Below are 72,089 nucleotides of genomic sequence, written 5' to 3' on the forward strand. Positions count from 1 at the left end.
TGCCCGGATCGAGAGATATGAAGTCTCCGATAAGTTCTTCAGCTGTAAGATGGAGGAAAATAGTTCTGTCAGTGAGCACATACTCACTATGTCTGGGTTGCATAACCGCTTGTCTCAGCTGGGAGTTAATCTCCCGGATGATGCGGTCATTGACAGAATCCTCCAGTCGCTTCCACCAAGCTACAAGAGCTTTGTGATGAACTTCAACATGCAGGGGATGCAAAAGACCATTCCTGAGTTGTTTGCAATGCTGAAATCAGCAGAGGTAGAAGTCAAGAAGGAACATCAAGTGTTGATGGTCAATAAAACCACTAAGTTCAAGAAGGGCAAGGGTAAAAAGAACTTCAAGAAGGACGGCAAGGAGGTTGCCGCGCCCGGCAAGCAAGCTGCCGGGAAGAAGCCAAAGAATGGACCCAAGCCCGATACTGAGTGCTTTTATTGCAAGGGAAGCGGTCACTGGAAGCGGAACTGCCCTAAATACTTAGCAGACAAGGAGGCCGGCAAAACAAAAGGTATATGTGATATACATGTAATTGATGTGTACCTTACTAGTATCCGTAGTAGCTCCTGGGTATTTGATACCAGTGCAGTTGCTCACATTTGTAACTCAAAGCAGGGGCTGCAGAATAAGCGGAAACTGGCAAAGGACGAGGTGACGATGCGCGTCGGGAATGGTTCCAAGGTCAATGTGATCGCCGTCGGCACGCTGCCTCTATATCTACCTTCGGGATTAGTTTTAAACATTAATAATTGTTATTTAGTGCCAGCTTTGAGCATGAACATTGTATCGGGATCTCGTTTAATTCGAGATGGCTACTCATTTAAATCCGAGAATAATGGTTGTTCTATTTATATGAGAGATATGTTTTATGGTCATGCTCCTATGGTGAATGGTTTATTCTTTATGAATCTCGAACGTGATACTACACATGTTCATAATGTGAGTACCAAAAGATGTAAGGTTGATAATGATAGTCCCACATACTTGTGGCACTGCCGCCTTGGTCACATAGGTGTCAAACGCATGAAGAAGCTCCACGCGGATGGACTTTTAGAGTCTCTTGATTATGAATCATTTGACACGTGCGAACCATGCCTCATGGGTAAGATGACCAAGACTCCGTTCTCAGGAACAATGGAGCGAGCAACCAACTTATTGGAAGTCATACATACTGATGTATGCGGTCCAATGAGTATTGAGGCTCGCGGTAGCTATCGTTATGTTCTCACCCTCACTGATGACTTGAGTAGATATGGGTATATCTACTTAATGAAACACAAGTCTGAAACCTTTGAAAAGTTCAAGGAATTTCAGAGTGAGGTTGAAAATCAACGTGACAGGAAAATCAAGTTTCTACGATCAGATCGTGGAGGAGAATACTTGAGTCACGAATTTGGCACACACTTCAGAAAATGTGGAATAGTTTCACAACTCACGCCGCCTGGAACACCTCAGCGTAACGGTGTGTCCGAACGTCGTAATCGCACTCTATTAGATATGGTGCGATCTATGATGTCTCTTACCGATTTACCGCTATCTTTTTGGGGCTATGCTTTAGAGACTGCCGCATTCACTTTAAATAGGGCTCCGTCGAAATCCGTTGAGACGAAACCGTATGAATTATGGTTTGGGAAGAAACCTAAGCTGTCGTTTCTAAAAGTTTGGGGATGCGATGCTTATGTCAAGAAACTTCAACCTGAAAAGCTTGAACCCAAGTCGGAAAAATGCGTCTTCATAGGATACCCAGAAGAAACTATTGGGTACACCTTCTACCTCAGATCCGAAGGCAAGATTTTTGTTGCCAAGAATGGGTCCTTTCTAGAGAAAGAGTTTCTCTCGAAAGAAGTAAGTGGGAGGAAAGTAGAGCTTGATGAAGTATTACCTCTTGAACCGGAAAATGGCACAACTCAAGAAAATGTTCCTAAGGTGCCTGCACCGACTAGAGAGGAAGTAAATGATAATGATCAAGATACTTCTGATCAAGCTCCTACTGAAATTCGAAGGTCCACAAGGACACGTTCCGCACCAGAGTGGTACGGCAACCCTGTCTTGGAAATCATGTTGTTAGACAACGGTGAACCTTCGAACTATGAAGAAGCGATGGCGGGCCCAGATTCCGACAAATGGCTAGAAGCCATGCAATCCGAGATAGGATCCATGTATGAAAATGAAGTATGGACTTTGACTGACTTGCTCGTTGAACGGCGAGCCATAGAAAATAAATGGATCTTTAAGAAGAAGACAGACGCGGATGGTAATGTGACCATCTATAAAGCTCGACTTGTCGCTAAGGGTTATCGACAAGTTCAAGGGGTTGACTACGATGAGACTTTCTCACCGGTAGCGAAGCTAAAGTCCGTCCGAATCATGTTAGCAATTGCCGCATTCTACGATTATGAGATATGGCAAATTGACGTCAAAACGGCATTCCTTAATGGTTTCCTTAAGGAAGAATTGTATATGATGCACCCGGAAGGTTTTGTCGATCCTAAGAATGCTGACAAGGTGTGCAAGCTCCAACGCTCGATTTATGGGCTGGTGCAAGCATCTCGGAGTTGGAACATTCGCTTTGATGAGATGATCAAAGCGTTTGGGTTTACGCAGACTTATGGAGAAGCCTGCGTTTACAAGAAAGTGAGTGGGAGCTCTGTAGCATTTCTCATATTATATGTAGATGACATACTATTGATGGGAAATGATATAGAACTCTTGGACAGCATCAAGGCCTATTTGAATAAGAGTTTTTCAATGAAGGACCTTGGAGAAGCTGCTTATATATTAGGCATCAAAATCTATAGAGATAGATCGAGACGCCTCATAGGTCTTTCACAAAGCACATACCTTGATAAGATATTGAAGAAGTTCAATATGGATCAATCTAAGAAGGGGTTCTTGCCTATGTTACAAGGTATGAAATTGAGCTCAGCTCAATGTCCGACCACGGCAGAAGATATAGAAGAGATGAGCGTCACCCCCTATGCATCAGCCATAGGTTCTATTATGTATGCCATGCTGTGTACCAGACCTGATGTAAACCTTGCCGTAAGTTTGGTAGGAAGGTACCAAAGTAATCCTGGCAAGGAACACTGGACAGCGGTCAAGAATATCCTGAAGTACCTGAAAAGGACTAAGGAAATGTTTCTCGTTTATGGAGGTGACGAAGAGCTCGTCGTGAAGGGTTACGTCGACGCTAGCTTCGACACAGATCTGGATGACTCTAAGTCACAAACCAGATACGTGTATATTTTGAATGGTGGGGTAGTAAGCTGGTGCAGTTGCAAGCAAAGCGTCGTGGCGGGATCTACATGTGAAGCGGAGTACATGGCAACCTCGGAGGCAGCACATGAAGCAATATGGGTGAAGGAGTTCATCATCGACCTAGGAGTCATACCCAATGCGTCGGGGCCAATCAAACTTTTCTGTGACAACACTGGAGCTATTGCACTTGCCAAGGAGCCCAGGTTTCACAAGAAGACAAGGCACATCAAGCGTCGCTTCAACTCCATTCGTGAAAATGTTCAAGATGGAGACATAGATATTTGTAAAGTACATACGGACCTGAATGTAGCAGATCCATTGACTAAACCTCTCCCTAGAGCAAAACATGATCAACACCAGAATTCCATGGGTGTTCAATTCATCACAATGTAACTAGATTATTGACTCTAGTGCAAGTGGGAGACTGTTGGAAATATGCCCTAGAGGCAATAATAAAAGCATTATTATTATATTTCCTTATTCATGATAATTGTCTTTTTCATGCTATAATTGTGTTATCCGGAAATCGTAATACATGTGTGAATAACAGACACCAACATGTCCCTAGTAAGCCTCTAGTTGACTAGCTCGTTGATCAACAGATAGTCATGGTTTCCTGACTATGGACATTGGATGTCACTGATAACGAGATCACATCATTAGGAGAATGATGTGATGGACAAGACCCAATCCTGAACATAGCACAAGATCGTATAGTTCGTTTGCTAGAGTTTTGCAATGTCAAGTATCCTTTCCTTAGACCATGAGATCGTGTAACTCCCGGATACCGTAGGAGTGCTTTGGGTATACCAAACGTCACAACGTAACTGGGTGACTATAAAGGTAGACTACGGGTATCTCCGAAAGTGTCTGTTGGGTTGACATGGATCAAGACTGGGATTTGTCACTCCGTATGACGGAGAGGTATCACTGGGCCCACTCGGTAATGCATCATCATAATGAGCTCAAAGTGACCAAGTGTCTGGTCACGGGATCATGCATTACGGTACGAGTAAATTGACTTGCCAGTAACGAGATTGAACGAGGTATTGGGATACCGACGATCGAATCTCGGGCAAGTAACATATCGATTGACAAAGGGAATTGTATACGGGGTTGATTGAATCCTCGACATCGTGGTTCATCCGATGAGATCATCGTGGAGCATGTGGGAGCCAACATGGGTATCCAGATCCCGCTGTTGGTTATTGACCGGAGAGTCGTCTCGGTCATGTCTGCTTGTCTCCCGAACCCGTAGGGTCTACACACTTAAGGTTCGGTGACGCTAGGGTTGTGAAGATATGTATATGCAGTAACCCGAATGTTGTTCGGAGTCCCAGATGAGATCCCGAACGTCACTAGGAGTTCCGGAATGGTCCGGAGGTAAAGAATTATATATAGGAAGTGCTGTTTCGGCCATCGGGACAAGTTTCGGGGTCACCGGTATTGTACCGGGACCACCGGAAGGGTCCCGGGGGTCCACCGGGAGGGTCCACCTATCCCGGGGGGCCCCATGGGCTGAAGTGGGAAGGGAGCCAGCCCAAAGTGGGCTGGGGCGCCACCCCCCCAAGGGCCCATGCGCCTAGAGTTGGGGGGGAACCCTAAGGGGGGCGCCCCCTTGCTTGGGGGGCAAGCCCCCCACCCCTTGGCCGCTGCCCCCCCTAGGAGATCCCATCTCCTAGGGCCGGCCACCCCCCCTTGGCACCCCTATATATAGTTGAGGAGAGGGGAGGACTTCACACCTCAGCCTTGGCGCCTCCCTCTCTCCCCGTTACGTCTCTCCCTCGTAGTATAGGCGAAGCCCTACTACTGTGACGCCCTGCATCAACCACCACGCCGTCGTGCTGCTGGATCTTCATCAACCTCTCCTCCTCCCCTTGCTGGATCAAGAAGGAGGAGACGTCTCCCGTCCCGTACGTGTGTTGAACGCGGAGGTGCCGTCCGTTCGGCGCTTGGTCATCGGTGATTTGAATCACGTCGTGTTCGACTACATCATCACCGTTCTTCGAACGCTTCCGCACGCGATCTACAAAGGTATGTAGATGCATCTGATGACTCGTTGCTATATGAACTCCTAGATGGATCTTGGTGAAACGAGTAGGAAAATTTTTGTTTTCTGCAACGTTCCCCAACAATGTGTGAATTAGGGGACACTCGGAAAGACGGAAATAACAGAATGTAAAATGACTTAGCTGTTTGAAGGCAAGCGAGTGGCCGAGTGGTGAGACGAGGCGATGGTGACAGTCGACCTTCGTCTCGGTGTGCTTGCGGATAGGGATAGAGTGCACATTATACTTGTGATGCAGCTCCTTGAATTAGAGGTTTGCTCTTGTCTCAGTCGGATTTTGGCTACTTAGGCGAGTCCTTGGACTGTAGCTAAGCCTCCGAGTGGGAGGCTTGCTCTCCACTCGGTAGGATTTCAAACACTTAGGCGAGTACTGGACTGCAACTAAGCCCCCGAGTGGGAGGTTTGCTCTTCATTCGGTAGGATTTTTTTCAAACTTAGGCGAGTACTGGACTGCAGCTAAGCCCCCGAGTGGGAGGTTTGCTCTCCACTCGGTAGGATTTTTTTCAAACTTAGGCGAGTACTGGACTGCAGCTAAGCCCCAAGTGGGAGGTTTGCTCTCCACTCGATAGGATTTTTTCAAACTTAGGCGAGTCCTTGGACTGCAGCTAAGCCCCCAAGTGGGAGGTTTGCTCTCCACTCAGTAGGATTTTTTTTAAACTTAGGCGAGTACTGGACTGCAGCTAAGCCCCCGAGTGGGAGGTTTGCTCTCCACTCAGTAGGATTTTTTTTTAAACTTAGGCGAGTACTGGACTGCAGCTAAGCCCCCGAGTGGGAGGTTTGCTCTGCACTCGGTAGGATTTTTTTCAAACTTAGGCGAGTACTGGACTGCAGCTAAGCCCCCGAGTGGGAGGTTTGCTCTCCACTCGGTAGGATTTTTTTCAACCTTAGGCGAGTACTGGACTGCAGCTAAGCCCCCGAGTGGGAGGTTTGCTCTCCACTCGGTAGGATTTTTTTCAAACTTAGGCGAGTACTGGGCTGCAGCTAAGCCCCCGAGTGGGAGGTTTGCTCTCCACTCGGTAGGATTTTTTCAAACTTAGGCGAGTCCTTGGACTGCAGCTAAGACCCCAAGTGGGAGGTTTGCTCTTCACTCGGTAGGATTTCTTGAACTTAGGCAAAACAGATTCGCAGCTAAGTCACCCACTAGGGGATTTTGGCGATGGCGACGCGCAAGGCGGCCGAGTGGTGATGAGGTGACCAACCGATGGCGACGCGCAGGGCGGCTGAGTGATTATGAGGTGACCAATCGAGGGCGACGCGCGGGGCGGCTGAGTGGTTATGAGGTGACCAACCGAGGGCGACGAGCGGGGCGGCTGGGTGGTTATGAGGTGACTAACCGATGGCGACGCGCAGGGCGGCCGAGTGGTTATGAGGTGACCAATCGAGGGCGACGCGCGGGGCGGCTGAGTGGTTATGAGGTGACCAACCGAGGGCGACGCGCGGGGCGGCCGAGTGTTTATGAGGTGACCAACCAAGGGCGACGCGCGGGGCGACTGAGTGGTTATGAGGTGACCAACCGAGGGCGATGCGCGGGGCGGCCGAGTGGTTATGAGGTGACCAACCGATTGGCGACGCGCGGAGCGGCGGAGTGGTGATGAGGTGACCAACCGATGGCGACGCGCGGGGCGGCCGAGTGGTGATGAGGTGACCAACCGGTGGCGACGCGCGGGGCGGCCGAGTGGCGATGAGGTGACCAACCGATGGCGACATCCGGGGCGGCCGAGTGGCGATGAGGTGACCAACCGATGGCGACGCGTGGGGCGGCCGAGTTGTGATGAGGTGACCAACCAATGGGCGACGCACGGGGCGGCCGAGTGGTTATGAGGTGACCAACCGATTGGCGACGCGTGGGGCGGCCGAGTGGTGATGAGGTGACCAACCGATGGCGACGCGCGGGGCGGCCGAGTGGTGATGAGATGACCAACCGATGGCGACGCGCAGGGCGGCCGAGTGGTGATGAGGTGACCAACCGATGGCAACGCGCGGGGCGGCCGAGTGGTGATGAGGTGACCAACCAAGAGACGACGCGCGGGGTGGTAGAGTGAAGTAGACGCGTCCATCAAAGTGGCGAAGCTCGGAACATCCGAGTGAAGTAGATGCGACACGTAGAGTGGCGACGCCCAGGACGTCCGAGTGAAGCAGAGGCCTCCAGTGGAGTGGCGACGCTCGGGGCGTCCGAATGAAGTAGATGTTTCTGTATACTGTAATCGAGCGTGCCATGCTGAAGTTGGTCTGAGTAAAATGTGGACTGTCCGATTGAATGTAGAAGCCGCCATCCGACTGAATCAGTTGCTGAACAGAAGAACCTCTCGATCTGCCGAGTAACCCTCGCCGGTGAGGGAAGTGTGTCCCAACGCCGGAATCCATGGCGCGTCTTCGCTGCGGAGGCCGCCGTATCTGGGGACGCGGATCGACGCCCGCGCTCGTGTCGCGTCCGGTGTGCGCTTCACCACAGAGGGAACCATCACACTGCTGACTGGACGAGCCGCCGCCTGCGAGTGCGTGGCTAGTGCTGGCACTCCGCGGCGGAGGCCGCGGTCGAGCAGTTGGGTGGAGAAAAGAGCCGCCGTGTGCCCGCGCTGCGTCGGGCAGTCGACGCCGGAGGGAGAGGTCACCGAGTGGGTAGTGCCTTGCAGTCGACACCGGTGGATGGAGCAGCGCTGCCGGCTGCTATGCTTCGTTGCTCGAGGGAGCCGAGTCGTAGGCTAGTTTGAGGGACACCGCGTCATCCAAACCACGGCCAAGCGCGCTGCCAGCTCACGACCGAGTGTTGATGTCGGAGGTAGGAACGCCGTGCTCTGCTGATGCGGCAGCAGCAGCCTGGTCGGGCCTGTGAGCCGGCGCGCGCGGACACCGCGTCGGGAGGCCGCCGGGTCGCCAGTTGGGGCCACAAGGAAGATGAAGAAGACGTTACTATGCCTTGATGGAGTTGCCCACGTCCAGGACATGTACGTGCATGCAGGAGTGGTTAGTTAGCGGTAATTAGGCAAGATGCGTTACCGTTTGTGCATGTAAGGGAAGTTTCCCTTTCCCACGGCCATTTAACCCCTGCATGCAGGAGGCTTTAATTAGCGGCAGTTAAGCAAGAATAAATGGAAAGGAATTAAGGTTAGAAGGAAAGTCGTAGAGGCAGCCCGGAGGAGAGCTCCGCCGCAACGGAAACTGCCGGTCAGGCCGGAATCTGACGGTAGTCAGAGAGGTGGTGATGAGGAGGATTAGTAGATGGCTGCAGCCCAGGCGCGAGAGTCGCGGGCCGGCACAGCCAAGAGCGAGGCCGGTGCGAACTCTGTGGTCGCGTTTCACTGCTCGAGGAGCCGGAGCCGTGCGCCGTCGGAGTCGCACTTCAACGCCCGCGGAGCTGAGCCGAGTGCCGGCATTCGGGCCTCGTCGCCCGAGGAGCCGGATCGACCGCCGGCCGTCGTGCTCCGCAGGCCGAAGAGCCAGGCACAGCGTTAGCGGCTGTGCGTGTGTGGGCGCTCGGCAACGGCGTCCGCAGATGAGGCCGAAGATGACGACATGCGGACAGCGGCGTTTCATCGTCCGGGAGCCAAGCCACCAATCAGTACAAAGGAAGGCATCCTTTTGTATGAGCTCGTGTGCATACAGAAGAAAAACAAACAATCGTTAGATCAATGGTAGATTGTAAAGAACAAGATAGTATGTAATGGGACTTCCTGATCCCTCTGTATGAAGAGTGTCATGTCTCTCCTGTGGATGGAGTGATGTCTGGACCATCTTCGATCAAACCCTCCATTGATGATTGTTGATCGATGAACGAAGATCAAAGAAATAAAAACCATTTGCATCATGGTTCGATAGACGCCATGCCCCACGGTGGGCGCCAACTGTTGTGGTAACGATTCCGACAATAAAAGAGGGGTAGGATAAAGAAGCATGATCTATCGAGATGCATATGGGTGACACGGTGGTTTTAGCGAGTTCGGGCCTCTCACGGTGGAGATAACAACCCTACGTCTCATGCTCCGGAGAGGCTTTGTTTTATCTTACTATGTATCCAGAGATTACAATGAGAGGGGAACAGATCCCCGTAGTCCTGAGACTAATGGTGAAAAAAAGAGAGAGATGGAAGAAAAGAGCCCCCTAGTCTAGTGGTGGGGGTGGCTTATATAGAGTGCGCCACCCCCTCACCCCTTATGTTACACGGTGGAGCATCAATGCCATAATGCCTGCCCACTAGCTACAAACCGTCATGCTGACTATTGATCTTTGCATATCCGAGTGAGTTACACGGTCGAGTGGAATGAGCTCGTCGAGTGAAGTGTCGTGCTCCGAGTGGTTGTCGCCGTCCGAGTGATTTTCAAGTTGTGGTACATCTGGACGGCGATCTGGCCCAGGGGCCCAGTACAGAGTATACGGTGTCCATGGGTAGGGCCTTTAGGTCAGGCCTGTTACCCTACCCCCAATACATGTCCTCGTCAGTGCCCACGCGATCCGTAGATCGATCTTGTTTGCCTTGCCTTGTCCTCCAACATATCTTGTAAGTCCGGCGCATATTCCCGTGCCTTGGTACGGGGTGCGACTTGAGTGGAGGGCCGAGAGGCCTCTCTGTCGCGGCCACGGGGTGGCCGGTGGGCCGCATCAAGTGCTTCCTCCTCTAATCGGGGTAGCAACATGCGCTTTGGGTAGTGCTACGTCTCGAGATAGCGTTGGTTTTCCCCGAAGAGGAGGGGGTGATGCAGCACAGTAGCGTAAGTATTTCCCTCAGTTTTTGAGAACCAAGGTATCAATCCAGTAGGAGGTCACGCGCAAGTCCCTCGTACCTGCACAAAAACGGTAGCAACTCGCAACCAACGCTTAGGGGTTGTCAATCCCTTCACGGTCACTTACGAGAGTGAGATCTGATAGAGATAATATTTTTGGTATTTTTGGTATAAAGATGCAAAGTAAAAAGTAAAAAGCAAAACAAGTAAAATAAAGTAATGGAGATTGATATGATGAGAATAGACCCGGGGGCCATAGGTTCACTAGTGGCTTCTCTCAAGAGCATAGATATTCTACGGTGGGTGAACAAATTACTGTTGAGCAATTGATAGAATTGAGCATAGTTATGAGGTTATCTAGGTATGATCATGTATATAGGCATCACGTCCGTGACAAGTAGACCGACTCCTGCTTGCATCTACTACTATTACTCCACTCATCGACCGCTATCCAGCATGCATCTAGAGTATTAAGTTAAAAACAGAATAACGCCTTAAGCAAGATGACATGATGTAGAGGAATAAATTCATGCAATATGATAAATACCCCATCTTGTTATCCTCGATGGCAACAATACAATACGTGCCTTGCAACTCTTTCTGTCACTGAGTAAGGACACCGCAAGATTGAACCCAAAGCTAAGCACTTCTCCCATTGCAAGAACTACCAATCTAGTTGGCCAAACCAAACGGATAATTCGAAGAGACTTGGAAAGATAACTCAATCATACATAAAAGAATTCAGAAAAGATTCAAATATTATTCATAGATAAGTTGGATCATAAACCCAGAATTCATCGGTCTCAACAAACACACCGCAAAAAGAAGATTACATCGAATAGATCTCCACGAGAGAGGGGGAGAACATTGTATTGAGATCCAAAAAGAGAGAAGAAGCCATCTAGCTACTAGCTATGGACCCGAAGGTCTGAAGTAAACTACTCACACTTCATCGGAAGGGCTATGGTGTTGATGTAGAAGCCCTCCGTGATGGATGCCCTCTCCGGCGGAGCTTCGGAACAGACCCAAAGTTGGGATCTCGTGGATACAGGAAGTTGCGGCGGTGGAATTAGGTTTTTGGCTCTCCCTCTGGTCTAATGGGGGTACGTAGGTATATATAGGAGGAAGGAGCACGTCGATGGAGCTCCGAGGGGCCCACGAGGCAGGGGGGCGCGCCTAGGGGGGGCGCCCTCCACCCTCGTGACCTCCCCGGAAACTTCTTGGAGTAGGGTCCAAGTCTCCTGGATCACGTTCGGTGAGAAGATCACGTTCCCGAAGGTTTCATTCCGTTTGGACTCCGTTTGATATTCTGTTTCCTCGAAATACTGAAATAGGCAAAAAAACAGCAATTCTGGGCTGGGCCTCCGGTTAATAGGTTAGTCCCAAAAATAATATAAAAGTGGAAAATAAAGCCCAATATGGTCCAAAACAGTAGATAAAGTAGCATGGAGCAATCAAAAATTATAGATACGTTGAAGACATATCAGGCATCCCCAAGCTTAATTCCTGCTCGTCCTCGAGTAGGTAAATGATAAAAAGAGAATTATTGATGCGGAGTGATACTTTGGCATAATTTCAATGTAAATCCTCTTAATCATGGTATGAATATTCAGATCCGAAAGGTTCAAGACAAAAGTTCATATTGACATAAAAATGATAATACTTCAAGCATACTAATCAAACAATTATGTCATCTCAAAATAACATGGCCAAAGGAAGTTCATCTCTACAAAATCATATAGTTAGGCTATGCTTCATTTTCATCACACAAAGATGTTCCCAACTTCTATACCCCCGATGACAAGCCAAGCAATTGTTTCATACTCAAATAATCTCAAACTTTTTCAACCTTCACGCAATACATGAGCGCGAGCCATGGACATAGCACTATGGGTGGTATAGAATATGATGATGGGGATTGTGTGGAGAAGACAAAAAAGGAGAAAGTCTCACATCAACGAGGCTAATCAATGAGCTATGGAGATGCCCATCAATTGATATTAATGCAAGGAGTAGGGATTGCCATGCAACGGATGCACTAGAGCTAAGAATGCTCAACAAAAGAAAACTAGTGGGTGTGCATCCAACTTGCTTGCTCATGAAGACCTAGGGCATTTTGAGGAAGCCCATCGTTGGAATATACAAGCCAAGTTCTATAATGAAAAATTCCCACTAGTATGAACAAGACAACTTATGAGACTCACTATATGAAATCATGGTGCTACTTTGAAGCACAATATATGAGACTCACTACATGAAGAACAAGGTGCTACTTTGAAGCACAAGTGTGGAAAAAGAGATAGTAGCATTGCCCTTTTTATTTTCTCTTTTTTTGGGCCTTTATTTTTTTTCCTTTCTTTTTGGCCTTTCTCTCTCTCTTTTTTGATTGGGCAATGCTCTAATAATGATGATCATCACACTTCTATTGATTACAACACAATGATTACAACTCGATACTAGAACAAGATATGACTCTATATGAATGCCTCCGGCGGTGTACCGGGTTGGTGCAATGAATCAAGAGTGACATGTATGAAAAATAATGCATGGTGGCTTTGCCACAAATATGATGTCAACTACAAGATCATGCAATGGCAATATGACAAAAGTAAAGCATGTCATGATGATGATGATGGTGGAAGTTGCATGGCAATATATCTCAGAATGGCTATGGAAATGCCATGATAGGTAGGTATGGTGGCTGTTTTGAGGAAGATATAGGGAGGTTTATGTGTGAAAGAGCGTATCATATCACGGGGTTTGGATGCACCGGCGAAGTTTGCACCAACTCTCAATGTGAGAAAGGGCAATGCACGGTACCGAAGCGGCTAGCAAATGGCGGAAAGGTAAAAGTGCGTATAATCCATGGACTCAACATTAGTCAAAAGAACTCATATACTTATTGCAAAAATTTAGAAGTCATCAAAAATCAAGTACTACGCGCATGCTCCTAGGGGGATAGATTGGTAGGAAAAGACCATCTCTCATCCCCGACCGCCACTCATAAGGATGCACAAGCCAGGTACACTTCATGCTTCAAATTTGTTACACAACTTTAACCATACGTGCATGCTACGGGACTTGCTAACTTCAACACAAGTATTCTCAAATTCACAACTACTCAACTACCACGACTATGATATTATCACCTCCATATCTCAAAACAATTATCAAGCATCAAACTTATCTTAGTATTCAACCCACTAAAAAGAAAGTTTCACATATCTTGAATACCAAGTATATTAACATTAAGCAAATTACCATGCTATTAACGACTCTCAAAATAATCTAAGTGAAGCATGAGAGATCAAGTTTATTTAAAACAAACCACCACTGTGCTCTAAAAGATCTAAGTGAAGCACTAGGGCAAAAATTATCACGCTCAAAAAGATATAAGTGAAGCACACAGAGTAAACTATCAAGCTCAAAAGATATAAGTAAAGCACATAGAGTATTCTAACAAATTTCAATTCATACATGGCTCTCTCAAAAGGTGTGTACAGCAAGGATGATTGTGGTAGACTAACAAGCAAAGACACAAATAATACAAGACGCTCCAAGCAAAACACATATCATGTGGTGAATAAAAATATAGCTCCAAGTAAATTACCAATGGAAGTGGACGAAAGAGGGGATGCCTTCCGGGGCATCCCCAAGCTTTGACTTTTTGGTGTCCTTGGATTATCTTTGGGGTGCCATGGGCATCCCCAAGCTTAGGCTCTTGCCACTCCTTGTTCCATAATCCATCAAAAGAATTCACCCAAAACTTGAAAACTTCACAACACAAAACTCAATAGAAATCTCGTGAGCTCCGTTAGAGAAAGAAAACAAAAGACTACTTTAAGGTACTGTAGTGAACTTATTCTTTATTTGTATTGGTGTTAAACCTACTGTATTGCAACTTCTATATGGTTTATAAACTATTTTACTAGCCATATATTCATCAAAATAAGCAAACAACACACGCAAAACAGAATCTGTCAAAAACAGAACAGTCTGTAGTAATCTGTTACTAACGCAAACTTCTGGAACCCAAAAAATTCTACCAAAATTAGAAGACCTGGGAAATTTGTTTATTGATCAGAAGCAATCGGAATCACTATTTTATCACGTTCTGGTGATTTTTGACAATTCGGGAACTGAGCGCAAAGATTCTGGAAATTACAGCAAGATCAAATAACTATCTTCCAAGAAGATCTATTAGGTTTAACTTGGCACAAACACTAATTAAAAGATAAAACCACATATAAACAGAATCTAGATAGATTATTTATTCCTAAACAGAACCAAAAACAAAAACACAAAATAAAATTGGGTTGCCTCCCAACAAGCGCTATCGTTTAACGCCCCTAGCTAGGCATAAAAGCAAGGATAGATCTAGGTATTGCCATCTTTAGTAGGCAATCCATAAGTGGCTCTCATGATAGATTCATATGGTAATTTTATTTTCTTTCTAGGAAAGTGTTCCATGCCCTTCTTTAAGGCAAACTGGAATTTAATATTCCCTTCCTTCATATCAATAATTGCACCAATCGTTTTAAGGAAAGGTCTACCAAGAATAATAGGACATGAAGGATTGCAATCTATATCAAGAACGATAAAATCTACGGGCACATAATTCCTATTTGCAACAATAAGAACATCATTAATTCTTCCCATAGGCTTTTTAATAGTGGAATCCACAAGATGCAAGTTTAGAGAGCAATCATCAAAGTCACGGAAATCTAGCAAATCACACAAAGCTTTGGGGATAGTAGAGACACTAGCACCCAAATCATAAAACTCGTAATTTTTAATTTTAATCTTAATTGTAGGTTCCCACTCATCATGGTGTTTTCTAGGGATTGAAACTTTCAACTCAAGCTTTTCTTCATAAGATTGCATTAAGGCATCAACAATGTGTTCGGAAAAGGCCTTATTTCGACTATAAGCATGAGGAGAATTTAACACGGATTGCAACAAGGAAATGCAATCAATTAAAGACCAATTTTCATAGTTAAATTCCTTGAGATCCAAAATAGTGGGTTTAGCAATATCTAGATTTTTATTTCTTTCAATCCCTTTTTTTATCAATTTCATCATCAGGATCTAAAAACTCAGAATTCTTAGAACGCCTTCTAGGTAAGGGAAGATCATAATAAGATTCATCAAGATTCATATTGCAAAACAAAGATTTAATAGGGGACACATCAATAACTTTTAGATGATTCATATTCGGTTTAGCGGCCATCTTATTGACTAAGGTGGCTTGCATATCCGAAATTTCAGCGGTCATTTTTTCAAGATGAGCAATTTGGGCTCTTACACAATCAAATTCTTTGGACATATCATCGAGCTCTTTATTCATATAACTCATAAAACTCTTTTGTTCCTTAAGCTCGTTTCTAAAGAAATTATTATGCTCAAATTGCAAGACCATAAACTTCCTGACATTGTTTTCGATATCTTCTAGCCTTTTAAGGTGAAGATCACCAAAATTAGGTACGGCCATCGTGACGAAAAAGCAAGCAAACTAACACACGAGCAAACAAAAGGCAAAGGGAAAGAGAGGGCGAATAAAACAGAAAGGTTGAAGTGGGGGAGAGGAAAATGAGAGGCAAATGGCAAATAATGTAATGCGAGAGATAGAGATTGTGATGGGTACTTGGTATGTTGACTTTTGCGTAGGCTTCCCCGGCAACGGCGCCAGAAATGGCTCATTGACGGGAGAGTAAATCTTGACTTGACTTGGCGTAGGCCTCCCCGGCAACGGCGCCAGAAATGGCTCATTGACGGGAGAGTAAATCTTGACTTGACTTGGCGTAGGCCTCGCCGGCAACGGCGCCAGAAATCCTTCTTGCTACGTCTCGAGCTAGCGTTGGTTTTCCCCGAAGAGGAGGGGGTGATGCAGCACAGTAGTGTAAGTATTTCCCTCAGTTTTTGAGAACCAAGGTATCAATCCAGTAGGAGGTCACGCGCAAGTCCCTCGTACCTGCACAAAAACGGTAGCAACTCGCAACCAACGCTTAGGGGTTGTCAATCCCTTCACGGTCACTTACAAGAGTGAGATCTGATAGAGATAATATTTTTGGTATTTTTGGTATAAAGATGCAAAGTAAAAAGTAAAGCAAACCAAGTAAAATAAAGTAATGAAGATTGATATGATGAGAATAGACCCGGGGGCCATAGTTTCACTAGTGGCTTCTCTCAAGAGCATAGATATTCTACGGTGGGTGAACAAATTACTGTTGAGCAATTGATAGAATTGAGCATAGTTATGAGGTTATCTAGGTATGATCATGTATATAGGCATCACGTCCGTGACAAGTAGACCGACTCCTGCTTGCATCTACTACTATTACTCCACTCATCGACCGCTATCCAGCATGCATCTAGAGTATTAAGTTAAAAACAGAGTAACGCCTTAAGCAAGATGACATGATGTAGAGGAATAAATTCATGCAATATGATAAATACCCCATCTTGTTATCCTCGATGGCAACAATACAATACGTGCCTTGCAACTCTTTCTGTCACTGAGTAAGGACACCGCAAGATTGAACCCAAAGCTAAGCACTTCTCCCATTGCAAGAACTACCAATCTAGTTGGCCAAACCAAACGGATAATTCGAAGAGACTTGTAAAGATAACTCAATCATATATAAAAGAATTCAGAGAAGATTCAAATATTATTCATAGATAAGTTGGATCATAAACCCAGAATTCATCGGTCTCAACAAACACACCGCAAAAAGAAGATTACATCGAATAGATCTCCACGAGAGAGGGGGAGAACATTGTATTGAGATCCAAAAAGAGGGAAGAAGCCATCTAGCTACTAGCTATGGACCCGAAGGTCTGAAGTAAATTACTCACACTTCATCGGAAGGGCTATGGTGTTGATGTAGAAGCCCTCCATGATGGATGCCCTCTCCGGCGGAGCTCCAGAACAGGCCCCAAGATAGGATCTCGTGGATACAGGAAGTTGCGGCGGTGGAATTAGGTTTTTGGCTCTCCCTCTGGTCTCATGGGGGTACGTAGGTATATATAGGAGGAAGGAGCACGTCGGTGGAGCTCCGAGGGGCCCACGAGGCAGGGGGCGCGCCCAGGGGGGCGCCCTCCACCCTCGTGACCTCCCCGGAAACTTCTTGGAGTAGGGTCCAAGTCTCCTGGATCACGTTCGGTGAGAAGATCACGTTTCCAAAGGTTTCATTCCGTTTGGACTCCGTTTGATATTCTGTTTCCTCGAAATACTGAAATAGGCAAAAAACAGCAATTCTGGGCTGGGCCTCCGGTTAATAGGTTAGTCCCAAAATAATATAAAAGTGGAAAATAAAGCCTAATATAGTCCAAAACAGTAGATAAAGTAGCATGGAGCAATCAAAAATTATAGATACGTTGGAGACGTATCAGGTAGCTCTTGGAGGGGCGTTCGAGTCTATGCTCTTCGGCCGCAAGGACTTCAGTCCATCTGTTGACTAGCAAATCTTGATCAGCTCTGAGCTGTTGCTGATTTTTCTTGAGGCTTCTTGCCGTGGCCATAAGCCTGCGTTGAAAACGCTCTTGCTCGACGGGATCCTCTGGCACGACGAATTTGTCGTCATCGAGGCTTGCCTTGTCTTCGGAGGGAGGCATATAATTATCGTCCTTGACCTCTCTGTCTGCCGCTCTTTCATGAGGGCTGGTTTCTCCATCCTCCTGTGCTAAATCTTGCTGGAGGGGGTTTTCTTCGGCACTTTCCGGTGTTATTATCTCCCGTGCAGGAATCACCGTATTTGTTTTGGCGGGATTTTGAGCGGCGCCGCTGACGCCGGCTGTTTCTTGGAGGGGTCATCCTCCGCTGTTCCATCGCCATCTCCTTCTTTTGGGGTGTCCACCATGTATATGTCATATGAAGAGGTGGCTTTCCAGGGCCTGATAGGCACTGGTTCTTCATCATCTCCTTCATCGGCGTCCATACCGTCGATGTCTTCGGAGTCGAAGTCGAGCATGTCGGTTAAGTTGTCGACAGTGGCTACAAAGTGGGTGGTGGGTGGGCTTTGAATTTCTTCATTGTCCGAATCCCAACCTTGTTGACCGTAGTCCGGCCAGGGCTCTCCTGATAAAGAGAGAGACTTCAGTGTCTTCAGAATATCGCCGAAAGGTGAGTGCTGAAAGATGTCCGCAGCAGTAAACTCCATGATCGCGCCCAATCGGATTCGATCGGCAGGGGCGCGGAGGGTTCGGAGTCCGGAGAGGAGTCCGGCTCCTTGGAGTCACGAGTCTCGCAGAGTGCGGGGCTGGTGTTCGGCTCGATCACCTTTGGGATCGCAGCCCCCGAGGCGGCGTCCAACCACCCATCCTCGATTGGCGCAGTTGGCTCTGAATTAAGGGTCGAAGCCGATGCGGGTGCGGCCTCCAGGGCACTGTTCAGCGGCAGAGCTAGATCATGCTCGTCGTGACAGTGCGGCGCGCTCGGCAGTGGCTCGAATCCGTCGAAGATCAAGTCCCCGCGAATGTCAGCCCTGTAGTTTAAACTTCCAAATCTGACCTGACGGCCAAGGGCATAGCTTTCGATCTGCTCCAGATGGTCAAGTGAATTGGCCCGCAGTGCGAAGCCGCCGAAGACGAAGATCTGTCCGAGGAGGAAGGTCTCACCCTGGACTGCATCACCATTGATGATGTAGGAGCCATCAAGCCTGACGGCGACGACACAGAGGAACTCTCAATGAAAGCACCAATGTCGGTGTCAAAACTGGCGGATCTCGGGTAGGGGGTCCCGAACTGTGCGTCTAGGCCAGATGGTAACAGGAGGCAGGGAACACAATTTTTTATCCAGATTCAGGCCCTCTTGATGGAGGTAAAACCCTATGTCCTGCTTGATGAATATTGATGATATGGGTAGTACAAGAGTAGATCTACCACGAGATCGGAGAGGCTAAACCCTAGAAGCTAGCCTATGGTATGATTGTTGTTGTATATGTTGTCCTACGGACTAAAACCCTCCGGTTTATATAGACACCGGATAGGGTTAGGGTTACATAGAGTCGTTTACAATGGTAGGAGATCTGCATATCCGTATCGCCAAGCTTGCCTTCCACGCCAAGGAAAGTCCCTCCCGGACACGGGATGAAGTCTTCAATCTTGTATCTTCATAGTCTAGGAGTCCGGCTGAAGGTATAGTCCGGCCATCCGGACACCCCCTAATCCAGGACTCCCTCAGGAACCCCTTGACAGTTCGCCTTTAATAAAACTCCTCCAGCAATGCCCAACATTGGTTTTACCATTCGCCACCTAGCCTTTTCTTTCCCTTGGGTTCTGCAGACTCAAGGGTCATCATTATTTAAACCCCCCCCCCGGCCAGTGCTCCTCTGAGTGTTGGTCCAAACTAGAGCCCCTTGCAGCGCCACCTCGGGGAAACTCGAGGGCTGGTTTTAGTTGTACGGATTGCTCATCTGAGTGTGCCCTGAGAACGAGATATGTGCAGCTCCTATCGGGATTTGTCGGCACATTCGGGCGGTGTTGCTGGACTTGTTTTACCATTGTCGAGGATGTCTTGTAACCTGGATGCCGAGTCTGATCGGAATGTCTTGGGAGAAGGTGTTGGGGAACGTAGTAATTTCAAAAAATTTCCTACGCATACGCAAGATCATGGTAATGCATAACAACGAGAGGGGAGAGTGTTGTCCACGTACCCTCGTAGACCATAAGCGGAAGCGTTAGCACAACGCGGTTGATGTAGTCATACGTCTTCACGATCCGACCGATCAAGTACCGAACGTACGGCACCTCCGAGTTCAGCACACGTTTAGCCCGATGACGTCCCTCGAACTCCGATCCAGCCGAGTGTTGAGGGAGAGTTTCATCAGCACGATGGCGTAGTGACGATGATGATGTTCTACCGACGCAGGGCTTCGCCTAAGCACCGCTATGATATGACCGAGGTGGATTATGGAGGAGGGGGGCACCGCACACGGCTAAGAGATCCAAGGGATCAGTTGTTGTGTCTAGAGGTGCCCCCTGCCCATGTATATAAAGCAGCAAGGGGGGAGGCGGCCAGCCTAGGAAAAGGGCGCGCCAAGGGGGGAGTCCTACTCCTACCGGGAGTAGGACTCCTCCTTTCCTTGTTGGAGTAGGAGAGAAGGAAAGAGGAGGAGAGGGAGAAGGAAAAGGGGGCTGCACCCCTTGTCCAATTCGGACCAGAGGGGGGGCGCAGGCCTCCTTCCTTTTGGCCTATCTCCTCTATTCTCGTATGGCCCAATAAGGCCCATATACTCCCCGGCGAATTCCCGTAACTCTCCGGTACTCCGAAAAATACCCGAATCACTCGGAACCTTTTCGAAGTCCGAATATAGTCGTCCAATATATCGATCTTTACGTCTCGACCATTTCGAGACTCCTCGTCATGTCCCTGATCTCATCCGGGACTCCGAACTCCTTCGGTACATCAAAACATATAAACTCATAATATAACTGTCATCGTAGCGTTAAGCGTGCGGACCCTACGGGTTCGAGAACTATGTAGACATGACCGAGACACGTCTCTAGTCAATAACCAATAGCGGAACCTGGATGCTCATATTGGCTCCTACATATTCTACGAAGATCTTTATCGGTCAGACCGCATAACAACATACGTTGTTCCCTTTGTCATCGGTATGTTACTTGCCCGAGATTCGATCGTCGGCATCTCAATACCTAGTTCAATATCGTTACCGGCAAGTCTCTTTACTCGTTCCGTAATACATCATCTCGCAACTAACTCATTAGTTGCAATGCTTGCAAGGCTTAGGTGATGTGCATTACCGAGAGGGCCCAGAGATACCTCTCTGACAATCGGAGTGACAAATCCTAATCTCGAAATACGCCAACCCAACAAGTACCTTCGGAGACACCTGTAGAGCACCTTTATAATCACCCAGTTACGTTGTGACGTTTGGTAGCACACAAAGTGTTCCTCCGGCAAACGGGAGTTGCACAATCTCATAGTCATAGGAACATGTATAAGTCATGAAGAAAGCAATAGCAACAAACTAAACGATCAAGTGCTATGCTAACGGAATGGGTCAAGTCAATCACATCATTCTCCTAATGATGTGATCCCATTAATCAAATGACAACTCATGTCTATGGTTAGGAAACATAACCATCTTTGATCAACGAGCTAGTCAAGTAGAGGCATACTAGTGACACTCTGTTTGTCTATGTATTCACACATGTATTATGTTTCCGGTTAATACAATTCTAGCATGAATAATAAACATTTATCATGATATAAGGAAATATATAATAACTTTAATATTGCCTCTAGGGCATATTTCCTTCAGTCTCCCACTTGGACTAGAGTCAATAATCTAGTTCACATCGCCATGTGATTTAATACCAATAGTTCACATCACCATGTGATTAACACCCATAGTTCACATCAACATGTGACCAAGACCCAAAGGGTTTACTAGAGTCAATAATCTAGTTCACATCGCTGTGTGATTAACACCCAAAGAGTACTAAGGTGTGATCATGTTTTTCTTGTGAGAGAAGTTTAGTCAACGGGTCTGCCACATTCAGATCCGTACATATTTTGCAAATTTCTATGTCAACATTGCTCTGCACGGAGCTACTCTAGCTAATTGCTCCCACTTTCAATATGTATCCAGATTGAGACTTAGAGTCATCTGGATCAGTGTCAAAACTTGCATCGACGTAACCCTTTACGATGAACCTTTTGTCACCTCCATAATCGAGAAACATATCCTTATTCCACTAAGGATAATTTTGACCAATGTCCAGTGATCTACTCCTAGATCACTATTGTACTCCCTTGCCAAACTCGGGGATGGGTATACAATAGGTCTGGTACACAGCATGGCATACTTTATAGAACCTATGGCTGAGGCATAGGGAATGACTTTCATTATCTCTCTATCTTCTGCTGTGGTCGGGTTTTGAGTCTTACTCAACTTCACACCTTGTAACACAGGCAAGAACTCCTTCTTTGACTGTTCCATTTTGAACTACTTCAAAATCTTGTCAAGGTATGTACTCATTGAAAAACTTATCAAGCGTCTTGATCTATCTCTATAGATATTGATGCTCAATATGTAAGCAGCTTCACCGAGGTCTTTCTTTGAAAAACTCCTTTCAAACATTCATTTATGCTTTGCAGAATAATTCTACATTATCTCCGATCAACAATGTGTCATTCACATATACTTATCAGAAATGTTGTAGTGCTCCCACTCACTTTCTTGTAAATATAGGCTTCACCTCAAGTCTGTATAAAACTATATGCTTTGATCAACTTATCAAAGTGTATATTCCAACTCCGAGATGCTTGCACCAGCCCATAGATGGATCACTGGAGCTTGCATATTTTGCTAGTACCTTTAGGATTGACAAAACCTTCTGGTTGCATCATATACAACTCTTCTTTAATAAATCCATTAAGGAATGCAGTTTTGTTTATCCATTTGCCAGATTTCATAAAATGCGGCAATTGTTAACATGATTCGGACAGACTTAAGCATAGATACGAGTGAGAAACTCTCATTGTAGTCAACACCTTGAACTTGTCGAAAACCCTTTTGCGACAATTATAGCTTTGTAGATAGTAACACTACTATCAGCGTCCGTCTTCCACTTGAAGATCCATTTAATCTCAATGGCTCGCCGATCAATGGCTAAGTCAATCAAAGTCCATACTTTGTTCTCATACATGGATCTCATCTCAGATTTCATGGCCTCAAGCCATTTCGCGGAATCTGGGCTCATCATCGCTTCATCATAGTTCGTAGGTTCATCATGGTCAAGTAACATGACCTCCAGAATAGGATTACTGTACCACTCTGGTGCGGATCTCACTCTGGTTTACCTACGAGGTTCGGTAGTAACTTGATCTGAAGTTACATGATCATCATCATTAGCTTCCTCACTGATTGGTGTAGTAGTCATAGGAACAGATTTCTATGATGAACTACTTTCCAATAAGGGAGCAGGTCAAGTTACCTCATCAAGTTCTACTTTCCTCCCACTCACTTCTTTCGAGAGAAACTCCTTCTCTAGAAATGATACATTCTCAGCAACGAATATCTTGCCTTCGGATCTGTGATAGAAGGTGTACCCAACATTTTCTTTTGGGTATCCTATGAAGACGCACTTCTCTGATTTGGGTTTGAGCTTATCAGGTTGAAACTTTTTCACATAAGCATTGCGACCTCAAACTTTAAGAAACGACAACTTAGGTTTCTTGCCAAACCATAGTTCATACGGTGTCGTCTCAACGGATTTAGGTGGTGCCCTATTTAACGTGAATGTAGCTGTCTCTAATGCATAACCCCAAAACGATAGCGTTAAATCAGTAAGAGACGTCATAGATTGCACCATATCTAATAAAGCACGGTTACGACATTCGGACACACCATTACATTGTGGTGTTCCAGGTGGCGTGAATAGTGAAACTATTTCACATTGTTTTAACTGAAGGCCAAACTCGTAACTCAAATATTTTACTTCTGTGATCATATCATAGAAACTTTTATTTTTGTTACGATGATTCTCCACTACACTCTGAAATTCTTTGAACTTTTCAAATGTTTCAGACTTGTGTTTCATCAAGTAGATATACTCATATCTGCTCAAATCATCTGTGAAGATCAGAAAATAATGATACCTGCCGCAAGCTTCAATATTCATCGGACCACATACATCAGTATGCATGATTTCCAACAAATCTGTTGCTTGTTGCATTATTCCGGAGAACGGAGTCTTAGTCATCTTGCCCATGAGGCATGGTTCGCAAGCATCAACTGATTCATAATCAAGTGATTCCAAAAGTCCATCGGCATGGAGTTTCTTCATCTGCTTTACACCAATATGACCTAAACGGCAGTGCCACAAATAAGTTGCACTATCATTATTAACTTTGCATCTTTTGGTTTCAATATTATGAATATGTGTATCACTACGATCGAGATCCAACTAACCATTTTCATTGGGTGTGTAACCATATAAGGTTTTATTCATGTAAACAGAACAACAATTTATTCTCTTACTTAAATGAATAACCGTACTGCAATCAACATGATCAAATCATATTCATGCTCAACGCAAACACCAAATAACACTTATTTAGGTTCAACACTAATCCCGAAAGTATAGGGAGTGTGCGATGATGATCATATCAATCTTGGAACCACTTCCAACACACATCGTCACTTCACCCTTAACTAGTCTCTGTTCATTCTGCAACTCCCGTTTCGAGTTACTACTCTTAGCAACTGAACCAGTGTCAAATATCGGGGGGTTGCTACGAACACTAGTAAAATACACATCAATAATCCGTATATCAAATATATCTTTGTTCATTTTGCCATCCTTCTTATCCGCCAAATACTTGGGGCAGTTCCACTTCCAGTGACCAGTCCCTTTGCAGTAGAAGCACTTAGTCTCAGGCTTAGGACCAGACTTGGGCTTCTTCACTTGAGCAGCAACTTGCTTGCCATTCTTCTTGAAATTCCCTTTCTTTCCCTTTGCCCTTTTTTTGAAACTAGTGGTCTTGTTAATCATCAACACTTGATGCTCTTTCTTGATTTCTACCTTCATCGATTTCATCATCATGAAAAGCTTGGGAATAGTTTTCGTTATCCCTTGCATATCATAGTTCATCATGACAACGCATAAAACCTAGGCTCGGATGCCAGGGGAACGTAGTAATTTCAAAAAATTTCCTACGCATACGCAAGATCATGGTGATGCATAGCAACGGGAGGAGAGAGTGTTGTCCACGTACCCTCGTAGACCGTAAGCGGAAGCGTTAGCACAACGCGGTTGATGTAGTCGTACGTCTTCACGATCCGACCGATCAAGTACCGAACGCACGGCACCTCTGAGTTCAGCACACGTTCATCCCGATGACGTCCCTCGAACTTCGATCTAGCCTAGTGTTGAGGGAGAGTTTCATCAGTACGATGGCGTAGTGATGATGATGATGATGTTCTACCGGCGTAGGGCTTCGCCTAAGCACCGCTACGATATGACCGAGGTGGATTATGGTGGAGGGGGGCACCGCACACGGCTAAGAGATCCAAGGGATCAATTGCTGTGTCTAGAGGTGCCCCCTACCCCTGTATATAAAGGAGCAAGGGGGAGGCGGCCGGCCTAGGAGAAGGGCGCGCCAAGGGGGGAGTCCTACTCCTACCGGGAGTAGGACTCCTCCTTTCCTTGTTGGAGTAGGAGAGAAGGAAAGAGGAGGAGAGGGAGAAGGAAAAGGGGGCTGCACCCCTTGTCCAATTCGGACCAGAGAGGGGGCGCAGGCCTCCTTCCTTTTGGCCTCTCTCCTCTATTCTCGTATGGCCCAATAAGGCCCATATACTCCCCGGCGAATTCCCGTAACTCTCCGGTACTCCGAAAAATACCCGAATCACACGGAACCTTTCCGAAGTCCGAATATAATCGTCCAATATATTGATCTTTACGTCTCGACCATTTCGAGACTCCTCGTCATGTCCCCGATCTCATCCGGGACTCCGAACTCCTTCGGTACATCAAAACATATAAACTCATAATATAACTGTCATCGTAGCATTAAGCGTGCGGACACTACGGGTTCGAGAACTATGTAGACATGACCGAGACACGTCTCTGGTCAATAACCAATAGAGGAACTTGGAAGCTCATATTGGCTCCTACATATTCTACGAAGATCTTTATCGGTCAGACCGCATAACAACATACGTTGTTCCCTTTGTCATCGGTATGTTACTTGCCCAAGCTTCGATCGTCGACATCTCAATACCTAGTTCAATCTCGTTACCGGCAAGTCTCTTTACTTGTTCCGTAATACATCATATCGCAACTAACTCATTAGTTGCAATGCTTGCAAGGCTTAGGTGATGTGCATTACTGAGAGGGCCCAAAGATACCTCTCTGACAATCAGAGTGACAAATCCTAATCTCGAAATATGCCAACCCAACAAGTACCTTCGGAGACACCTGTAGAGCACCTTTATAATCACCCAGTTACGTTGTGACGTTTGGTAGCACGCAAAGTGTTCCTTCGGTAAACGGGAGTTGCATAATCTCATAGTCATAGGAACATGTATAAGTCATGAAGAAAGCAATAGCAACAAACTAAACGATCAAGTGCTATGCTAACGGAATGGGTCAAGTCAAGCACATCATTCTCCTAATGATGTGATCCCGTTAATCAAATGACAACTCATGTCTATGGTTAGGAAACATAACCATCTTTGATCAACGAGCTAGTCAAGTAGAGGCATACTAGTGACACTCTGTTTGTCTATGTATTCACACATGTATTATATTTCTGGTTAATACAATTCTAGCATGAATAATAAACATTTATCATGATATAAGTAAATATATAATAACTTTATTATTGCCTCTAGGGCATATTTCCTTCAGAAGGAATATCCTTCGTTGACCGTGAGAGCTTGTGATGGGCTAAGTTAGGACACCCCTGCAGGAATTTGAACTTTCGAAAGCCGTGCCCGCGGTTATGGGTAGATGGGAATTTGTTAATGTCCGGTTGTAGAAAACCTGAAGTTGACCTTAATTAAAATGCATCTACCGCGTGTGTAACCGTGATGGTCTCTTCTCGGCGGAGTCCGGGAAGTGAACACGGTGTTGGAGTTATGTTTGGCGTAGGTTGTTCTAGGATCACTTCTTGATCATAATTGTTCGACCGTGCTTTTGCCTTCTCTTCTCACTCTCATTTGCGTTGTTAGCCACCAAATATGCTAGTCGCTTGCTGCAGTTCTACCTCATACCTTTTACCTTACCTATAAGCTTAAATAGTCTTGATCGCAAGGGTGTGAGATTGCTGAGTCCCCGTGACTCACAGATACTTCCAAAACCAGCTTGCAGGTGCCGTTGAACCGTCCAGATGACGCAACGAAGCTCAAGGAGGAGCTCGATGAAGATCTTGTCCTTTGTGTCATTTCTGTTTCTAGTTGATCAGTAGTCGAGCCCAGTTGGGGTCGATCGGGAATCTGTGTAGCATTTGGGGTACTCTTCTTTTATTTTGGTTCCGTAGTCGGACCTTGATTGTATCTGGATGATGTAATGCTTTATTCATGTAATTGTGTGAAGTGGCGATTGTAAGCCAACTATGTATCTCTTTTCCTTATGTATTACATGGGTTGTGTGAAGATTACCTCACTTGCGACATTGCTTTCAATGCGGTTATGCCTCTAAGTCGTGCTTCGACACGTGGGAGATATAGCCGCGTCGAGGGCGTTACATATATACTTTCAGTGTCATCTAAACAGTGCATGCATGCGTGGTATCCTTTGTTTGTCTTTCCTGAAAGGTTACTGAGAGCGGGCCAATCGTTGATGGTCACGAACAGCAACGCCTTTAGGTTAAATTCCTCCTGTCTGTGCTCATCCCACGTACGTACACCGTTTTCATTGCACAGCTGTAAAAGTTCTTCAACTAATGGCCTTAGTTACACATCAATGTCGTTGCCGGGTTGCTTAGGGCCTTGGATGAGAACTGGCATCATAATGAACTTCCGTTTCATGCACATCCAAGGAGGAAGGTTATACATACATAGAGTCATGGGCCAGGTGCTATGATTGCTGCTCTGCTCCCCGAAAGGATTAATGCCATCCGCGCTTAAAGCAAACCATACGTTCCTTGGGTCCTTTGCAAACTCATCCCAGTACTTTCTCTCGATTTTTCTCCACTACGACCCGTTAGCGGGTGCTCTCAACTTCCCGTATTTCTTCCGGTCCTCACTGTGCCATCGCATCAACTTGGCATGCTCTTCGTTTCTGAACATACGTTTCAACCATGGTATTATAGGAGCATACCACATCACCTTCGCAGGAACCCTCTTCCTGGGGGGCTCGCCGTCAACATCACCAGGGTCATCTCGTCTGATCTTATACCGCAATGCACCGCATACCGGGCATGCGTTTAGATCCTTGTATGCACCGCGGTAGAGGATGCAGTCATTAGGGCATGCATGTATCTTCTCCACCTCCAATCCTAGAGGGCATACGACCTTCTTTGCTGCGTATGTATTGTCCGGCAATTCTTATCCTTTGGAAGCTTCTTCTTCAATATTTTCAGTAGCTTCTCAAATCCTTTGTCAGCCACAGCATTCTCTGCCTTCCACTGCAGCAATTCCAGTATGGTACCGAGCTTTGTGTTGCCATCTTCGCAATTGGGGTACAACCCTTTTTTGTGATCCTCTAACATGCGATCGAACTTCAGCTTCTCCTTTTGACTTTCGCATTGCGCCCTTGCATCGACAATGACCCGGCGGAGATCATCATCATCGGGCACATCGTCTGGTTCCTCTTGATCTTCAGCAGCTTCACCTGTTGCAGCATCATTGGGCACATCGTCTGGTTCCTCTCAATCTTCACCAGCTCCCCCCGTTGCAGCATCACCGTATTCAGGGGGCACATAGTTGTCATCGTACTCTTCTTCTTCGCCGTCTTCCATCATAACCCCTATTTCTTCGTGCCTCGTCCAAACATTATAGTGTGGCATGAAACCCTTATAAAGCAAGTGGGAGTGAAGGATTTTCCGGTTAGAATAAGACCTCGTATTCCCACATTCAGTGCATGGACAACACATAAAACCATTCTTCTTGTTTGCCTCAGCCGCATCGAGAAACTCATGCACGCTCTTAATGTACTCGGAGGTGTGTCTGTCACCGTATATCCATTGCCGGTTCAACTACGTGCGTTATATATAATTAAGTGTCCAAATTAATAGAAGTTCATCATCACATTAAAACCAAAGTACATACATAGTTCTCATCTAACAACATATAGCTCTCCAGAGCATCTAATTAATTAAACCATACATTGAAACTATGTAAAACATTTCAATGCGAAAACAAATGTGATCATAATCGCAACCAAGGTAACAATTGATCCAACGGCATAATGATACCAAGCCTCAGTATGAATGGCATATTTTCTAATCTTTCTAATCTTCAAGCGCATTGCATCCATCTTGATCTTGTGATCATCGACGACACCCGCAACATGCAACTCCAATATCATCTTCTCCTCCTCAATTTTTTTTAATTTTTTCCTTCAACAAATTGTTTTCTTTTTCAACTAAATTTAACCTCTCGACAATAGGGTCGGTTGAAATTTCTGATTCACATACATCCTACATAAAAAAAATCTATGTCACGTTGGTCGGCATAATTTTCATAAACAATAAATGAACCAATAGTTATAAAGATAATATATATACCACATCCGAATCATAGACAGGACGAGGCCGACGGGGACGGATACCAAAACCATTGCACTATATAAGATGCAATAATAAAAGTAAGAAAATAATACAAGTATCTATGTAAACATACAAGTAAGAATATTTTTTCCTTTCAAAAAGAAGATAAGAACAAGAGGCTCACCACGGTGGTGCCGGCGATGAGCTCGGCGCGGGTGATCGACGGCGGTGAAGACGGGGACGGGGCGTGACGGACCGCTAAACCTAGACAAATATTGAGGAAAATGGAGTTTGAAGGTCGAGCTTGGAGAGGAGAAAGCTTAAGTAGTGTGGCTCGGGCATTCCATCGAACACCTTGTGTGCATAGGAGGTGAGCTAGATCACCACCAAGCCCTCTCCCCCTCGGCCAGAAAAAATAGAGCAGTGTGCTCTGCTCTTACGCGAGGGGGTATATATAGGCACCTCATTGGTCCCGGTTGGTGGCATGAACCGGGACTAAAGGGGAGCCTTTGGTCCCGGTTCAAGCCACCAACCCGGACCAATGATGGTGGGCTAGGAGCGAGGCCATTGGTCCCGGTTCGTCCCACCAACCGGGACCAAAAAGTCCAGACGATCCGGGACCAATGGCCCACGTGCGTGGCCCGGCTGGCCCCCTGAGCTCACGAACCGGGTCCAATGTCCTATGGGTCCCGATTCTAGACTGAACCGGGACTAATGGGCTGACCTAGCGTGAACCGTTGCCCCCTTTTCTACTAATGATTTTACGGATAATATCAGTCCACCCACAGCCATGATATTTGGAGAGTATCTGTTAGTTTTTGTTCCACATATCCAACGAGCATATACAGGATTAATGTCTGAATTTCATGGAGATGACACAACACTGTTGGTTGCTCGCTAATTGGATTTCAGAGAAGGTTAGGACAGAATCATGATTGATAGAGGCATGCACGCAGCAGATTGAGCTGGAGATCTCCTGATCGTTTTGCTGGTTCTCTGATGATCATCTTCGGTCGGTGCCGACAGAACAGGCTCTCTGCAATTTCCTTTTGCTATTGTACAGTTTTTCATCCAACAAAGAACATGATTAGATCACTAAAATTTGCATCAGTTCAGTCTCATGTGCCAAGATGCAGCCAACAGGTAACAACAGTAACGCAAGTAGCTAGGCACAGCCGGCGGAGTCAAGCAGCAGGCGGTGCCGTGAGCAGGGGCGGTGAGGAGGGTGGCTGTGAACAGAGCACCGGTTTCTAGCGACGCAGCAAGAAGAGGAGTTGCGCCTCCAAAGGCGAGCTGCCGGGGCGCAGGAGCGTGGGCGACGGCGGCGGCGAGCAAGCGAGGGTGGTGGCTGGAGAAGGAAAGGGACAAAGGGGATTCGGGAGGCTAGGTGCGTTGAGATTCGTTTTGTCAGGTGTACGTTGATGCAATGGGTCTTACGATCGGGAGTATACGACCTGGTCGTATAAGATTTTTTTCCGGGTTTCCTTCCTTCTCCGTATGGGGCATGCATGTCTGCGCCATGCACCTCGCCACGTTTGCCTCCACTCGCTTTGACCAGTCTATCTCTGTCTCTCCCGAAAATTCTGGCTCAATCCCGTGTCATGGCTCTGCCAACCTATGTGCGTATAAAAAGCCCCCCGTAGCGTGGAGCTCTCCAGTCACCGCTGCACCCAGACCGCTCCTCACCAATACGCCCATCTTGCTCCCGATGCTGCCCTCCAACCTCCACCCAAGATCCCATGGCGCGCTACGTCACCGCTCCGGCTAGCCGGCCGAGAGGTGCGCACAGGCTACAACTTGAATCGGGAGAGCCATGTACCATCGCCTCCCATGGATCTTCCTCGGCTCCGGCTCCCTGCCTCCCATGGATCTTCCTCGGCTCCGGCTCCCTGGCCTGAAGGCCGATAAACAGCGGTGGCCTTCGCGTGGTCCAAGGTGGCACGCCTGCAGCTGGCGGCGGATACCTTGCTGCCCTGCTGCTCTCCATCCTAATCGGCTCCCCTTGGCCTTCCCCAGCTTCGGCCCCGGCTGCCGGTCCCCTCCATCTACCCGACGGCCGTCCCTCCGCTGCAGCACTCTTGCGAAGGTACGCATCGCATCTGCCTTTCCTCTCCTCTGATCTGCGTGCTTTCTTTGTACAGGTAGATAGTTATTAGTACTAGAATTTCAGATCTAAAGTTTGTGCATATGGTACAGATTCTTAATCTGAGAAGAATGCCCAGGTATTGCGTGCAGGTCTGTGGTGCGGACACAAATTTGGGCGTCTAGCTCCTTGCATGAATGTGCAAGGAATTTAGAGCCTGCACCTCTTCTTCAGTATAACATGGTATATTTATTCTTGATCTCTCCTTGACATTGTGTTGCATTTTTCTCGATGGAAGTATTTTTTGTTTAATTTCACATGATGTTAAAGAAATAAACAGATGATATGCTGAATAGCTGAATAGCTGACATACAGAGGAAATGCTACAGCTTGATGATTATTGCAGTACTACATTATTTTCAGGTATGTATTGTTCCTTTTGTGATAGTTCACTCTCCTATGAAAGTAAAATGAATCATTTTTTATTTTTTGAACATGGTTGCCCTCTCCTATATAGAAGTAAAATGACTCATTTTTAATTCTTTGAACAAGGTTGCCGAAAGTAGGGCGCTCAGCCATTGAGGCATTATCACTTTTTTAAGAAGCTTCGCAAAATCTACTCTTATACTACAGAAATCTAATGTAGGTTTGTTAGCCTTATAGGGTACTAATATGCTGAACACATGATATTAAATATATAGTACATTGCAATGTGAAATGAGTATGTATATACTATCCACACAGGATATTGTATGTCACACTTGACTTCATCATCCTTTGTTTTCAGATGTATTCTTTAGGCATACACTAATGTGGTAGCTTGGTCATATTTTGTAGCTAATTTAGTCACCACAATACTCAAGATTTTTTCCCAGCTTTCAATATAAATAACTTCCACTTGCCATTTCACATGATAAGCACTACATTCCATTTATTTATGGCCTACGACTTATTATTTATGGATAGGCACAACTGAAGTCTTGAGTTTTTGAGTATCATAGAAGAACCACATTCCTTTTTGTAGCGATAGAACAAATTGATCAACGTTTGACCTTTTTCATCTATTATAGGAACACTAAGATGCACAAAATCAACCTGTGTTAGAGCCAATGGTCCTTTCCAAATGTGAAATCTTGCATGTGTTATTTATCAATTCCAAAAGGTGATCGTTGTGTTATTACGTTAGAAAAGAGGTACTTGTACAATTTTGCTACCGATTTTGGCTAAGGGTTTTTCGGTTCTCATCTCTATATGGATATGCTTTTTCACGTTAGTGGTTTAGGAGTTCCTGCCAAGACTGGCTTTTGGAATTTATCCTCGCTTCACCAGTTGGGCTTAACAAGGACATAATTAATTCTTTGTTGGTAATTAGAAAAAAAATATCTGGTTGGAGAAAACTTCTCTTTTGGTTAATTGTTTGTTTTTGAATTTTACTAATCTTTTTTACATTTTATTTTTTCAGGTTAGTAGTACGGGACTTCCTGTCAAGAACGACTTTTGGAAGTTATGCTAGCTTCATCAGTTGGGATTTCTGTATAAAGTATTAGACAGAGGGGTGATGGACACATACTTCACCCAGTATATCTGTTCATTTACGTTGTTAATTAACTAATTAGACAAAAAGCCTCTATCTGTATGGTGTTTGTGATGATGCTATCAATTCACCAAACACTAAGGCCCCGTTCGGAAGTTGTCCAGCTTCTTCAAATCCGCATCTCCGCCTCCGTGCGCCCGCTTCCAACTTCTTGTGTGGAGTTGAGACCGTTCGGGACGTTGGGCCAGCTCCTCCTAGGGTCTGCAAGCAGGCAGGCACGTCGGGAATGACGGAAGGCAGCGGGGCAAGAGAGGGAGGCGGCGGCAAAGCTAGGACAGACCCGGGAAGGGCTTCTCTGGTACGCATCTTGCGGGAGGCGGGAAGGACCAGCTCGTATGGCTGCCGTCGGCGACCAGCGGAGAGAGTGACGGCGGCAGACGCGGGAGATGATTGCGCGGGGATGGTCGGGCGGCGACTGTGAGCGGCGATGGACGGTTCCTGTGGGATGCGGCGGATATGCAGGAGGGCAACGGAAGACTAAAGGTGGCGCGGCGGCGCGTCGCCGGCCGGCAACAGAGCGGCGGCGGCTAGGGTTGGGAGAAGGAGAGGCACGGGCATCGGTCTCGTGGGTTGCGAACTGGTTCGCTACTGTGGCACTTCGGAAGGGCATTGGAATGTAATAACGAGCAACTTCCGCTCCTGGTTTTTGCGAAGCTGGGCTGGCGTAGCTCCTGAAAATTGCACTGCGGGGGGAATTGCTCCGCGGAGCAGGCTTCGTGGATCTGCGGCGTTCGGGCCAGCTCCCCGCCCACTTCGGGAGAAGCGTGGAGCAGGAGAGCTTCCGAACGGGCCCTAAATACCGGGTTGTGCTTTTCAAATCTAGCAAATTAATTTTCTCTATTGCTTCTTTTCCAAACAGAAGTATTAGATCTACTGTGCCATGAGTCTTACTATCAAAATATTATATAAGCCGCGCCAGATGATTATAGGTAACATATATCAAGAACTTTGTTTTAGCAGCACAATTCGGATAAATTTGCAGTTTTGTATCAACGAAAAAGCTATTACATACCAGATCAAAGATAGAAGCCAAGCTGAACATTGCGATCCTACAGATCTGCCAAGTGCTTCCTCATGAAATAGATAGTAGCATCGCTGATGAAAAAAGTAGATCGGCCAATCTAGGTAGCATCAGAAGTTGTCTCCATCCGAAAGAACACTGCCTAATGCCATCTTCCGAGAAAGCTGGAGCTGGACATGCAAAAAATGACAAGAAAGTAGTGTTGGACATTTCTCTCTGTAGCAACGAATAAATTCATTTTATTATTGTATAGCCATGGTCGCAATCTTTTTCGGATAATAACAAGAAACAATTCTCTCAAATATTCTCATCAGAGATAATATTGCCTAATGCCGTCTTCCGAGAAAGCTGGACATGCAAAAAATGACAAGAAAATAGTGTTGGACATTTCTCTCTCTTTTTTTGCGAAAGAAACATAATCATTAATCAACCAGCGCTATTACAATCTTGTTGACAAAGAGTGTCAACCTCATCAGGAGCGCACCGCAATCAGACAGCAGTTTTCGGCATCGAACGACCCATCATAGCAAGAGCGTGACTAACTTTATTCTGCTCACGTTTGATGGTCATTATTTCATGCTGGCGGGTAGCCAGCTGTTGCATTGTGTCTCCCAGTACCGCAGCGATCTGCGACCTATTGGCCTCCAGTTCCTTTTTTTTAGAACGAAGACGCTAGAGGCGTTCGGCTTTAAATTAATAAAGCCCACAACTAGGCAGCGTTTACAGACGGGTCTAGGACAGACAGAACGAGCACGGAGGCTCAGGCCATGCTGGCGCGAAAGCACAGTAAAGTTAACGGCAGGCCATAGGCCAAAGGCAGTCACAGCGAGTCTATTACAGGCCGAAGGCCAAGAGCTTAGAGCACGCAGGCTCGCTCGCGAGACAAAAGGCACCACTTCACGTCGTAGAAGTGGCGGATGGCTCCCTAGCCAAAACGTAGACTTGGCGAAGACGATTTTGAGCTTGCTTCATCCTCTCAGCATCCTTGCGCTTCGCCAACGGACTCCACTGCTGCAGAAGAATGTTGCATTTGTAAAGAATATTAGCAGGGTGTGATGGGAAGATTCCCTCGATGGCAAGTTTGTTCCTGGTAAGCCACATAGCCTAGGCTAAGGCGCCTAGGCAGCTCCAAAGCACGCGCTTACTGCCACCGGTCATCGAAGCAACTATGGCCGCAAGGTCGGCGGCCGAGTGCTGGTCCCAAGTGGTGTTGGTTGCTTCTCGGACTGCACTCCAGGCAAAACACGCTAGAGGGCAGCGGAAGAACACGTGGTTCGCATCTTCCATGGTGTTGCATATGGCACATAAACCGGAAGACGGGCCGTTGCGTTTAGCAACATTAGCAGATGTGGGAAGTCTATTGCGAAATAGTTGCCAAAAGAACACCTTGACCTTAAGCGGAATACGAGCGTTCCACAAGCCCGTCGGCATCGGGAAGGCCGGCCCCTGGCCCTGGCACAGCCTGCGGTACAGAGACTTGACTGTGAACTTTTCGGACGGGGTGAGAGCCCAGGTGACCATGTCAGCGGAAGTGGACAGCATCACCGATAGGGTCAGGCCAAGCAGCTCCTCTAAATGAGCTTGTTTAGGGCCCGTTAGCTCTCTAGGGAAATGGATCGCCGGAGGGTTGGAGGCAAGTGCCATCGCGACCGTCATCTCCGGGTTGACCGCCAGGGCGTACAGGTCCTGAAATTGGGCCCAAAGGGGCTCCGCTCCCAACCAACAGTCGAGCCAGAAGCAGACCGAGCGACCATTGCCAACGACGAACTTGGCGCCAAGGGCAAAGGCCGGACGCACCACTTGTAAATCGTTCCAGAAGGGTGAGCCTCACGCCCTGCCTTTGAAAAAGTTCCCGTTCGGGAAATATTTAGCGTGCAACAGATCAACCCACATACCTGTCGCCCCCGCGACAGCTTCCAAATCCATTTGCATATTAGTGCAATGTTTAGGATCCGTGTGTTTGTAATCCCTAGCCCCCCCTAGGTCCTTGGGTCGACACACCGCGTCCCATCTGACCATATGGTACCACTAGTAGAAAAAGGGTCAAACGTGAAGCACATTAGTGCCGGTTTGAATTTGAGCCGGCACTAATGGTACCATTAGTGCCGGTTCGAACAACTATGCATTAATGCCGGTTCGTGTTGAACCTTAGAACCGGTTCATGCCATGAACCGGTACTAAAGGGGTGATGGCAGGCTAGCGTCAGGCTGGGGCCCCACGATCACCTTTAGTACCGGTCCGTGGCACAAACCGGTAACCGGTACTAAAGGGCTAACCTTTAGTACCGGTTTGTGACGCGAACCGGTACTAAAGGGGTCTGACCTATAGTACCGATTTGTGACACAAACCGGCACTATAGGGCAATTTTCAAACTCTACCCCCCCCCCCCCCCCCCCGTGTGTCGCCATTTCAGGTCTGAAAAATCAAAAAAAGATAAAAACTTCAAAAAATAAAATCCTTCGAGAGGTAGTTATATTACTACATCTACTAGTTAGGAAAATTTGAAAACTTAAATTTGGACATGTTTTGCAAAAAGTGTAGGGAAAATGTAAAACGGCTATAACTTTTGCATACGATGTCGGAAAAAAACGTATAATATATCAAAAAATTCAGCACGAAAATCCACATCCGATGGAGACGGCCTATGGCCTGTTTGCAATTTTTTAGAATCCTCAAATTCCAAAAGGAAAAAAAGATATGGTCAAATTTAAGTTTTTTAAATTTTTTTTGTTAAATCTGGTCAAACTACTTATTCAAGAAGTATTAATGTTACTACATAATTATTCAAGAATATTAGTGTTACTAAATAATTATTTCAATTTTTTGAATTTTGGTCAAACTGTGGTCAAACTATGGTCAAACTTATTCAAGAAATATTAGTGTTACTAAATAATTACTGTTTTTTAGAATAATAGTTTCAAACTCAAACAGTGAAATGTGTGACTTCATGCTCAAGCTAAACTCCTGAGGATTAATAGGATTGGCATCTTACTATTGTTAGGAAAACAACAAGTGCAGACTTGGAAACGAAGGAGAATAGAACCCGAAAGTTAAGCGTGCTCGGACTGGAGTAGTGAGAGGGATGGGTGACCGGTCGGAAAGTTAGATGATTTGGAATGAGTGATCCAGACTTGAGCAGTTGAGAGAGGTGATTAGAGACTAAATCATCAAATAATTCATAAAAATTAAAAAAAAAATAAAAAAATTCCAAAATTTTCAAAAAAAAACCTTTAACACCAACCGGTACTAAAGGTCCCCCATACCAGGGCGCGAGCTCACGCCACGTGGTGGCACTTTAGCGCCGGTTCGTGCCGAACCGGTACTAAAGGGGGGGGCCTTTAGTGCCCACCAATTAGTGCCGGTTATGGAACCGGCACTAAAGACCCTTACGAACCGGTTTTAAAGTTTCGTTTTCTACTAGTGTACTTGCGCTTGGGTCCCGCCCCTTCCCAAAAGAATCGGGACCTGGGTGTGTCCATCTTGGCATGAACCCCTTCTGCCAGGAGGAACAACCCCATCGCGAACTGCGGTAGCGAGGATAGGCTCGCATTCGTGAGTACTAGACGAGCTGCAGAGGAGAGGAACTTCCCCCTCCACGGACAAACCCGCCCTCCCACCTTGGTCCAAAGCGGGGCCCAGCCATCTATCGAGATACGTTTGGCATCCAACGGGAGGCCAAGGTAGGTAAACGGGAGTTTGCCTAGTTTGCAATTGAGTTGGTCCGCGATTCGTCTACTCTCAGACGAATCGAGCCCCATGGGCATCACTTCGCATTTGTGGAAGTTGATCTTGAGCCCCGACATAAGTTCAAAGCTAATCAACAGAGCTTTGATCGTGGCCACACTGTGTAGGTCCGGTTGGAACAACAGAAGCGTGTCATCCGCATATTGAAGATGCGAAATCCCCCCTGGGATGAGGTGTCCCAACACCCCTTTGATATGGCCTACCTCCGTTGCTTTCCGTAGCAAGGCCGCCAGTGCATCTGCCACGAAGTTGAACAAGAGCGGTGACATGGGGTCACCCTGGCGTAAGCCACGCTTGTTCCTGAAGAAGTGTCCTACTTCTCCGTTCACCGAGACCGCAGTTTGGCCCCCCGAGACCAGCTGCATGACTCTGTGCACCCACACCAGCGAGAAGCCTCGGCTAGTGAGGATTTGTCTAAGGAAATCCCAGTTGACGCGGTCGTAAGCCTTTTCGAAGTCTAATTTTAGTAAAATCGCCGGCTCGTGCGTGCGTCTAAGTTCGTGGAGGGTCTCTTGCAACGCTAATGGTCCCTCCAAAATGTTTCTACCGTGGATGAAAGTAGATTGGGAACGGCTGATGGTGCGGTGGGCGATCGGAGTAAGCCGAGTGGCACACTCTTTGGCGCAGGTCTTGAAAGGTACGTTAATAAGCGCTATTGGTCTATACTGGCGGATATTATCCGCACCCGACACCTTCGGGATTAGCGAGAGCACTCCGTAATTTAGCCTAGCAATGTCCACGAAGCCACGCATGAAGCCATTGCATATCGCGAAGATGGGATCACGCAACAATGGCCAGAAGTGTTTAAACATCGCCACCGGCCACCCGTCGGGCCCCGGGGACGTGTCTGTTTTCATGCTTTGGAGTGCAGCGTCAATCTCCTTGGGGAGAAACGCGAGCCCCAGCTCTTCGTTCTCCGACTCTAAGACTTTTTTGTGCTGGGAGCCAAACATCCTCGCGTAGCCTTGCGCGCTGAGGCTCGTCAGTCCCCATCAGGCTGATGTAAAAGTCGTAGATATGTTTGCAAATCTCCGATTGCTGGAGGGGGAGCCCCTGCTCCGTCTGCAGTCTAAGGATTAGGCATTTCCTGCGTCGGCCATTCGCGTACGCGTGGAAATAACCAGTGTTCGCATCGCCCTTGAGCGTCCACTTAAGGCCTCCTCTACGCCTCCAATATTCCTCCTCGGATCGAAGCGACGCCTCGACTTGCCCTTCTAAGGCATATCGATGCGCCCATTCTTGCTCCGAGAAAGGGCGCGAGTCAGCTTGAGTATCGAGGAGTGCAATCTCGTCGAGAAGTCTCGCCCTCAATACTTTGTCGTCACGCCCCTGGTTCGCGCCCCATCCCTTGAGGCTTGCACGCAGGCGTCCCCCGGCCGCTGTCCAAAACTCCATAGGACCGCGCTGCTGGCCCGTGGCTTGAACACATCTCGGCCATCTTTCCCTAAAGATATTGTCGAAGTCAGGGACCTCGAACCACGCTGTTTCGAAGAAGAAACGTGGGCTGCGACGCATCCTCTCTTCCCCTGAAGATAGGATGAGTGGAACATGATCCGAGCTGATCCTTGTTTCCGCAAGGAGCGAGCATAATGGAAACACCACTTCCCATTCCGGAGACATGAAAGCATGATCCAAGACGGATCGCACCGGGGCTAGTTGCTTGTTGGTCCAAGTGTACCTTGCCCCTGTCCTTGTCACTTCCCTAAGTGACATCGACGCAATTGCGTTATTGAACATGGCCACCCTTGACCAATTGATATTATCATTGTTTTTGTCCGCGCCTGATTGGATGAGGTTGAAATCTCCACCCACCAGAAGCGGGATTTGGGTTGCGGCTACTGCCAGCACCTTGGCTTCGAGTTCTCCCAGAAACTCTGCCGAGCGTGAGTGATCCGCTGGTCCATAGACTTGCAAGATCACGAGCTCGCGTAGCGAGGCTCTCACGCGAATATTGGCTGCAATAAAAAAGGTGCCTATCTCTCAGGACAACACCTCAAAAATGGCACTACAAAAGCCGAGCAACATGCCCCCCGAATGACCATTTGCCGGGCTGTGCTGCCAAATAAAACGTTCCAGAGGGTCTATGGCTATGATATCTTGGTGGCGAAAATCGGTTTTGATGGTTTCCTGGAGCCCTACTATATCGATCCCTTCTTTTCTGATGAAATCTCTAAGTTGGGTGCGCCGCCCCGAGTGGCCAAAGCCACGGATGTTCCAAATGAGCATCCGCATCTATATGACGCGGTTTCACAGGCGCACACCCCTAGAGGTGATCGCCTTGGCCACGCGCCTCACCTTGCCGCAGCGAGGCGAGGGAGGAGCAGCAACCCCTGTTGTTGTCTCCTCTTCGGGCCAGAGCCTTGGCGACGTCGAGGGCTCATCCTCGACAGGCAGACGCTCCGCGTGTTGAGCAGCCGCCGCTGCGAGTGCCGCCTGTGCCAACTCTATAGCGCGCACCAGCGATACTAGCTCGCGCACCCCACCCTCCCTTTCGGTTCAACCCCACTTTCCACCAACACCTCACCTAGGTGCTCGTCCGAAAAAGAGTCCAGTATCGAAAAATGGGGCAATGAATTACCTGAGGATTCCAGATTCTTCTGTGCTTGGAGGAGTTGGGCGCGTTGGAGCGAAGTCATGTTTCCTTTGGCGCTCTTGGCCCGCGTGCTGACCCGAACAGGAGCCACCTGCCCATCCATCACGGCCTTGGAACGCTTGGCCTTCGGGACAGTCACCGTCTTGGACGCCTCCTGCGTGATCGGGGCTGGGTTGGGCACAGCCAACGCCATCACCGCCTCCCGGGGTGTCGCCGGCGCGCCCTGGAGCTCCGCCGTACGCCCGGCCTCCGCGCTGACCTTGCGCACGGCCACCTTCTTGAGCTACTTCACCGCACCGAGCTTGTTGGAGCTGCGGCCACCTTGAGATGGAGAGCGCGAGGCGAGAGGCAGCGAATCCATGGACACCGCGATGGGAGTGCGCGCTTCTCCCAGCGGCTCCTCCATCTGGCTCGCACCAGCCTCCGCCACCGACCGCACCGGAGGGGACGTGACCGAGCCCAGGTTTGAGCCATAGGCCTCCAGTTCCTTGATCGGAGCAATCTGACTCAACTACAAGCTTGTCCCCGCTCCATGCGAGTGCGAGATCAACCCCTTCCATAAGTGCTGCAGCTTCAGCCTCCAAGGTGCTGGTACATCTCTGGATAAATCGGCATGAAGTGAATATGATGGATCCTGTATGATCGCGAAGGATCATTCCGGCGCCTCCAGTGCCGTCATCCTCCTGCCATGAACCGTCTATATTCAACTTAACCCAACCCGTTGGGGGCTTGCTCCAACTCTTCGGAGGGCGTCCGCGTGCAGCAGTCATTCCACGCGACCTTGTCCTCGTACGTTGCACTGCATATATAGGCAACAGTGGTCTTCCCTTTAGCAACATCTGCACTGGGGTGTTGTTGAATGTTAAGCAGTGTGTTGATGTAACCGCATAGGTATCTGCTTGAGGCCTCAACTGGCGGTGCCGGCTTTGCATGATACACCTCATTCCGTACATGCCAATTCCGCCATAACGTCATCATCACTGGGAGACGCTCATCATCAGTACATCGATTGAGTAAATGGAGAATCCACTCGGTGCCCGTGTTGGTGACAGTCTCCAATTTGGGCATGCTCCATGTCCTCGCCATCTCCGTCCATAATATCCGGGCTAGAGGGCATTTGCATAAGGCGTGGAATGTATCCTCGCATTCCGAACCACATAAAACACATATGTCAAAGATCTCGAGCTTCCGCTTATGTTTATTTTTCAAGAGTAGTCAACGAGTTTGTCGCCACACGCCATGCAAATACTCGTACCTTCGGGGGAGCAGGGCACCCTCACACTGCCTTCTAGACGGCATGCGTGCCGTTCGGTTTCCTGCTCGTGGTGCACATGATGGTGCTGGTTTGCCCCTCCAAGGCGGTTTTGAACGCGCTACATACGCTGAAGATGCCTTGGGTATCCGGCGCCCAGGCTAGGACGTCCTCCAGTCCACGCAGGCTTGGCTTGATAGCCAAAATACACTCAGCGTTCGGGACAGTGAAATATTGCTGGAGAAGATTCACCCGCCACCGGCCGTTGGCGTCGAGGAGTTCGGATACACGCCGAAGTCGGCATGTGCCACGAGGCGTGATAGGCCTGTAGGACGTCGGTCGGAGGAGCCAGAGGTCCCACCAAATGCGGATACTCTCGCCGTTCCCCACTCACCATAAGAGTCCCTTCTTGAGAAGCTCGAGGCCATACTGGATAGCATGCCACGTTGGGGAGGCGTTACCTGCAAAGACGGTGTCCTCGAGGGATCTGTCAGGATAATATTTTGCCTTTAGTACCTGAGAGCATAAGGACTCCGGCCTGGTAAGCAACCTCCAAGCCTGACGAGCGAGCAAAGCTTGGTTGAAAATGTGGAAGTCGCGAAAGCCTAGTCCCCCCCTTCCCCTTGGGTTGGATAATTTTGTCCCAACCTCTCCAATGTGTTTTCCTCTGTCCCTGCTTTGAACCCCACCAGAAGTTTCTCACCAGACGTGTGAGGTCATTGGAAACAGAAAAAGGTAGCTTAAATACCTCCATTATATATATGGGTATTGCCTGCAAGGCAGACTTGATCAAAGTTTCCTTCCCTGCCTGAGATAGGGTATCGCCCCATGCCATTATTCTCTTCGTCAGACTCGCTTGCAACATTTGGAATTTCCCTTTATGCATACGGCTATCCGGTGTTGGCAGTCCAAGGTACTTCCCTTCAAACTCCATTTTCACTACCTGCAATTCTAGCCTGACCATGTTTTGTATGTCCATTGGACGATTATCATCGAACTGTATAGAGCACTTTTGAGGGTTGATAAGCTGGCTCGTGGCCCTCACATATCTTTGAATAACACCATTCCATTAAGTAGCTTGGGCGGTATTAGCTTTGAAAAAAAAGAGTGTGTCATCGGCAAACAAAAGATGTGAAATACCCGGTGCTCGGTTACAGATTTTCAATGGTTGAAATGCATGTGTCTCCACTCCCTGTCTCAGCACTGCGGACAACCCATCAGCAACAAATAGGAACAAAAATGGGGATAGGGGATCACCTTGTCGAAGCCCTCGCGTCGGTGCAAACGAATCCAAGATAGCTTCATTAAATTTAACTGAATAACTCACTTAGGTTACACATGTCATTATCCATTGAACCCACTGATGAGAGAAGCCTAACTTTTTCATTGCCTGCTTCAAGAACCCCCAGTCCACTCTATCATAGGCCTTTGATAAATCAAGCTTATATGCACAAAAACTGTTATCCGGATTTTTCTCATGCTGTGCAGACACTCAAAAGCAAGCAATGCATTATCCGTGATTAAACGACCCGAAACAAACGCACTCTGGTACGGAGAGATGATGTCATCAAGCAAAGGCCGGAGTCTATTTACCAAACACTTCGCCACAATTTTGTAGATGACATTACAGAGACTTATATAGGCCTGAAATCAGTTAGGCGAACTGGGTCATCCACCTTGGGGATAAGAACAATTACCGTTTCGTTCACCCCATCAGGCATACGTCCTGTGCGAAAGAACTCCTGTACCGCCTTAACAATCTCTTCCTTCATGACAAGCCAATTCTTTTGGAAGAACCTCGCTGGGAACCCATCCTTTCCAGGTGCTTTCAAAGGTCCCATTTGAAGGAGACTATCAGATATCTCCTTCTCACTGAATTCTGCACATAATCTTTCATTCATCGCTGGTGTGACCTCCTCATATAAGTCCAATAATGGCTGCTGCTCAAGTGTAGCATCACGAGTAAAAAGGTTTTGAAAGTATGAAGTAACCATGGTGCTCATTACCTTATGATCACCGTGACTGCAACCACTATCATCTATCAGTCGTTTGACTCTATTTTTCCTTGCCCTCCATACAGCTCTACTCTGAAAAAAATTTGTATTCCCGTCGCCTTCGTGTAGCCATTCTATCCTGCTCCGTTGCATCCATAACATCTCCTCACGGTACAACAGCTCCTCCATATGATCGCTAACCCTCCGTATCTCGCTTCTGTCCGCATTCATCCTCATAAGCTCCTCTAGCTGCGTTCTGGACTTTTCAAGCTCCTTAGCAATGTTCCCAAATTTTTCCTTTCCCCACGCATGGAGCTCCGCCATGAGCTTAGCAAGACCAGACCGGATATCCCCTAGACTAAATTTCTGTCCTGCCTTTTCCCAGGCCACAGCAACACCCTCAGGTAAACTAGCATCCCTCTCCCAGAATGCTTCATAGCACCTGAAGTTACTGCGTACATTGTTTGCTTCCTCTTTTATGCATTTCAGAACAATTGGGCTATGATCAGAACATGGAGAAACGTTATGTACGACCCTTGCTTGAGCAAATATGTCCCGCCACCGGTTGTCTGCAACCGCTCTATCCAACATTACCCTCACATTCTTCAGACCTTTCTGCTTATTATCATAATTAAAAGGTAAGCCAGAAAAACAAAGATCCATTAATTCACATACCTCAAGAGTATCCCGAAAGGCCAGCATCTGATTCTCATTTCGTGGTGTAACCGGGAAATGCTCAAACGACCACATGGTCTCATTAAAATCACCCATAACACACCATGGAAGATCAGACTGTTGTTTCAGACTTTGCATTAGCGTCCACATATTGTGTCGGTTCTCTGTACGTGGTTCGCTATAGACACATGCCAACCGCCACAAAGGATCAGCCTCACATGCACATCAATATATCTTTCATTCGATGACTGAACTTCTACATGCAGACTATCACACCAAAAGAGAGCAAGCCCTCCACTCAACCCATTAGAACTGACACCAGAGAAACCTCTTAGACCTAATCTACCACGTAAACGTTTCACTTTTTCTGAACTCTGCCTAGTCTCACACAAAAAAACTATCTTTGCTTGAGAAGACTTCACCATGCCAACCAACTCACGAACTGTCGGCTTGTTGGCCGCCCCCCGACAGTTCCAACTTATGCAATTCGTTGTTCCTGACGGGGCACCATCTGTGTCCCCGTCAGTTGACCAGCGGCCCCTGGGCTGGTTGCCTCCGTATTGTTGATATCGGTCCCGACCACCATGTTTACCTCCTGCAATGCCTGTGCTTCCATGACCAACTTCTGTTTCTTTTGCGTCCCCTCCGGCATCTGCGCCTCATCATTAATCTGCTCAACAAAAAGGTTCATTACTGTCGTAGAGCCCCTCATCAGACTTTGCGGTGATACCCCGGTCTGCCCTTGCGCAGCGACGACGATAACCAGTACCACCAGGATCGCTGCTAGTTTCACAGGTTCCCCATCGGCCGGCTTCGGGCGGGCGGCATCCACAAAGGGAGCCCCATGATCGCCCCAACCAGACTCCAGGTTCTCCATAGAAACTCCCAGCGCAATTACCTTAGACAACACAGTCCTACTGAATATTATTGTATAGCCATGGTCGCAATCTTTTTTGGATAATAACAAGAAACAATTCTCTCAAATATTCTCATCAGAGATAATATTGCGGTCTATCAGAAAAAAAAATGTTAGCTATTTAATTAAACAGAAAACTCTGTCACTCGTAGCAACAGATGCTAAACAGTCAGACTACCTGACAGAAAAGTATATATAGAGCAGTTAAATTTCTTCAATCCAAAAATAGATGATGTAGTGGTAGATATTAATCGTACAACACGAGGATGATGTAGTGGCTGGGAAGCACTATCTAGGACCGTTTAGACACTAGCTAGAAGAGTGTTCTGTCTACAACGGTATAGAGTTTAGACACTAGCTAGAAGAGTGTTCTGTCTACAAAGGTATAGAAAGACTAATAGTTTCATTTCTCATCTTGACAGTCAGCTACAAGAGTGTTTTGTCTCATTTCTCATTTTAGCATAATGAACTGTGATTTCGCCCACCAAATTTCATACACAAAGACATACAGTGTTAATAGCTGACCAGAATATGGATTTCCTTTCTCTGTCATGATGTGCGGTACATTTTGCTGCCACCTGGTGGTGATAGTCAATCCCCCCTTAGTACTATCTTATGTTAACCCTTATTTTCACCATATTTCCTTATGCAGAGCCAAAGAAGGAACAAATAATCAACATAACCAAAAGAAACGAATTTAGGATTTGAAGGATGGGAGGGCCAACACTCTACTAATATCATGAATGATCTGAATTGATCGTTTTCTTTAAATAAATAAACACTACCAACAATGCCAGATCACCCTGAATATAAGAATTTAATCACTATTTTTCCTATTAAGAAACGAGTCAAGTGCCCAAGTCCACTTATCTGCTTACTAAGCGTCCACCCAGGAACTGAGTATTCTAGAAAAAACAATAACTCGTCAGGGATTCAGGAAAGCTCAACACATGCAGAAGAAGCCAGGGAAACGCACGGCCAGCAGAACAGCAAGGGAAGCAAAGGAGCCGAAGCTGAGGCACCCAAAGCGCCGGAATTTGTCGTCTTCGCCGGCCAGCCCAAAGACGGCCAGAATTCAGGAGCAAGGCCGGTTTGCTCACCCCATGCGCAGCTCCACCTATGTTTGCCCGCAGCACCACAAGAACATGAGTGAGATGCCGAGAATCGTATGTGTCAGAGGAGGCGAGGCGGGAGATGTATTCAATCAATTGTACTAGCTATCAACATCAATGGACAAATCACAGCTACAGAACATCATACTCTAAGTTCTGTCCCAAGAAAGAAATCGACAAAACTGGAACAAATTCAGGCATCCGAGTTGAGCAACTACTGAACCGAATCGACAAGGATTTTATACCTTAAGGCGTAGTCTTCAGCCTCGGAAAGAGCCCTCTTCAGCTCGCCGCTCCGGTACCTCTCTGCAAGCGCAACCATAACAGCAGCGCATCAGCTCGATTCGATCCGCTCTTCCACCGTCGGCGGGACCCTTTGTGGTTTCTCTCACCTCGGAGGCGACGGCAGAGGGAGAGGACGCCTGGATACCGGCAGTGCTCGCGAGCGTGGCTGCCACGTCCGTGACGACGGCGGTGGCGCCACAATCGTACAGGAACTCCATCTCCTCCTCCTCCTCCTCCGGTAGTGTTCCCGCGTCCAGGTGAGGGGGCTGTCGCTGTCGGGAGGAGCTGGCGTAGGCAGGCCGGAGGTGGCCGGCGGTCGGCGGAAGGTGGTGGTAGTCTTTCGCGGTGTGATGTTTAGCTTAGCGCGACCAGGCATGAGGCAACGCAACAGCGAGAGCAGAGGAGGCAGTGCGCAGCAGGGGGTTGGACAGGTGGTGCGCAGAAAGGGGTCGGTGGGTGGACAGGTGGTGTTGGTGACTTGTTGCTTTTCTCTTTGTTTTTGTTTTGTTTTTCTAAATAGTACTCCGTAGTAGAACTGAAGGTAAAACACAATCGGTGATGAAATTATTGTTGGGGAACGTTGCAGAAAATAAAAAAATTTCTACGGTTTCATCAAGATCCATCTAGGAGTTCATCTAGCAACGAGTGATTAGATGCATCTACGTACCTTGTAGATCGCGAGCGGAAGCGTTCAAAGAACGTGGATGAGGGAGTCGTACTCGACGTGATTCGAATCACCGAAGATCCTAGCACCGAACGGACGGCACCTCCGCGTTGAACACACGTACGGAACAGCCACGTCTCCTTCTTCTTGATCCAGCAAGGGGGAAGGAGAGGTTGAGGGAGATGGCACCAGCAGCAGCACGACGGCGTGGTGATGATGGAGCTGCAGTACTCCGTCAGGGCTTCGCCAAGCGCTATGGAGGAGGAGGAGGTGTTGGAGAGGGAGAAGGAGGCAACCAAAGGCATGTTCTGAAAGCCCTCCTTCCCCCACTATATATAGGAGGGCCAAGGGGGGGCACCGGCCCTAGGAGATCCAATCTCCTCGGGGGTGCGGCCAAGGGGGAGGAATCCCTCCTCCCCAAGGCACCTAGGAGGTGCCTTCCCCTCCTAGGACTCTTCCTCCTTGAAACCCTAGGCGCATGGGCCTCTTGGGGCTGGTGCCCTTGGCCCATGTAGGCCAAGGCGCACCCCCTTCAGCCCATGTGGCCCCCCGGGACAGGTGGCCCCACCCGGTGGGCCCCCGGAACCCTTCCGGTGGTCCCGGTACAATACCGATAACCCCGAAACTTGTCCCGATGGCCGAAATAGTACTTCCTATATATAATTCTTTACCTCCAGACCATTCTGGAACTCCTCGTGACGTCCGGGATCTCATCCGGGACTCCGAACAACATTCAGGTTACTGCATATACATATCCCTACAACCCTAGCGTCACCGAACCTTAAGTGTGTAGACCCTACGGGTTCGGGAGACATGTAGACATGACCGAGATCGCTCTCCGGTCAATAACCAACAGCGGGATCTGGATACCCATGTTGGCTCCCACATGCTCCTCGATGATCTCATCGGATGAACCACGATGTCGAGGATTCAAACAACCCCGTATACAATTCTCTTTGTCAATCGGTATGTTTCTTGCCCGAGATTCGATCGTCGGTATCCCAATACCTCGTTCAATCTCGTTACCAGCAAGTCACTTTACTCGTACCATAATGCATGATCCCGTGATCAAACACTTGGTCACTTTGAGCTCATTATGATGATGCATTACTGAGTGGGCCCAGTGATACCTCTCCGTCATACGGAGTGACAAATCCCAGTCTTGATCCATGTCAACCCAACAGACACTTTCGGAGATACCCGTAGTATACCTTTATACTCACCCAGTTACGTTGTGACGTTTGGCACACCCAAAGCACTCCTACGGTATCCGGGAGTTACACGATCTCATGGTCTAAGGAAAAGATACTTGACATTGGAAAACTCTAGCAAACGAACTATACGATCTTGTGCTATGTTTAGGATTGGGTCTTGTCCATCACATCATTCTCCTAATGATGTGATCCCGTTATCAATGACATCCAATGTCCATAGTCAGGAAACCATGACTATCTGTTGATCAACGAGCTAGTCAACTAGAGGCTTACTAGGGACATGTTGGTGTCTATTATTCACACGTGTATTACGATTTCCGGATAATACAGTTATAGCATGAATAAAGACAATTATCATGAACAAAGAAATATAATAATAATACTTTTATTATTGCCTCTAAGGCATATTTCCAACAGTCTCCCACTTGCACTAGAGTCAATAATCTAGTTACATTGTGATGAATCGAACACCCATGGAATTCTGGTGTTGATCATGTTTTGCTCTAGGGAGAGGTTTAGTCAACGGATCTGCTACATTCAGGTCTGTATGTACTTTACAAATCTCTATGTCTCCATCTTGAACATTTTCACGAATGGAGTTGAAGCGACGCTTGATGTGCCTTGTCTTCTTGTGAAACCTGGACTCCTTTGCGAGAGCAATAGCTCCAGTGTTGTCACAGAAGAGCTTGATCGGCCCCGACGCATTGGGTATGACTCCTAGGTCGGTGATGAACTCCTTCACCCAAATTGCTTCATGTGCTGCCTCCGAGGCTGCCATGTATTCCGCCTCACATGTAGATCCCGCCACTATGCTCTGCTTCACTACAAGAAATCTGTTAATCCATGACGGACTTCGGGTGACGTTCCTGAAAACCGTCACGGGAACCGTCATGGATGAACAAGACGCGAATAACCTCCAAAACGGCAGCCCCTTGATGACGGGCATTGAAGGACCGTCACAGAAACTGTCATGAATCGACCATCTATGCCTTTTTTTTCTTTCTTTAGTTGCCATATGAACCGTCATGGATGGCTTCTGCCGATGTGTCTGTTGTACCCGCTTATTTGGTCCACTTGTCAATCAACCATATATAAAAGTTGGAAAGAAAAGTGCGCGCCTGAAATTTGAGAGAGCGAGGAGATGCAAAATTTTAAGTGGCCAACGCGGCAGGGTGGCAAAATTTCGAGCCAGCCCATTTATACTCCACATTCCACACACACCTAACCCTAATTCCCCATTCTATCCTCCCGTTCCCTCAGCCGCCGCCACTCCACCAATCTTCCTCCGCCCGCTCCATGCCGGCGCCGCCGCAGAACAGCCTCACCTCTCGCGATCCATCGATCCCCTCTCTTCTCCCCTCTATGTGCGTCGCCCCCTCCCCATCTTTCCCACGGCCACGGCCACAAGCCCGTAACCCCACCCCAGTCCAGATCACGCGCTCGAGTTGCGGCGGTAGTGGTCGCGACAGGTCCATTTCCTCCCGGCGCAGATCAATCCGCCTTCCTCGGTCGCACTCGAGCAGCGCATGTCCCGCCGAAACCCATGATGCATTGTCCATCCAACCAGATCGACACCGACGAGAAGGCCAAGGTGGCGGTAGCGGCGCCGAGCTCGTCGTTCTCTACCACCGGATTTGGAAGTCTCTAATGTCCCGTGCGACTGCCACGGATCCATCTTCGGTCGGCGGCGAGCTATGGTGAGATACAGGTGGCGCCGCCGCCACGGAGCTAGCCACTCCCTTCTGCCATCCGCGCTGCAGCGACAGGCGCTGCCTCTGCGGCTTTGCCAGGGGTCTCTGCCCGTCGCGTACGTGCTGCTCCTCCTCGTCATCTCCGTGGATGGGTTCGTCCCCTTTAAGCTCTGATCTTACCTACTGCAGGGCTAGTCGATTGGTCCGCGTTTCATTTGTATTCTGTCAAAGTTCATTGGTGATGTCCATGGCTACCTGTTTAGTTATTTCTGGGTACATGTGCAATAGATAGGTTCTGTTTCTTGGTACTCTAGAACTGGAAGATATGTTGTGTTAAAAAATGCAAGTCTGTATGTCACGGTCATGTTCTCAATCTGCAAACAAATAAATCCTTGTCATGCTGTTTGTCCATGTGTCCCATATATCCACTCTTCTTCCTCGCATACAAGGAGGGGTTCTCAATATGAATTTCATGTCTGGCTCGGATTCAGATTGTTTTGAGTACATTAATTGGCCTGATATTGGATTTGAGTGCATTAAAATAGACATGATACTGAATTCAGATTGTTTGAGTACACATTATTTAGCCTGGTAATTAGATTCAGATCTCATGTATTGATGTATGTGTTGAGTAATGCTACTGAAGTACTGATCCAAGGGACAACTGAACGAGCAACCCTGCTTTTATGCATGCGAATTTTGACCTATGCCATGGTTAGTAATGTTCTCATGTGTTGGGGTGTAGTCTATTGTCTGTTTGTCTTAGTTTTGTATGTCAGTTATTTAAGTGCTTAAATGGCAGGTGTGGCAAACTAGGCTTCATCTGGCATTTTCATGGAATTAATGTGCTTGTACTGTTTCAAAATTCAGGAATGGATTTCTTGGAAGTTGGTCTTGTAGCATTTTCTCTTCAAGAAAATGGAGCCAGTGGTTATGATCTATTTTGGCACACAACTTAATTTGTTATCTCTGAAGCTGTAGCCAGTGTTGATGTACTTCTCAAGGTATGTTACTGCTTAGTCTTTATGATGCAGCTAGATTTTTCGTGATTCTGGCATTTTCATGGAATTAATGTGTTGCCGATCCTTCGCTCGTTGGACATACCTTGAGATGCATGATGTGCTCGCCAATGAGGCGCTCCAGCAGGGGCTCAAGGAGTACTCCAGCTAGCCCACACTCTTGCAGCTCTTCATCGACGGCGAGTTAACTGGTGACTGCGACATCACTATCGGTATGTATATATGTGCTTTCTGCCTTCTCCCGTTATTATGGTTCAGGACGTTGAGCCCCTCTGTTACTGGCAGTACACATACATGGTATCTGTTCTGCGAGAAGCTTGTTTTGTAATCTGTCATATATGTTCAGTTGTGGATGATAATGGTCAACTTGGTATGTGGAAACTCCATGTCTGCGTAGACGTTTCAGGCATATAATTTGCTCATGTTGAAGGCATGGTACATTCTTGTACCTGACAGTGTCCATGGCAATGTCAAATGTTTTATAGTTCATTTCTTCACATTCAACGTGCACATGGAACTCTACCTGTGGAATATGTGCTCTGTACTTTCCTTTTCCCACAACTATGGTTCAAAATTTGAGTCTTTCTGCTATGGTTGTACATACCGGCGATATTTTTTATGAATTGTTTTGTGAGAAACTTGTTCTGTGCATCAGACATAGAAATACATTTGTTGATTTGACGTACTTGTAGCAACAAAAATGAGTGGGCGGCCTATGGTTCCTTGAGTATTTTGTGTGATGTAGTGTGTGCGTCTGCTTCAGGGATCATGGATCCTATGATCTAGCACTTAGCCAAAACTACAGTATCACAAAATATGCATGCCAGTTTTATGACTAGCTTTAGATGGCTTTGTTCTCTCAGCACCAACAACATTACATAATGTCAGCCTCTGGTGCGAGCTAATAACCATGTTGCTCAGACTCTGAAGTTCTGAGGAAGCATCTTTGATGTAAACCTTGAAACTGTATTTTATAACCACAAGCCTCCAGGATGGTATGAATTACCATCCCATAACGTGATGACAACCATTGCAAATTATTTTCCAGATTTACTTATGAGTAACAAAAATCACTTGCCTGCTGTTGGTTCATGAAACCAACTGTGCTCCAGCACTTCCGCACCATGGTTATCGAACTACTACAATAGTATCCCAGTGCTAGAATGCATGGATACTTATGGAACCAGCGTATCAGTATCAGGTCCATTTTAAAATTAGTGTATCCGTATCAGGTCCATTTTAAAATTAGTACTCCCTCCGTCCCAAAGTTCTCGTATTAGATTTGTCTAGATACGTATGTATCTAATACTAAAATGTGACTTGATACATCCATATTTAGACAAATCTAACACAAGAATTTTGGGACGGAGGGAGTACATGATAAGAAATAGGAAAGCAATGTGCCAGTTCCACCAAGCTGTTCTAATTTGTTTGAGTGAAATATAGAATAACAAATAAATCTCATTCTGTTCTCGAACTCATTGTAGGTGTATCTCCCTAGCTTTTTAAACAATTTACTAGTTAAAGGGTAAAAGAAGGACCAAGACTCACACCGGTAATTGTCCATCTTCCATGAGGAAAATATTTCGCATGTTCATTGTCTGTTAAATGTTTTCTTCTATTAATATTAACAAAATAGAAATTATCACATTAATAAAAGTGATTAATCCCAAGATTCACTATGTAGTCCAACAAAATTATATGTTGTTCCAATCACAAAAGTATTTAATGTCATAGGATAATTGTAGCTCCGAGACCATGGTCGTGGTGTTCGTACAGAAACCAGCCCACTTGCTTCTACATTTAACTTTTAAGGTGTAATTTTTCATTAGTGAGCATGGTAATTGGAAAATGCTATCCATATACAAACCAATTGAAGAATATATATTCTTTAAAAATAATTGAAGAATAGTACATACATGAAATATGAGCTCGCTCGCCCCATGCCACCGGGGTATGCGCCGTGCCAAGATGCATTGCATTTTTTGATGTCGTCTTACAGTTTGTTGACGTGCAGGCAATGTTGAGCATGGGTTGAGTTGAGATATTGGCGTATAAGGTTTTCCCTCCAATGAAGTTGGCGGCAATGGCTGGATCCGTGTCCAGAAATGCATGGAGATGACCCCTGGTTGTCAGTTGTTGTTTGGCTAGCCTTGAGCGGGGCTGTGGTGCTGCAGAATTAACACAGGGTGTTTGTAGTTTTAAGTTTCTTTTTTTGCTAGTCCTTGATAGATGTATTGTTCGGCTATAACTGTAATCTTAAGTTTTTTGTGCAAATTTTTTCTGTTGTGTTTATGTATTTTTTTTCTTTTATTGAATGACCAGAGTATATATTTTATGAAAGGAGATTGACATTCCTAAATTTCTCATGGACCAAGACAAATCAGATGGGCTAATTTTTGGGATTGAAATTAGTGGGCCTTGGATGTACCTAAAATCTAATGGGCCAAAATTTCAATTGGGCTGATTCCTATGTGGCTGTTTGTCTTAGATTGAGCTAAAATTAGTGGGTCAGAAATCATATTGGGCTGATTACTTCATGGGCTGCCACATCATATCCATGTCAGATGCTGATGTGGTAGATGGGTTAACGCCGTCAGGTTAGAGCCATCCATGACGGACAAGAACCGTCACGGTCTTGGATGATCCGTCATGGAGTGTACAGTGGTCAAATTATGACGCGATATACATGACGGATTGTGTGTTCGTCACGTATTCCTTTCCACGACAGTCTTGCACAGATATGTGACGGATTGAATCTGTCATGGATTAACAGAATTCTTGTAGTGCTTGCAACTGCACCAGCTTACTGCCCCACCATTCAAAATATACACGTATCCGGTTTGTGACTTTGAGTCATCCAGATCTGTGTCGAAGCTAGCGTCGACGTAACCCTTTACGACGAGCTCTTCGTCACCTCCATAAACGAGAAACATTTCCTTAGTCCTTTTCAGGTACTTCAGGATATTCTTGACCGCTGTCCAGTGTTCCTTGCCGGGATTACTTTGATACCTTCCTACCAAACTTACGGCAAGGTTTACATCAGGTCTGGTACACAGCATGGCATACATAATAGAACCTATGGCTGAGGCATAGGGGATGACACTCATTTTTTCTATATCTTTTGCCGTGGTCAGACATTGAGCTGAGCTCAATTTCACACCTTGTAACACAGGCAAGAACCCCTTCTTAGAATGATCCATATTGAATTTCTTCAATATCTTATCAAGGTATGTGCTTTGTGAAAGACCTATGAGGCGTCTTGATCTATCTCTGTAGATCTTGATGCCTAATATATAAGCAGCTTCTCCAAGGTTCTTCATTGAAAAACTTTTATTCAAGTAGGCCTTAATGCTGTCCAAGAGTTATATATCATTTCCCATCAAAAGTATGTCATCTACATATAATATGAGAAATGCTACAGAGCTCCCACTCACTTTCTTGTAAACGCAGGCTTCTCCATAAGTCTGCGTAAACCCAAACGCTTTGATCATCTCATCAAAGCGAATGTTCCAACTCCGAAATGCTTGCACCAGCCCATAAATCGAGCGTTGGAGCTTGCACACCTTGTCAGCATTCTTAGGATCGACAAAACCTTCCGGTTGCATCATATACAATTCTTCCTTAAGGAAACCATTAAGGAATGCCGTTTTGACGTCCATCTGCCATATCTCGTAATCATAAAATGCGGCAATTGCTAACATAATTCGGACGGACTTCAGCTTCGCTACCGGTGAGAAAGTCTCATCGTAGTCAACCCCTTGCACTTGTCGATAACCCTTAGCGACAAGCCGAGCTTTATAGATGGTCACATTACCATCCGCGTCTGTCTTCTTCTTAAAGATCCATTTATTCTCTATGGCTCGCCGCTCTACGGGCAAGTCAGTCAAAGTCCATACTTCATTTTCATACATGGATCCTATCTCGGATTTCATGGCTTCCAGCCATTTGTCGGAATCCGGGCCCACCATCGCTTCTTCATAGTTCGAAGGTTCACCGTTGTCTAACAACATGATTTCCAAGACAGGGTTGCCGTACCACTCTGGTGCGGAATGTGTCCTTGTGGACCTTCGAATTTCAGTAGGAGCTTGATCAGAAGTATCTTGATCATCATCAACAACTTCCTCTCTAGTCGGTGCAGGCGCCTCAGGAACATTTTCTTGAGTTGCGCCATTTTCCGGTTCAAGAGGTAATACTTCATCAAGTTCTACTTTCCTCCCACTTACTTCTTTCGAGAGAAACTCTTTATCTAGAAAGGATCCATTCTTGGCAACAAAGATCTTGCCTTCGGATCTGAGGTAGAAGATATACCCAATAGTTTCTTTAGGGTATCCTATGAAGACGCATTTTTCCGATTTGGGTTCAAGCTTTTCAGGTTGAAGTTTCCTGACATAAGCATCGCATCCCCAAACTTTTAGAAACGACAGCTTAGGTTTCTTCCCAAACCATAATTCGAACGGTGTCGTCTCAACGGATTTCGACGGTGCCCTATTTAAAGTGAATGCGGCAGTCTCTAAAGCATAGCCCCAAAAATATAGTGGTAAATCGGCAAGAGACATCATAGATCGCACCATATCTAATAGAGTGCGATTACGACGTTCGGACACACCATTACACTGAGGTGTTCCAGGCGGCGTGAGTTGTGAAACTATTCCACATTTTCTTAAGTGTGTACCAAACTCGTGACTCAAGTATTCTCCTCCACGATCTGATCGTAGAAACTTGATTTTCCTGTCACGTTGATTCTCAACTTCACTCTGAAATTCCTTGAACTTTTCAAAGGTCTCAGACTTGTGTTTCATTAAGTAGACATACCCATATCTACTCAAGTCATCAGTGAGGGTGAGAACATAACGATAGCCACCGCGAGCCTCAACACTCATTGGACCGCACACATCAGTATGTATGATTTCCAATAAGTTGGTTGCTCGCTCCATTGTTCCTGAGAACGAAGTCTTGGTCATTTTACCCATGAGGCATGGTTCGCACGTGTCAAATGATTCATAATCAAGAGACTCTAAAAGTCCATCAGCATGGAGCTTCTTCATGCGTTTGACACCTATGTGACCAAGGCGGCAGTGCCACAAGTATGTGGGACTATCATTATCAATCTTACATCTTTTGGTACTTACACTATGAATATGTGTAGCATTACGCTCGAGATTCATAAAGAATAAACCATTCACCATCGGAGCATGACCATAAAACATATCTCTCATATAAATAGAACAACCATTATTCTCGGATTTAAATGAGTAGCCATCTCGAATTAAACGAGATCCTGATACAATGTTCATGCTCAAACTTGGCACTAAATAACAATTATTGAGGTTCAAAACTAATCCCGTAGGTAAATGTAGAGGTAGCGCGCCGACGGCGATCACATCGACTTGGAACCATTCCCGACGCGCATCGTCACCTCGTCCTTCGCCATTCTCCGTTTATTCCGCAGCTCCTGCTGTGAGTTACAAATGTGAGCAACCGCACCGGTATCAAATACCCAGGAGCTACTACGAGTACTGGTAAGGTACACATCAATTACATGTATATCACATATACCTTTCGTTTTGCCGGCCTTCTTGTCCGCTAAGTATTTGGGGCAGTTCCGCTTCCAGTGACCACTTTCCTTGCAATAAAAGCACTCAGTCTCGGGCTTGGGTCCATTCTTTGGCTTCTTCCCGGCAGCTTGCTTGTCGGGCGCGGCAACTCCCTTGCCGTCCTTCTTGAAGTTGTTTTTACCCTTACCCTTCTTGAACTTAGTGGTTTTATTGACCATCAACACTTGATGTTCCTTCTTGACTTCTACCTCTGCTGATTTCAGCATAGCAAATACTTCAGGAATGGTCTTTTCCATCCCCTGCATATTGAAGTTCATCACAAAGCTCTTGTAGCTCGGTGGAAGCGACTGAAGGATTCTGTCAATGACCGCGTCATCCGGGAGATTAACTCCCAGCTGAGTCAAGCGGTTATGTAACCCAGACATAGTGAGTATGTGCTCACTGACAGAACTATTTTCCTCCATCTTACAGCTGGAGAATTTGTCGGAGACTTCATATCTCTCGACCCGTGCATGAGCTTGAAAAACCATTTTCAGCTCTTCGAACATCTCATATGCTCCATGTCTCTCAAAACGCTTTTGGAGCCCCGGCTCTAAGCTGTAAAGCATGCCGCACTGAACGAGGGAGTAGTCATCGGTACGTGCCTGCCAAGCGTTCATAACGTCTTGTTCTGCAGGGAGAACAGGTGCATCACCTAGCGGTGCTTGTAGGACATAATCTTTCTTGGCAGCTATGAGGATGATCCTCAGGTTCCGGAACCAGTCCGTGTAGTTGCTGCCATCGTATTTCAGCTTGGTTTTCTCTAGGAACGCGTTGAAGTTCATGATAATTAAGTTCATCTACGTTGGCCATTTGATCTACAAGACATATTGTAAATATTTTAGACTAAGTTCATGATAATTAAGTTCATCTAATCAAATTATAATGAACTCCCACTTAGATAGACAACCCTCTTCTAGTCATCTAAGTATAACATGATCCGAGTTGGCTAGGCCGTGTCCGATCATCACGTGAGACGGACTAGTCAACGTCGGTGAACATCTTCATGTTGATCGTATCTTCTATACGACTCATGCTCGACCTTTCGGTCTTCTGTGTTCCGAGGCCATGTCTATGCACATGCTAGGCTCGTCAAGTCAACCTAAGTGTATTGCGTGTGTAAATCTGTCTTACACCCGTTGTATGTGAACGTAAGGATCTATCACACCCGATCATCACGTGGTGCTTCGAAACGACGAACTTTAGCAACGGTGCACAGTTAGGGAGAACACTTTCTTGAAATTATTATGAGGGATCATCTTATTTACTACCATCATTCTAAGCAAACAAGATGCAAAACATGATAAACATCACATGCAATCAAATAATAATAGTGACATGATATGGCCAATATCACATAGCTCCTTTGATCTCCATCTTGGGGCTCCATGATCATTTTGTCACCGTCATACTCATCGACATGTAAGTTGTGATTCCTATTACAATAGCATGAACATCTCATACATCACATATAGATCATTCATCATTCATCACAACTTTGGCCATATCATATCACAAAGCACTTGCTGCAAAAACAAGTTAGACGTCCTCTAATTGTTGTTGCAAGTTTTACGTGGCTGAAGTAGGGTTCTAGCAAGAACGTTTTCTTACCTACGTGAAAGCCACAACGTGATTTGTCAACTTCTATGTACCCTTCACAAGGACCCTTTACATCGAATCCGCTCCAACTAAAGTAGGAGAGACAGACACCCGCCAGCCACATTATGCAACTTGTGCATGTTAGTCGGTGGAACCGGTCTCACGTAAGCGTACGTGTAAGGTTGGTCCGGGCCGCTTCATCCCACAATACCATTGAAGCAAGATAAGACTAGTAGCAGCAAGAAAGTTGACAACATCTACGCCCACAACAAATTGTGTTCTACTCGCGCAAGAAGAACTACGCATAGACCTAGCTCATGATGCCACTGTTGGGGAACGTTGCAGAAAACAAAAAAAATTCTACGGTTTCACCAAGATCCATCTAGGAGTTCATCTAGCAACGAGTGATTAGATGCATCTACGTACCTTGTAGATCGCGAGCGGAAGCGTTCAAAGAACGTGGATGAGGGAGTCGTACTCGACGTGATTCGAATCACCGAAGATCCTAGCACCGAACGGACGGCACCTCCGCGTTGAACACACGTACGGAACAGCCACGTCTCCTTCTTCTTGATCCAGCAAGGGGGAAGGAGAGGTTGAGGGAGATGGCACCAGCAGCAGCACGACGGCGTGGTGATGATGGAGCTGCAGTACTCCGTCAGGGCTTCGCCAAGCGCTATGGAGGAGGAGGAGGTGTTGGAGAGGGAGAAGGAGGCAACCAAAGGCATGTTCTGAAAGCCCTCCTTCCCCCACTATATATAGGAGGGCCAAGGGGGGGCACCGGCCCTAGGAGATCCAATCTCCTCGGGGGTGCGGCCAAGGGGGAGGAATCCCTCCTCCCTAAGGCACCTAGGAGGTGCCTTCCCCTCCTAGGACTCTTCCTCCTTGAAACCCTAGGCGCATGGGCCTCTTGGGGCTGGTGCCCTTGGCCCATGTAGGCCAAGGCGCACCCCCTTCAGCCCATGTGGCCCCCCGGGACAGGTGGCCCCACCCGGTGGGCCCCCGGAACCCTTCCGGTGGTCCCGGTACAATACCGATAACCCCGAAACTTGTCCCGATGGCCGAAATAGTACTTCCTATATATAATTCTTTACCTCCAGACCATTCTGGAACTCCTCGTGACGTCCGGGATCTCATCCGGGACTCCGAACAACATTCAGGTTACTGCATATACATATCCCTACAACCCTAGCGTCACCGAACCTTAAGTGTGTAGACCCTACGGGTTCGGGAGACATGTAGACATGACCGAGATCGCTCTCCGGTCAATAACCAACAGCGGGATCTGGATACCCATGTTGGCTCCCACATGCTCCTCGATGATCTCATCGGATGAACCACGATGTCGAGGATTCAAACAACCCCGTATACAATTCTCTTTGTCAATCGGTATGTTTCTTGCCCGAGATTCGATCGTCGGTATCCCAATACCTCGTTCAATCTCGTTACTAGCAAGTCACTTTACTCGTATCGTAATGCATGATCCCGTGATCAAACACTTGGTCACTTTGAGCTCATTATGATGATGCATTACTGAGTGGGCCCAGTGATACCTCTCCGTCATACGGAGTGACAAATCCCAGTCTTGATCCATGTCAACCCAACAGACACTTTCGGAGATACCCGTAGTATACCTTTATACTCACCCAGTTACGTTGTGACGTTTGGCACACCCAAAGCACTCCTACGGTATCCGGGAGTTACACGATCTCATGGTCTAAGGAAAAGATACTTGACATTGGAAAACTCTAGCAAACGAACTATACGATCTTGTGCTATGTTTAGGATTGGGTCTTGTCCATCACATCATTCTCCTAATGATGTGATCCCGTTATCAATGACATCCAATGTCCATAGTCAGGAAACCATGACTATCTGTTGATCAACGAGCTAGTCAACTAGAGGCTTACTAGGGACATGTTGGTGTCTATTATTCACACGTGTATTACGATTTCCGGATAATACAGTTATAGTATGGTGTTATGAAGATACACCTTTGTCAACAAATATGTTGTTGCATTTATGGAGATCTTGGCATGACAGCACCAATGTTCAAAATACGTAATACTAACAAGATGGATAAATGCAAAAAATTGTCTAGATATTAATACAAGTATTTTACTATTCGGATAGAATATGTTATACATGTACTTTATTCTCAGTTAATCATTCAGTTGTGTTTTCTTTTGCATAATATTGACATTATATTCTATGTTGGCTGGAATATGCAAGGTCGTGTGAATGATACACTAGTAGAAAAAGGGTCAAACGTGAAGCACAATAGTGCCGGTTTGAATTTCAGCCGGCACTAATGTGTATAATAGCAACAGTTCGTGGCGGCGATCAATAGCACCGGTTCGTGGCGAACCTTTAGTACTGGTTCATGCCACGAACAGGTACTAAAGAGGCTGTGTCAGCCTGCGGTCAGGCTATGGCCCCACTATCACCATTTAGTGCCGGTTCGTACCATGAACCGGTACTAATGAGATTATGACAAGCTGTTTTTAGTCCCACCTCGCCAAGAGAGAGGGACTAGGAGCGGTTTATAAGCCCTGAGTGCAGAGACGATGAAGAAGAGGCTCAATGCTCACGTTGCTTAGCTTCAAGCCTTCATGAATATGGTAGATTGCACGGAGCTACGCGCAGTGCAGTTTACACTATTCCGAAAGGCTTGAAGCAAATTAACGAGCATTGCACCTCTTTTTTATTTTTAATAACTTATTACAACTCCGGACTTCTTCTGTTATGGCAAAAACTAATTGCACGTCGGCATTTCTTTTTTTTAACTTTGGTTATAATTCCAGACTTTGACCATCAAGTTTTGCAGAAAAGAAAAAATAGCAGAAAAGAAAAAAAACTATAGCTGAAAAGAAAAAAACTATATAAAAAACTACTCAAAAATAAATAGAAGAAAATAAATATAGCAGAAAAGAAAAAACTACTCAGAAATAAATAGAAGAAAAAATAAAGCAGGAAAGAAAAAAATTTATATTTGCTATTTTTCAATCGTTCACAAAATGACCGTGAAATTGAAAATCACTACAGAATGAACTCTGAAAATGTTGAATTTTGGCAAACTAGATGAATAAAACTACTTACAAATAAATAGAAGAAAATAAATATAATAGAAAAGTAAAAACTATACAAAAAACTACGCAGAAATAAATAGAAGAAAATAAAGCAGAAAAGAAAAAACTATAAAAAAATTGGGGCGCTGGCCTGTGGGCCTGCTAGGCCCACAAGCGTGCAATTACAGGCCTTAAAGGCCCAGCAGACTCACAGGGCAGCGCGCAGAGTTTAGGCCCACAAGCCTGCTATATAGAGGAGTTCGAAGAGGTAGCCGCGGCTGGGTTTATAAACCAGTGCGGCTGCCCTTCGCCCGGCGAGGTGGGACTAAACTTTGGGGTGGTAGCGCGAGGCCTTTAGTACCGGTTGGTGGCTCCAACCGGTACAAAAGACCACCCTTTAGTACCGGTTGGAGCCACCAACCGGTACTAAAGGCCTGCTCTTCCCGCCTCTTGGCCTGGCCAAAGTTGGCCTTTAGTACCGGTTGGTGGCTCCAACCGGTACTAAAGGCCTCTCCTATATATACAACACTTACGAAAATTCAGTTAGATCTCCCCACTTCTTTCGTCTCCAACCTCTCGCGCGCCGCTCGAACCCGTCCTCGCCGCCCGTCGCCCGTCATCCGTCGTCGTCGTCGCTGTCCCCGCCGCCGCCCCGAACGCCGCACGCCGCCGTCCGTCGTCGTCCCGCCGCGGTCCCGTACGTCTCTCGCTCTCGCGTATACCCGCCACGCCGCCATTCGTCGTCGTCGCACCCGGCCCGTACGGCGGCGCCCGCGCCCGTACGTACGCCGCCGCCCCCGCCCCGTACGCCGGCGCCCCCGCTCGTACGTACGGGGCGGCGGCGTACGGGGCCGCATACATACACACACATATATACGTACACACTACACACACATACACACACACATACACACACACACACATTTTTTTACTTATTTTCTGTTTTTTATAAAAGTTAATTAGATGATCGAATGTTTGATTAATGTCCAATATTAGATAGGTAGAAAATTGTCGAACTAGAGATTTGAACTAGTTGAATAATTAATATAACTAGTTTATTTTTAGTAAGAAAATTATCGAACTAGTTTATTTAGGTATATGAGATTTGAACTAGTTCAATAATTAATATAACTAGTTTATTTTTAGTAAGAAAATTGTCGAACTAGTTTATTTAGGTATATGAGATTTGAACTAGTTCAATAATTAATATAACTAGTTTATTTTTAGTAAGAAAATTTAGGTATCTGAGATTTGATACAATTTATTCAAAAATAGTTGACAACTAATTTGTAATAGGTGTTTAATGTTTCACCTATATGAACATAGAAAATGTCATCTGACGACGAAAAAGATTTCATTATGTGCGAACACTGAGAAGACCAGCGCGGCCTGTGCGACAGAAATTTCCTTGTTGATGGTAGGCGCTTCAGCATCAAGTTGGATGAGACATTCGAAGTTGACACAGTAAGTCACTTTGTCAATTATTATTTGAATGCAAAACTTATGCTTCATTTGCTTCAACTTATAATTTTAAATTTTCACTATTCTACTAGCGCATCCCCTGCCATGCAAGAATTTTTGTCTTGGATAAGATAGGTTTTAGTGCTATAGATGATATGAAGGTAAAGAGAGTTTACTTGAAGACGGAGCATGGGTATACTTTCAACGTCAAATTATATAATGGAGACACATACACCCATTTTGAATGCAAAACTTGGCAAGCACTATGCAAGGCTTATGCATTTGAGCCTGGTATGGTTGTCACCTTTGATATTCGTCCGAAAGATGATATTGAAGGTAATATAGACATCTGGGTCGATGTGCAAACGCCTCCAGTTCTACCATTATGTGAGTTTTTCTCAACCATGCATGCATATGTTTATATCTTTGATACAGTTTATTCAAAAATAGTTGACAACTAATTTGTATTGTCAGCTTATTTCGGTTCAAACAAACATGTCTGGCGCTTGGTAGACATGACCTACTACTGCCCCGGGGCTCAACTAAACTGCGAGGAGATAAGTCATTATGTTTCATGGCTTGAGGATCTTAATACTGTCAAGACAAACTTTTTTTCCTGAACTTAGAAATGTTAGTACTCAAAACGTGCAACCAATGGTGATCGTATTGAACTACGGTCACATCTATAATCAAAAGATGGTAAGATTTTAACTATTTGTCCTTAATTAGTGCATCTTTTGCATACATTATTTTTGAAGCTAAACTTTCATTGCTTAGTATATTAATTACTATATGATGTTCTTCAACAGGGACTTCCGATGACGGTTGTGCCTCAGTGGATCGAGACTAAAGGTGACATGTCAATGGTTAGCTTACGGCCAAGATATCCTACATTGCACATGAGTGCATTCAGGATTTCTGAAAGCGAAGAATGCTTAATAGTGAAAGATTGGAGCAAAATTGTTAACGGTCGCAGAGAAGTACTAGGGGGCAGCAAGGAGAAGCGCAACCCAAGATTAGGAGACAGATTCATCTGCATGCTCCAGTATGATGAATCAGGAGAGCTATACATGTTCTATCCTATTCTACCTGAGAGGGAGCAGCACTAGTTCATGCTCTTAATTAGTGTCTCATGTCCGTGTCCTGAACTTCGATGTTGGTGATGATTATGTTGAACTCGATGATATCTTTGCTTCTATTACAAAGTGAATGTTTCCTCTTTAAGCTAGCCAGTGTTGGTGATGATTAGATAGCTAGCGGTATTGACTATGATGATTAAATAGTGGTAATTAGACATTACGATAATTTTTAGCTAGCTAGAGTTTATTTATTTATTAATATACGATGATGAGGATGATGATGATGACGTCTACAACTCATTATAACGTAAAACAATCCTAAATTAAATTGATAACACAAATTTAATTGAAAAATACAAAATAAAACAAAAACCCACAAACATTTAGTACCGGTTGGTGTTACCAACCGGTACTAAAGGGCTCCCGGCCCCCGGAGCTGGCTCGTGCCGCGTGGTTTCCCTTTAGCACCGGTTCGTGCTGAACCGGTACTAAAAGGGGGGGGGGGGCTTTAGTGCCCACACTTTAGTGCCGGTTATGGAACCGGCACTAAAGGGCCTTACGAACCGGTGCTATTGCCCGGTACTGCACTAGTGATAGCAGCGGGTGCAATTCTACCAACTCCAATATTTTTTCCTATTCCGCATCATGTGCAGATTTAGTTTTCTGAAACATCTATGCCAAGTTAGTGTGCTTAAGGTTTTGCCAACTTCCAACTCATGTGTTAATTCAGTGATCACGGTGGGAGCAACATGAGCTGGATAGTGCACAATTATTCTCTTCGCCACTACAAAGATACACACATGTTGAACATACAACAAAATCTCAAAAGCTTCACAAAAACAACAAACCTCAAGCAAATCAATAGGGCCTTGTATGAACTACTTTGCCATTAATAAAATTCTGAGACGACTTACCAAATATTAAAAAACTAAATAGCTTGTCACTCCTTGTGGCGCGGCATGCCGCCGCACATTACTCGCTAGTTAATTACCTAGGGCTCCCCTGCAATTGCCATCGTGCCTCCCTCTGGCCCTCATTGATGACGATGCCGACGACCGGCGGGGCGCCCAGCAGGTTCGTGGGAGGAGGACCGTAGAAGAAGCGGGCGCAAAGGACCATGTCGTAGATGCAGGCGGCGACGGTGACGACACCGAGGGCGGCAATGATGATGTAGCCTCCCGGCCCAATGTGACCAACCTGCAAGTCAAAAATACAATACAGAATCAACAAACCTTATAACATTAACAGAAAACCAAACATCATGCATGGAGAGGTACGAGTATGCCTGAATTGATCGATCTCTGGTTCTTTGCAGTCTGAAACCTGAAGGTACGACATATACACGATCTGAATCCTAAAAGCATCAATCTCTGTGGCCCTTAAAAGATGATGGCTTCCGTGCTGGATTTCATAGGTACTGACTGGATTGCTGGCGCTATTGAAGCAATGCACTGTGGCCCCGCCGCGGCATCTAGGCATCAGATCGTTGTTTGTTAATTATGTCTACGCATCTTGACCTAATCAAGGTACAACAATATACAAGCTCCACTCTTATGAATTAAGATTGATTACTGTATTTATATTTTTACTGATGACCTATACAATTTACTTACATAGAAGGCAAAGATCATATATTTATCAAATGATGTAAGACTATTAACTACTTATTCCTTTTTGTCGATGATTTTCACTGCAATAACAAACAGATCATGAGCCTTATCATGTTATATTCGTTTTTATTCTACTTTCTTTAAAAGAAAACATGTACTCGACGGGCTGTGCCTTCTATTAGAATAATCTATCATGTCCCCTTCGCCCCCCCCCCCCCCCCTATGTCCAAATCCTGGCTCCGGGAATGATGTATATTTTCTAGCACATCTTTGAATATAATTAATTCCTTCCTGCCTATAATAGAGTGGTGTTCAAATCTAGCCATCATTCTCTTGGTCCACGAAGAACAGAGTGCATGTCCTAGTGCAAGAAAGGATGTAGGTGTATGTTTTGATGTACGAAAACAATGAAGAAAAGCATGAAGATGTGGATGTTTTTTTGGGTCTTTCCAGATTATTGGTTGATGTAAATATTCAGTTTGTATTCTGCTGGATTGTCTCCAAATGTTGCAATTTTTTTATGGGCAATAGGCAAAGAACATCTTATGTCTAGCATGTACATTCTCGCCGAGTACATTAACCGTTGTACTAGTATGTTGTTTGTTTAGACATATGCATTTTGTTGGCGTGATCCAACATTCCTAGAAAAAGGGTAAGTACAGTTTCTTGTCATGCTAGATGCTTGTTATTTGGCTTTAATCACGAACTTTAGTTTTCTTGTTGTGCTAGATGCTGAATTTTTTAGTATGCTAATGCTAACTTTGCATATCTTTGAAGAACTACAGTTTCTAGTATGCTAATGCTAACTTTGCATATCTTTTTTCACCTGCTTGCAAGGCCGCCTCACTCTTGTCAAGCATACCACTGTCTTGGGGGAAGACTGCAACCCAGATAAATGCACATATATCAGATTAGATCCAAGAGCGGTAAATGAGCTTTTCAATATGGTCATTGGTTGACGAAGAGTTAGCTTTTCAATATGGTCATTGGTTGACAAAGAGCGTTCATTGGCTCAACGTGTTGGCTGCCACCGCCTCGGTGAGAATTTCGAGTAGGCGGTTGATGATGTTAAATCTCTCCTAGCCTGCTGCACAACTTCCTTCCAGATGCCCCTCACATCACTCCAGATCCAGATCAAGGCCTTGATCAACCTGGCTGTCAATGCCACTGTTGGCAAGAAGGGCACGGTAAGGGGCTAAAGCCATGTTGCCTCACTCATCCTTGCGGGGGACTTTAATCTGATAGCCCAAATGGCAGATAAAAGCAACTCCAAAGTTCACCGGGTAGTGATGAATGCTTTCAGAGTTGAAGGATATGTACCTACATGAAGAAGTCAAGAAGGTATATGTGGAGCAACAGACCACCCTAGTGAAGCTTCACGCCTTCACCCAGTCTTTATATGAGCAATGGAGTAGCTCCTTCCCTAATTCGCTTCTGCAAGATGTCTCCTTCCTCGGCGTCAGATCACTGCCCTCTATTTCTATCAGCTGACAGTGCTTTCAAGCCATGCCGGTGCTTTCGGTTTGAGAAATGCTGGCTTAAATGGGGTAGCTTCATGGAGGTTGTTTTCAAGGTCCCTATGTCAGATATAACGCAAAGCTGGCGTCAACTGCTTATGCCTTGAAGAGATGGAGCGCCCTTCGGTCTTCTAACATCAAACTTCGGTCACCCATCGTCAACGAATTAATCTTCCAATTAGATATTGTGATGGACAGCAGGGCCCTATCTCTGGAGGAATTCACTTTTTACAAACATCTGAAAATTTAGAGCCTTGGTCTAGTTGCGGTTGAAAAATGCACGTGGCGCCAACGTTCGCGTTTATGTGGCTCAAAGAAGGTGATTGCAACTCAAAGTTCTTTCACTTGAAAGCTTCTTCATGTCGGAAGAAGAACTTCATATCAGCTTGCAAATCGATGATAGAACTCTGCCTTGACAAGAGGACAGGATGCAGGCATTTTGCCAGCACTTCAGTGGCATTATGGGAACGTGCCAAAACAGACAGCACACTCTGAACCACAACTCTCTTCAATTCCCTGGCATCACAATTCAGCACATCGATGCGGAGATCACCTAGGAGGAAGTAAAAGCGGCGTTTGTTCGAGTTACACCCTGAGAAAGCATTCAGCCCCAATGGATTTTCTGGCCTTTTCTTCAGGACATGCTGGAATTATCAATGGCGGTCTGATGCTTGCGGTCAGAAAAGTTGCTTCATGTGTCAGCCTGGTGCAGCAAGATGGTAGATGCAGCAAGATGCAATGTGGCGTCACTTCAAGAAGAGAGAAAAGAGCTTGTGGTTTCTGTCGGACAAGCCCTTCAGCGGTGTTACCCTCTGCTCCACGGCGAGTTCCAGGCCAGGTTTAATTATGTTGAAATGCTTGCACAGTATTCTCACATTATATGGCAAACTAGGGTCATCAGGTAGTTTCCTAATTGCACATCTACAAATGTTAAGAGTGTACAAGTAATTCTATTTTTTCGTTCCACACATGCCCAGCTTGGTGTTATGGGAAGAGCAAGAGCGGTCTTCAATTGGCACAGTGGATCTACTATATATGCTTTTCGGTTCGCTCTAGATAAGCCAGCTATTAGTCCACGCTAGCGTATTTCCATATGATCTTACATTCGTACTCTTATCATCATAACATTCACAAACAAATATGATATAGGTATCTTGTGTCATTCTATCAAATAATCTCTCCATTCAGAAATATAAGATGTTTCGGATATTTCAATATTTACTACATACAGACTGAAATGAGTGGACAAACACATTAAAATGTGTCAATATACATCTGATTCACAAAAATATTAGAACATATTATATTTGTGAACGGAAGGAGTACTATATCTATACCAGTATGCTAAGATTTTTTTGTCAAGTCATTGGTGTTAGTACTTTGGTTCGATCTTATTTCTCCACCCCGCATGAATCTCAAAAGGGAGTTTTGGCATTGATGGAAATTTGGCTCCTTTCTCGACCCATATTTGCCAATCCCTCCCCATCGCTACATACACATGCCACCTTGCTCGATTGTCCTCACTTCCTAGACATCACCCGTCTTGTGGTCGTGTTGCAGCCATGGCCGAAGCAGATACAAAAATTAGTGAGATCAATACATGCAACCACTCAATTAGTGAGCTCAATGTGACCGGTCCAGGAAGACTTGGGACTTCCTTCTATAGTGTGACTACCAGTTCAAGTAGATACAGAAATTAATACCAAACACAAACCCATCCCCGCCCTTAATCACAACATGTGGCAAGCATGCCGACAGTGTCATGGCATCTGCTGTGGTGGAGGCCACAACTCGTTGTCCCTCCCCTCTCCCCCTCCCTTGCCCCATGCCAGCGACCACAGATCTAGACTATGTCGTGTCCTTCTCGTACTTATCGCCTGCCTCCTTCCAGACGGACTCTGACGACGAGGCCTAGGGTGGTGGCCGAGAAGCTTAAGCTAGCGTAAACTTATTTTTTATAGTTAAACTAGTGTTGTTTTTAGTATTAGTATCTTTTACAAGACCTTTTTATAAGCTATGTTAGATTAATTAGCTCAAATACTGATAGAATGTGATGTTTGAGCTATGTTAGATTAGCTCAAATTATGGTAGATTTTTTTTTATTTGAGCTATGTTAGATTAGCTCAAATTATAGTAGGCCAAATTAAGAAGCTGGGGGACTTATGTTAATGCAATAGTGAGGTTATTATGAATTTTATGATAATAACAATCAGATGGAATTTCCATATGGGTGCACAACTTGGAAAATTGCAATTCAAAATGTAATTTTAGGGATTGATTAGGAACCAACCTCCCAATACCCAATCAAGTCTTTGGTTGACCTTTTGGGTTTAGGTTTGGGGTTTGATTAGAGATGCTCTTAGTTGTCACCCATGTAGATTATGAAGACAAAAACATCAAAAATAGAATTTTAATTAACTATAACATACATGTACTGGACGTTGAACACCTATTTGAATAAATATAGTGGCCACTAAGCCGTCACACCTTTTGTATGCGCATCTCTAGTCACACCTAAACCTCTCCTTGCAGCCTATGTGTACTATGTTTACAACATATCCTTGCCCAATTAGTGAAATCCAATGTCCTGACAAACACATGTGCCATCATCCATGAGCACGAATCAACCACGCGAAACGGAACTGGTAAGTCATCTTGCCATCCTCCACAAGCAAGAAGCAACCATGCAAAACGGAACTGCTAATTCATCGCTACCTTGAGATGCCACTTGCGCTGCTCCTCCACCAAGCATCTCCAGGAAGTGTGGCATCGGTGTAGCATATCAATACATAATTTATCCCCTTTGTTGTTCAATACAATTGCCACATAAGTTGGCTATCATGATTGTGGTCCATCTGATGTATTCTTTGTGGTGATGTTAATCATGTGATGAATTATTCTTTTATGTTCAGATTGTGTTAATTGTCTCTAAGAATAAAGGGATGATAAATTAAGGATAAAGGGATAATAAACTTTTTTGTCTCCATGACCAGCCGGAGGCTCATGGGCTATGTCTCCGTTTTGTTACTTAATAGTGAAGGATCTTGGTCAAAGAGTGAAGTATTAGCCATAGATGCAAAGAGGGTCTCGGTCTATGGATTTATGGACGTATTGCCTATATAACATCAACACATCACATAAAATTTAGCATGAACACGAATATTTTGTTTTTCACATATCAATGTTATCTTGCCACACTTATTATCTATTGGAGACCTACTATTCCTGAACCAATGAACCCCAGTCCAATTCACACTTTAAGGAACTTTTATTTGTACTTTTATTTCTAGTTATTATTTACTGGCCATCCACCCATGCATCTACATGGGCTAGCCATTTAAATTACGTACATAATAATTAAAATGTCAAAAAAATATTCAATGCATCAATGATAGAAGAGCCATTTAGCACAAAAAGAACTATCATACTTCTCTGAAAGGCTCAGTTCCAGATCCTTTCACTGGCACTCTTCGAAAGTACAAACGCCTATTATGTATTATCTTAAGGAGCCTATAGTCCAATGAAATATCTGAAGTAAAAAATAAGTAAATATATTTGACCAAAGGAATGTGTAAATCAATAGTAGCATTCCCTACAGCGCTTCAGAGAAAGATTAACATTTTTGTAAAAACCTCAATAGCCTGAAAGATACTTAGACAATAAGCAATCACAAAACTGGCCACATTAATTCTATACCATGGACGATGCGAACAACAATAGTGATAAATATACATGGTTCAGTAATCAAAATCATATTGATTCCAGTCATGAATTGAGCTAACCTTGGCAAAGAGGGGATGCATACAGCTCATTAGGCAAGGAAAACTATAAAAATCGCATAGTGCATACAGGGACCGACCATGAGGATAAAGTTGGAGATAATTTTTGCTGCATCCATGAGCTAGTACTAAAATCCTTCTATCAGTAACAAAACATTAATTCTGATCTTCATAACCAATGGTTAACTGTTCATAACATGATTTTTTTGAAACTTTTGATGAAATACCTCACATCCTATCATCATAACTTTCTCATATAGATGTTGTTTACGTGTCGATCATCTTTGATATTTGTTCAGAGTGAATAATGTAATACTACCTCTGTCTTGATTTATTGATCCCCGTTATATTCGGTGTCAAACATCCGACATCGATCAAGAGGAGGAGCGATAGAATGAGTGAAGTGTCTCTCCCTTCTTTTCTTCATGCGGTGACTAGGGCCAGCGTCCCAGACGACGCCAATCGCAGATCAGATCAGCAGACAGGCCAGCGGCACGTCCAGGAACGTTGGAACAGCAGCCTGCACAGGAAGACAGGGAAAGTTGCCCCGTCTCCGGTAACGGTGTTTGCATGAGCCCTTGATCTTGAATTATATATTGATTCTTGAGTGTGAGTTGTTCCAACTTTGTTCCTTAAGAGCAACTCCAATGCGCCGACCCATTTCGTCTGCGGTCGTCCGTTTGGGTCGGCACGGACAAAAAAGCCGGCCCAACGCGCCGATCCGAACGGACGTGCGTCCACTTTCGTCCACCTGCCGACCCATTTCCGGCCCATTTTTTAGCCTGATTTGCACAAGACGGACACAAGACGGACGCACGAGCGCTCGCCCTCTTTCCTCACCGAGCCCGCTGGTCGGTGGCACATTGGATTCACACACTCGCCCGCCTGCTACGCCGCCGGCCATTTTTTCAGATAAAAATGGATACATAAATAATTCTAGCGTACACAGATAAAAAGAAAAGACCACTATACGTCGATTTCTGACTCCGACGTATGAATGTAGGCGTCAGCATACACCTCGTCTTCAAACTCCCAACCCGCTGTTTCTCGTAGCTTTAGTTTTAATTGAGCTGGCTGCTTCCGCGAACACTTGTCCTCCCGATAGGCGGCTCGCTCCCTCCTCCTCGCGTCCCTCTCCAACCTCCTTTGCTTGTAGAACTGGCGCTCGTCGACGATGTCCTGCGGAAAGCCTCTGCGCCACACCACCAAGGCTTCCACGTCCTTCTCCGCGATGGCGAGGCGGCGCTGCCGCCTCCGGTGGACACAACGATCCTCGTCGGTGAAAAACCACGGGA

The 72,089-nt window shown here is 46.0% G+C and overlaps 1 protein-coding gene and 2 long non-coding RNA genes across 3 annotated transcripts; 2 read left to right on the forward strand and 1 right to left on the reverse strand.

Moving 5' to 3' along the window:
- Positions 1 to 8,546: 8,546 nt before the first annotated feature.
- Positions 8,547 to 32,660, forward strand: LOC147992642 (uncharacterized). The gene is made up of 5 exons (XM_087539094.1): positions 8,547 to 8,775; positions 30,861 to 31,050; positions 31,085 to 31,299; positions 31,450 to 31,553; positions 32,580 to 32,660. Exons 1-5 carry the CDS (start codon positions 8,547 to 8,549, stop codon positions 32,658 to 32,660), a joined length of 819 nt encoding a protein of 272 aa, XP_087395220.1.
- A 12,861-nt stretch (positions 32,661 to 45,521) lies between these two features.
- Positions 45,522 to 46,890, reverse strand: LOC125538901 (uncharacterized). The gene is made up of 3 exons (XR_007296537.2): positions 46,604 to 46,890; positions 46,457 to 46,517; positions 45,522 to 46,216 (listed from the first exon to the last, which is right to left on the reverse strand). It is a non-coding gene; the product is annotated as an uncharacterized LOC125538901 (long non-coding RNA).
- Positions 46,891 to 49,612: 2,722 nt separating this feature from the next.
- LOC125524363 (uncharacterized) lies at positions 49,613 to 53,243 on the forward strand. Its single transcript, XR_007290702.2, has 3 exons — positions 49,613 to 50,217; positions 50,936 to 51,296; positions 53,102 to 53,243. It is a non-coding gene; the product is annotated as an uncharacterized LOC125524363 (long non-coding RNA).
- The last annotated feature ends 18,846 nt before the right edge of the window (positions 53,244 to 72,089 follow it).

This window comes from Triticum urartu, chromosome 1A, assembly GCF_056163025.1.
Source record: "Triticum urartu cultivar PI428250 chromosome 1A, HENAU_Tu73, whole genome shotgun sequence".
NCBI lineage: Eukaryota > Viridiplantae > Streptophyta > Magnoliopsida > Poales > Poaceae > Triticum > Triticum urartu.

Bases quoted from the DNA above. Each gene is read 5' to 3' on its own strand.
- LOC147992642 (XM_087539094.1), top strand. From the start codon at position 8,547: ATGGCTGCAGCCCAGGCGCGAGAGTCGCGGGCCGGCACAGCCAAGAGC. The intron at 31,051-31,084 runs GCCTCCCATGGA...CTCCGGCTCCCT, and splicing joins CGGGAGAGCCATGTACCATC to GCCTCCCATGGATCTTCCTC. The intron at 31,554-32,579 runs GTATATTTATTC...ATGCTTTTTCAC, and splicing joins CTCTTCTTCAGTATAACATG to GTTAGTGGTTTAGGAGTTCC.